The sequence below is a fragment of the Peromyscus californicus genome, unplaced genomic scaffold, assembly GCF_007827085.1.
Source record: "Peromyscus californicus insignis strain IS unplaced genomic scaffold, ASM782708v3 Scaffold_9__1_contigs__length_137607984, whole genome shotgun sequence".
NCBI lineage: Eukaryota > Metazoa > Chordata > Mammalia > Rodentia > Cricetidae > Peromyscus > Peromyscus californicus.
Window position 1 is genome coordinate 123,311,697 of NW_026294617.1, and position 71,569 is coordinate 123,383,265.

General features: G+C 44.0%; 1 protein-coding gene and 1 long non-coding RNA gene across 5 annotated transcripts; both read left to right on the forward strand.

Annotated features, from left to right (window-relative positions):
- Positions 1–4,328: 4,328 nt before the first annotated feature.
- On the forward strand, positions 4,329–14,010 carry LOC128106446 (uncharacterized). The gene is made up of 4 exons (XR_008216710.1): positions 4,329–5,460; positions 5,652–5,862; positions 6,893–7,044; positions 11,580–14,010. It is a non-coding gene; the product is annotated as an uncharacterized LOC128106446 (long non-coding RNA).
- A 10,871-nt stretch (positions 14,011–24,881) lies between these two features.
- On the forward strand, positions 24,882–59,760 carry Syde2 (synapse defective Rho GTPase homolog 2). 4 transcript variants are annotated; one of them, XM_052731291.1, is made up of 8 exons: positions 24,882–26,202; positions 35,643–36,344; positions 38,333–39,423; positions 43,413–43,539; positions 52,264–52,445; positions 53,144–53,375; positions 56,959–57,006; positions 57,536–57,610. In XM_052731291.1, exons 1-7 carry the CDS (start codon positions 25,026–25,028, stop codon positions 56,979–56,981), a joined length of 3,534 nt encoding a protein of 1,177 aa, XP_052587251.1. In that variant the 5' UTR covers positions 24,882–25,025; the 3' UTR covers positions 56,982–57,006; positions 57,536–57,610. The 4 variants fall into 4 exon arrangements, with proteins under 4 accessions (XP_052587251.1, XP_052587249.1, XP_052587247.1 ...); XM_052731289.1 differs by having other exon boundaries at positions 56,959–57,653; XM_052731287.1 differs by lacking the exon at positions 56,959–57,006 and having other exon boundaries at positions 24,884–26,202; positions 57,536–59,760.
- The last annotated feature ends 11,809 nt before the right edge of the window (positions 59,761–71,569 follow it).

The following is a 71,569-nucleotide window of genomic DNA, read 5'->3' on the forward strand; positions in this document are numbered from 1 at the left end:
TTTGAGATTTAGAACATGCGAAATGTTTCCCAAGAGCTTCGTATGTGTACATTAATCTAGTCCTCTCTTGAAAATCTTTCAGTTGGAAGGCCATTGGGCTGCGATGACTCCCAGACCTGGTGTTGCCACATACTAAGGCAAAACCTGACAGAACAGTAAAAATAAACATAACCAATTAGAAAACCACAATGAACAGTTAAGTAGGACTTTCCACTTCAACTGACCAAATATATTTTCTCTCTTACTTCCTTGCACACCGTAAGAAAATTCGAAGTGCTCTCTTACACGCCCCCTGCAGAGTGCTCTAGGCTTGTGGCTGAGGCTGCCTGTCTGGAGTATCACTGAATGTTCAGTCTTTAAGATCGGAATATGCCTAAGTATGTGTTATAATGCCTTTCACAACCTACAGGCAAGGAGACTGACAGCCAGAGAAACTCAGCAACTTACCCAAAGAAAGAAGTGAAATCAGGATTTGTCCTCATCCTGTCAGACTCAAGGGCCAGAGTTACAACGCTCTCAGCTACTACGCAAGGAATATGCATGTAGAATTTGTTTCAACACCCCCTGTAGAAAAGTGTAATGTTTTTTCTTCTACTTTGAAAATAGCCACTGACAAATAGAAAAAAGACAAGCCTTCGTTCTCATTAACAAAGCAATTATAAATTAATTCTTTAAATAAATTTAACATGAAAGGTTTGAGACATATATTAAGAAAAGGAGGGTTGGCGAGATGGCTCAGCATGTAAGGGTACTTGCTGCCAAGCCTGGCGACCTCAGTTCAATCACTGGAACCTACAGGTAGACAGAGAGAACCAACTCTGCCTTCTGGGTACATGCTATAGCATGTGTGCACACATGTAGACATACAGACACACAAACACGCACCAAATAGTTTTTTAAAGTAATGAATACATAAAATATGTTTAGAAGTTACTTTTTTTAATGGTAAGATTGTTTTTAAAGGGATAAATGTCTCACTGTTTTAGGTAGGAGAATTTAATATTACAAAAGTTAATACTCCTGTCTTAGGGCCTCTTAACACAACCAGCGGTTTCCACAGCTGTCAGTCATTGCTGCAGTGAGGAGACACCATGTCTAAGGCAACTTGTAAGGAAGCATTTAACTAGGGCCTGCTTACAGCTTCAGAGCATCTGTCTACGGCCGTCAAGGTGCGGAGCTTGCAAACAGCAGCTGAGGCAGTAGCTGAGAGCTTAAATCCTGATTTGAAGGCAGCAGGCAGAGAGAAAGAGTGAGATTGGACCTAGCACGGGCTTTTGAAACTTCAAAGCCCACCCCCAGTGACACATTTCTTCCAACAAAGGCACACCTCCTAATCCTTCCCAAACAGTTCCACTAACTGTATTCAAATGTATGAGCCAATGGGACCGTTCTCACTCAAACCCTCACCATCTAGAAGCTTCCTTTCCTTTTGTAACCTCTGGCCATTAGAGCTGGTAAGGTGTTCAACCACACCCCAAACTTAAGCTACTCCTCTCTTAATACTCCGCCATGTCAGCATCCGGCCATTTCCTTCAAGGACTGGAAGGTCAAGGTTGGTTACCTGGGGACTGGTAATGCAGAGATTGGCAGCAGTAGGTTTCCTGGGAGTGATCTTAGGATCAATATCCAGAGAAGAGATATTGCTCGAAGTGGATACAGTCACAGGAAAGGCCTCAGCTAGTTCTCCAAGAAGATCTTTAGTGGTGATGAGCCTGTGGAGTTCACCTTGAAGTAATGGACTGGGTCTGGAGAGATGTCTCAGTTGGTAAAGTGCTTGCCATACAAGCATAAGGATGTGAGTTCAATCCCCAGGACTCATGTGAAAATCCAACAACAGCAGCACCACACCTATAATCCCAGTGCTGGAGAGCTAGAGACAGGAGGATCCCTGAGACGTGCTGGCCAGCTGAAGTGAACTGGTGGGCTCTAGGGTCTAGAGATCCTGTCTTTCAAACACATGGTTGGCAGCAATGGAGGAAGACACTTATTATCTATACAAGAGGAGCATAAATAGGACTTGAAGTCCAAGTGTAAGAGTAAATGTATGAGAATAGCCAAGAAAAAATATACTAGTAATCTCAGATACTGAAATACTCCAAAGGCCTGTGAAATTAGAACACTATGAACTTGGCACAGGGATGGACAAATAAGCCAGTGAAACAGAATAGAGAAGCCAGAAACAGCCTCAAGGCAGGACTGCTGTCCTCTCGGTCTGCATAATAGCCCTGTATCAGCGGTACTGCCCTGCACTAGCAGACATCATCCGTTCTGGCAGGTCTCTGTCCATGCTATTTTAATTGCATATTTTTGCAGATGCCCCAGATGCTTGGACACACAGTAAATTAGTATATACAGAATGCTATATATACTTTTTTTTTTTTTTTCTCGAGACAGGGTTTCTCTGTGTAGCTTTTCGCCTTTCCTGGAACTCACTCTGTAGACCAGGCTGGCCTCGAACTCACAGAGATCCGCTTACCTCTGCCTCCCGAGTGCTGGGATTAAAGACGTGCGCCACCACCGGCCAGCTCAGAATGCTGTACTTTTAATTCATGTCTTAAGGATGACCTGTTCCCTCTGTGCCACCAAATAACTCACTCTACATGTAGTAAAAGGTGAGGTTGCTTGCTCCCTTACACGGTGATTGATGATTAATCTTCACTGTCAATTTGACTGGAGTTAAAATCCCCTCAGAGACACACCTCTGTATTGTCTAGATCAGGGTATGTTTATGAGGGGGGCGGGTGTCTTGATGCCTTAACTGATGTGAGAAGACCCAACCTGAAAGTGGGCAGCACCACCCCCTAAGTCTGGACCCTGGACTAAGAGCAGGGAAAGTCTGCTAAGTACATGTATGCATTCTCTTCTCTCTGCTCTTGACTATGGATGTGACAGGACTGGCTGCTTCACGTTCCTGCCAGCTTCATTTCCCAGCACTGGTGGAGTGTAACCTGGGATGGTGAACTACAGTAGACCTCTCCTCCTCCTCCCCTGAGGTGCTTTTGTTAGGGTATTTAATCACAACAGAAATGGAACTGAAACAGGTCGTCACCAAAATGATAACAGGAATTACAGGGTGACACCGTGTCAGTCCCTACATAGTTATACTATTTTTTCAATTTTAAAAGGTGTATATTTACATATTCAGGCAATTTTCATCATGAGTAAAATAAAATAATGAAAATTTTCAATTAGCTTCTACTTAAATTAGACTTTAATTTAAGAAGAAATTTGAAGTGTCATGAAAATACTTAGGTAATATTGACTAAATTTCCTAATCTATTTAAATCTGATTTAAAGCCATGAGAATATCTAAGTGTTTAAAATTTTCCATCCTAAAATAAATAATAAACTAGGAGCTGAAGAGATGGCTCAGAGGTTGAGCACTTACTGTTTTTACAGAGACCTATATTCAGTTTCTGGAACCCACACGGAAGCTCACAACCATCTGGAGACACATACATGGCACACTTATGTATATATATGCAAGCAAAATATTCATACAAATAAAATTTAAAAAAAATCTTTAAACAGTTCAAAGTAAGTAAATCTTCGCCTGGAAAAATGATAAAGTAAGAAGTGTGCAGGCAGAGGTCGGAGGAAGGCAGGTGGTTTGTCTGACTCTGTCAACCTTCACCTCATTGCCTTGTGACAGGGTCTCCCACTGAGCAGAAATCACATTTTCAGGTAGGCAGGCTGGCCAGGAGCTCCCAAGACCTGTGTCTCCAGCCAGTGCTGGGGTTACAGGCATCCACACCGCTAGCCTGTGTTTCTGGTGGTGTTTTCTTTTTGGTATGTGGGTGCTGGGGATTCAAAGTCAGGTCCTCATGCTTACAGAACAAGCATTCTTTTCCACTGAGTCCTCTCCCGATCTGTGAGTTTTGTTACCATATTTTAAATTTTGTTTTGTTTTAGTTTTTGCTTTTTCAAGACAAAGTTTCACTCGGTAGCCTAGATTGGCTTGGAAATTACTAGGTGCTGGCCCCCAGTTTATGGCCATCTTCCTGCCTCAGCCTCCAAAGTGAAGATGGGACTCCAGGCCTGAGTCACCAGACAGTTGTTTGTTGGGACAGTGTCTCAGGCATTCCTCAGACTCACTGTGTAGCCAAGGACGAACTTGAACTTCTGCCCTCTGCTTGACCTCCCAGGCACGCACCACCACATCTGGCTTCCTGTGCTGCTGGGGATGAAACCCAGGCTTTCTACTCACTTTCTCTGGGACTGAGCCACACTTCAGCTGTATCCCCAGCACACCTAACTATTCTCTTGAGTTGATTCATACGTATATATCACTTCTTTGAACCAACCGAAGCACGGTCCATTAACTAGAAGCTAATAACTTGGAGGAACTCCACCTTACACTGAAGCATGCCATCAGCAAAGGACAGTCACTAGTGAAAGCCGGGCTGGAATAAACCCTGACAGACTGAAGACACTAAGAGACAGGCCCCTGTTTTCAACCGAGCAGCTAGCAGCACCTACCCGGATTCCTCCTCCTGGCTCCCCTGGGTTCTCTGAGACACTCCAGCCCGCCCACCACTGTCTGTCCAGTCTTTTTCTTACTTCTCCGACTGCAACCTTGTGCTCTTTTTTAGCACTGAGTTCCAAGTAACCCTTCTTTTCTCTCACTGTGACAGACCTATTGGCATTTAGTGTTCATCAATCTATCTCTCTCCCAGTGACTAGGAGGTTTGAAAAGTCTAGACTCAGCAGCACTTTTGGGGGGAAGGTGCTCTGGTCCCGGGGGAGAGTTAGTAAGGAGCGGTGGGTTGATCAGTCAGTCCCAACATTTGGGCTTCCAGAGCACCAGGCAGTCCTTCCTCTAGCTGGAAGCCCCACTTTCTCATGGACCATGGCTTAGATAGTCATTTGCTCCCTGACCTAATCCAAATCGACCTTTCTAGAGGGAAGAACATTCATTGTACTTAAATGGAATCTGCCCTAACTCTCTAATTGTGAAACCCGAGCCGCCCTTTGCTAGCACCGTCTGAACTGCGTCTGCAAGCTGTGGAGATCTTAAGTCTCTGGTGATGATGCAACCGGGAAGCAAACAATAGCTGCTTCTGTGCCGGAGAAGATGTGGGATTTGCATATGACTGACAGTTAGAAAGCTAAGAACTGTGGTCTATCGTTCCTTAATAGAAGTTTTATTCAACCGCTCTGTCATGATTGGTTATCTGCACATTTTCAAACCAGAGAAACCGCTCTGTCATGATTGGTTATCTGCACATTTTCAAACCAGAGATTGTTTTTTCTTCATGGTTTGGAAAATTCCAGTGGCACTCTGCAGTTTCCTTATTGACAGAAGCCATCAGGCTCCCCGAGAGGGTCTTATCTGCCAGGAACAGCCGTTACTGCCGAGCTGCCAGACAGGTTCAGTGGGACTACACAGCTGTGGAGAGCTGCAGGCCAGGCGGGGTGAATTCCCGGCTTTCTCCTTTCAAGGACTGCAGGCTTTGACCTGTAAGTAGGAGCCTGAACAGCCCAATCTGTCACACAAATATGCCTCAGCAGCCATCGTGATGCCCTCTATTACGTGACTTAGCATTGCTCCCAAGGCACGCATTCAGAGGGCTGCTGTACTTGAAGCTATGCCTGGCATTTCCATAAAACCCTCTCAAGACATGATATAATGATTCGATTTTTATTTATAGCAGCCAATGAGAACGAGGCCTTTCCTACAGCTTCAGCTCCGAAGAGCAGCCCTAAAGTAACCAACCAACTGGAGCCTTTGACGGAGGAGGCTGGTGATCCGAGAAGATGACCTGCAAGGACTCAGTGCTCTGCGCTGGAAGGATTGGGGTTGAGATGACCTCTCCCTTCTCTGCCTGTGGAGAAGGATGCTCTTCCTTCTAGTGTCAAAAGGTGTAGTTTGTTCTTGATTGTTGAGAGAGCTGTTTTCAATTTGTGAAATTGAAAAGAAAAAAAATGCCAGCAAGTTGGCATCATCTTTGACATTCACCATTATAGAATGAATTTCTAGGCAAGTTTTGCCCTGTTTTATCCTTAAAATAGAGAAAAATTGGCTAAAAGGTTGAAAGTGATATTTAAATATAAATTCTTACTATGGAGGTCATTTGGCAGAATGCTAGGGATAAAGAGGATTAGAAGTAAGATTGGGACTTTTAGTCATCAAATCACAAAACCATTTTATTTATTTATTTATTTATTTTTAAAATTTTATTTTATTTTACAATACAATTCAGTTCTACATATCAGCCACGGATTCCCTTGTTCTCCCCCCTCCCGCCCCCTCCCCTTACCCCCATCCTACCCCCCCATTCCCACCTCCTCCAGGGCAAAGCCTCCCCCGAGGACTGAGATCAACCGGGGAGACTCAGTCCAGGCAGGTCCAGTCCCCTCCTCCCAGGCCGAGCCAAGCAACCCTGTATAAGCCCCAGGTTTCAAACAGCCAACTCATGCAATGAGCATAGGACCCGGTCCCACTGCCTGGATGCCTCCCAAACAGATCAAGCCAATCGACTATCTCACCCATTCAGAGGGCCTGATCCAGTTGGGGGCCCCTCAGCCATTGGTTCATAGTTCATGTGTTTCCACTCATTTGGCTATTTGTCCCTGTGCTTTATCCAACCTTGGCCTCAACAATTCTTGCTCATATAAACCCTCCTCTTTCTCGCTAATTGGACTCCCGGAGCTCCACCCAGGGCCTAGCCATGGATCTCTGCATCCAGTTCCCTCAGTCATTGGATGGGGTTTCCAGCACGACAATTAGGGTGTTTGGCCATCCCATCACCAGAGTAGGTCAGTTCGGGCTGTCTCTCGACCATTGCCAGCAGTCTATTGTGGGGGTATCTTTGTGGATTTCTGTGGGCCTCTCTAGCACTTTGCTTCTTCCAGACTCAGAAAGACAAACATGGTATGTACTCACTCATAGGAGGATACTAGATGTAGAACAAGGATGACTGGACTGCTACTCACATCACCAGGGAGGCTACCTGGAAAACAGGACCCCAAGAAAGACACGGGGATCACCCAATGATGGAGAAATGGATGAAATCTACATGAACAGCCTGGACATGAGTAGAGGTAATGAAGGGCGAGGGTCGAGGGAAAGAGAGCTTGGGGGAGCGGGAGATCCCAGCTGGATCAAGAACAGAGAGGGAGAACAAGGAATAGGAGACCATGGTAAATGAAGAACAGAAAACCATTTTAAATGGCACCTCTACTTACAACTTTCTGGTGATGGCGTCCTCATGTGAATAGCATTCCCTTTTGAAGTGAGCAAAAGTGACAGCTGACTGTGTTCACATTAGCGAGGTTCAGTTTGTTACCCTGAATGATAAGGACTCGTAAAATATTCCTTTCCCTGATGGCATTTCATCAATTCATGTATTAATGTTAGCACTAGGCAAAGTCAAATAGAACTTCACAACTACAGCTACTCCAAACATTTAGCATCAGATGTACATGGCAACATATATGTACTTCAATAGAACTGGATCCATTATGGTAGTTGATAATTATATAACTGTTTTTGGGGGGTGATTTTCTTTGCTGTCATTTTGATTATTGATTTTTGAGACAAGATCTCATCTATGACCTAGACTGTAGCTCAGAGTATCCTCCTGTTTCAGCTTCCCGAACGTGAAGCATCTGGTTATAGATGCCAATTTTTAAAAAATTGTTTGTTTTGACTTTTGGGGCATCTCATATAACCTAGGCTCGCTTTGAATTTGATATGTAGCTGAAGTTATCCAATCTCCACCTTCCAAGTGCTTGGGTTGCAGGACGTGATTAGCCTTTTAAGGATAATGTTTTAGTGGCATATATTGAAGTTGAAAGAACTTTATAGTATTTATTCTTTTTTTGTTTTGTTTTGTTTTTTGAAAAGTAACAGTAGCCCTGATTCTCCTGGAACTCGCTCTGTAGACCAGGCTGGCCTGGAACTCAGAGATCCGCCTGCCTCTGCCTCCCACTGAGATTAAAGGCGTGCGCCACCACACCTGGCTTTAATATTTATTTTTATTAACTCTGAGATGGAGAGTATTGACAAGTATTGCCTAGTTGTCGGATTGAGAAAAAAGCTGTTGCAATTTTAATAACGAATAAACAAACTTAAAATCAGTTGTTTGATAACAATCTGAAGCAATTGATGCTTCCATTCTACCACTTAAACCATGAGGTTTAAAAATGGCCTATTATTGCCAGCTTCGGTTCTGTGGTTTCATAATTTCCCCCTCATGTCTTAGTCTTTCTATATTTATTTTCAAACTATTTCCTTTTGTCTCCTTTTATATTTATTCATTCTTTCTTCAGTTATTGACTATTTGTCAGGCCCCGAGAATAGAAACAAACAAAAAAGACAATATTTGAACTGAGACTTGAAAACAGGCTAGGTTCTGCCTACGTTTGGTCCCTGTGTTCTCAAAGTTTGCATATTAGCGAAAAAGAGAGTAAACACAGCGTATCAATTAAAAAAAGATTATTACAGTTTAATCATACCTGCTGTGATCACTCTGTCAGTACAGTGACTTTAGAGACACATTCTGAAGGATGGGCAGGAGCCAGCCCTAAAGTCTGTTCAGAGCAGGAAATGCTCTGGCAGGATTGAGAGATAGAAAGATAACTAGCATGGCTGGAGGGTGTCTTAGTTTCTTTCCCTGTCGCTGTGATAAAGCACTCTGAGAAAAGAAACTCAAGGATAAAGGGCTCCCAGTGGCCCACAGGTCACGGTACAGCCACTGTGGCTGGGAAGCCGCAGACTGAGGTAGCTGGTCCGTCCTGTCTGTAGCCAGGAAGCAGAGGGCAGTGAGTGCAAGCTGCTGCTCAGCTCCCCTTTGCCACGCCTGGTCCAGAATCTCAGCCAGGAAATGGTGCTGCTCACAGTAGGTAGGTCTTCCGCCTCAACGAAGGAACTCCAGACAATCGCCCACAGGTGCCGTCAAGTTGACAGTTAACATTAACCTTTAGGAGAATGAAAAATGGCATCGGGGGAAAGTTACTGTAGTGTCTGAGTGTCTGAATGCTGCCCCCAAGTCCTCTACAGTAATCTACCCCTCAAGCTGTTGGTATCAGGAAGTGGGACTTTGGAATGGGATCTGAGTCCTTAGGAAAAGAGGCCCAAAGGCCGGCTACATGGCTTAGGGCAGCGGTTCTCAATGTGTGGGTCACAACCCCTTTGGGTTGACTCTTTCACAGGGGTCACCTACGACCGCCGGAAATATCAGATACTTTTCTTACAATTCAAAATTATCATTATGAAGTAGCAATGAAAATAATTTTAATGTTGGGGGTCAGCACAACATGAGGAACTGAATTAAAGGGTCGCAGCGTTAGGAAGGCGGAGCACCACACCACTGGCTTAGTGAGTGAAAGGTACTCACTGACAAGCCTGACAACCCGCGGTCAGTCCCTGGGACCACGGGGTAGAAGGAGAGATCTGACTCGCCAGAGCTGTCCTTCCCTCTGTCCTCCACATGCACACAGTGATGTGTGCGCGCGCACACGAAAAGTAAAAATGTAATTGCAAAATAATTTGAAAGAAAAGAAGGCCATGAGTGCCTCTTGACCCACCTACCAAGTGTGGACACAGGAAGAAAGTGCTGAGTGTGAGCCCGAAAGCAGGCCTCTCTCGACCTCGGGCCCACTGCCACCTCCATCTCTGAGTTCCTGGAGAACTGTGCGGGTGACTGTTGCTTGTAAGCCACCAGCTACGAGGTTTTTGGTAGGTTGGTTTTTTCTTTTTTCTTTCTTATTTTTTTTTTAATGGCAGCCCGAACAGATTGACACAGTAAGGACTTTTGAAAAGGTGGTAGAAGCCACATCCTTGTAGGCTGAGCTCAGGAATTCAGAATATATTCAGTCAACACTAAGACTCAAAAAGACATAGGCAGGGGAGGGTCATTCACCATCAGTGTGGCTGCTGCTTAAGACAGCGACATCCCAGTGTGATGATGAATCTGTTGATGCTCAGGAAAGAGCTTCTCGTGTTACAAGCTTGTATTGAAACCCATAACTAACTCAAGCAGCCTTTTGCACCAAAATTATGTCACTAATCAAAAATGAAATGACAGCAAAGTTTTTGAGCTCTGTAGTGTGCCCAGGGGACCAAGCAGAAACAGACGGATCATGCTCCAAGAATCTATGTGAGCCAAGTGAGCATCTTAAAGGGCCACGAATAATGTCATCCCCTTTCTTTTGGATATGGGAAATCAAAAGCCATAGAGCTTATTGATTTTATGAGACTGGTTCAGAAATGTCAGGGTAATAACTCACAGTCGGGGTGACAGTGGCGGTGGTCACTGAGGTGCAGTCATCCTTCATTCAGACTTAGAGGACACAGTTTTATTATTTCTAGGATTTTGAAGAAATTAGAGAGAACTCCAATCATTATGTATTTCTTGAAGCCTTTTCCATTTAAGTGTGATCTGAACTTCCTCTGATCCCGGGTGAATCACCTCACTGGTGGCACAGAACACCATCTGCCTCACATTTTCCCGAAGGGAGGGACAGACTGTGCTTTTTTTCGTAGGCTCTACAGTTATGTCATCTTGCTAACACCTCTTGTCTATCTGTCTTGGCCTGTACTTGACCTCATTCACACATGTTCTTGGGTCCTCTGTTTCTCCAAGAGCAGTTTTGGAATGTCTGCATGGAGAATTAGTTTATATTTTGGCTGATTATTTTGTTAACATAACACGATGGAATGCAATCCTTGCTTCTCCTCAGCCTTGACAGCCCTTGGCAGGAATTGCTACTTACTTCATTGTGATTTCCATCATGGGGAAAGCACTCCCTCTTCTTCTCATGGACAGCCTTGCCTCAGATCTTCCCCCTGGCTTCTCCTATGCCTCTTCTCTCTTGTCCTCTGACCCAGCGTTTGGCTTCATGTTGTACTCGAAGCAGACAGCTTACTGTTCCCAAGCTATTCTTCAGCACCTTCGCACGTGCTGCTCCACTAAGTATGGAATTCCCCATTCTCCCCTCCCCAGGCAACATTCGGCGGCTGCTTCCTATACCAAGTCTGTTTGGAACCCTTCCATCAGAAATCTGTTTGACTTCTCCTTGGTCATTTCCCCTAAGACTGAACTAACAGCTAGGTTTCAAACCTGGGACAAATGGTTGAGGTGCCTACTTAACATAGGAGAGCTATTTAACAGGAACCTGTTCAGACTTCCTAAAGACAACAGGTAGAGGCCAAGATCCAGTAAAGGATACAGCCTGTGACCAGCATGGGCAGAGAAGGAGTCAGCTGTTTGGGGAAGGAACAGGCAAAGAGAAAGGGAAGTCTCAGTTTAGAAGCCAGTTGTAGCTGGGCATGGTGGCACACACCTTTGATCTCTGCACTTCGGGAGGCAGAGGCAGTCGTATCTGAGTTCAAGGCTGACCTGGTCCACAGAGTGAGTTCCAGGACAGCCAGGGCTATACAAAGAAACCCTGTTTCAAAAAAGAAAAACAATAATAATAAACAGACAAACAAACAGAAAACAAGAAGAAAAGAAAAAAGACGAGGAAAGAAAGAGAGGAAGGAAAGAAAACAGTTGTAGTTTTTGCTATGAACTCTGAAAGCCACTTACCAGTTCTGTGATTCTGTGTGAGTTACCTTCCTTTTCTCTCCTCAGGCTTCTCATCTGTGAAGTGGGGAGAGGACACCAGGTTTCTCAGAGCTATGACGACCAGTGAGAAGATAAAGGATGTAGTGTTTGTCGAAGAAAGGATCCCCAAAGATGTTGGTTTTTCCTTCACTGTGTTGGAAGAGAGCCCAGTGACTGATCTAAACTGCCTACTGGTACAAAGAACCTCTGGTGAGGTTCATGTATATACAGTTGGGAAACAAGTAGACCTTTGGGTAGGAGAAGGGTGAGGACACTTCCAAGTTGCAGATCACGGAGGCAAGTGGGCCAGCAGCTGTCTAAGAGACTGGAATACTGGGGATATCAAATGTGAAGAGCAGGGTTTGAGGAAATTGTTTCAGTCACAGCATGGGTCCAAAGGAACTGTGTGTGAATTCAAAGTACAATGACTAGAAAAGGTCGAGTACATTTACTCAGCCAAGCTCTTATGATTTCCTTAGCCCACTGGGATGTGGCCAGAAATATCATGGGCCCTAAGAGGCACGCTGCAGGCAACTATTCCACCTTCTGCCAGGGAGCAGACTCTGCCTGGTAGTGAACTACTTGGATCTGAATATCCACAAATAGAAAGAATTCTTTGTATGCCTCCAAGATTCTGAGGTTGTCATACAGTTCCTGTGGAAGTCAGAAGAGGGCGTTAAATCCGCAGGAACCAGGGATCTGGAGTTAGAGAAGATTATGAGTCATCTGGGGGTGCTGGGAACTGAACCCAGGTCCTTTGCAAGAGCAACAAGTGTATAAACTGCTGAGCCATCTCTCCAGCCTTAGCAACTGACGCAGTTTTGTTACGTCCGAAAGTTTTAACCCAGGAACTGCAGACTGTGGTTCTAACAGCAGCCAGCATTATAAAATTTTGCTGCATTACTCAACCGGCCCTGCGTATGGGTGACCTGGTGGCCAGTGTGAGATCTGGATAGCAGAACGTTTGTGGGTTAGACTCTGGTTGTACACAGACCTAGTTGTACATAGCTCAGTGGTGAACTCAGGTGGAAAATCCACCTCCTTGGCCTCTCCGGTACTTTCCAAGTCCCTTTTATTCCTCACTTTGGTTGTCTTGCAGTCAAGGGAAAGCAATTAGTTATGGAGCTGTGCTGTACACTTATGTAACTGCTTGCATTCAGAACGAAGCAGCAAATGTCTAGAGAGAAATAAACCGCGCGGGCTTGTCCTATCCTCTCACTATTTCTTACCAGAGGCTCCATGGTGGTCTCCATCACCATCAGACTGCTGGGAAGCTGGAGCACAAGGTAACTGAGAGAAGCCCTGAGGATTTCTGCACGTTCTCTGAGCGTCCGTCCGTCCGTCAGGAGCTCCCACCCAGCTCTGTAAGAGAATTCGAGAGGGGCTTCCTTGGGAGCCGGGATGGTTAATGTCGATCATTCAGTTGGCAATGACTGGAAGCGCACAGGAGGAGACAAACCTAGGAACAGATCTGAGAAAGACTTAAAGACTTGAGTAAGAAGGCCCTCCCTATATGTGGGAGGTGCTGGTCCACGGTCTGGAGAGCAGACAGTGAGCCCCACATTAGCATTCATTTCCGTCTGCTTCCTGGCTGTGGCTGCCATATGACCAGCCATCTCCTCTTCCTGCTGCTGCTGTGCCTTCTCTGCCATGATGGACTGCACCCTCCAACTGCGAGGCAAAATAACCCTCCCTTCGTCAAGTACTGCTAGCAGGTATTTTCTCACAGTAACAAGCACAGTGACTAATGTAGAAGCTTCCCCCTCGGGGGCTCCAGGTTTGAGGCTGCATTATAGTCAGGTTGAGAGATACTGAAAGACTCCAGACATCTGCAATCCAGCTGTTGTTCTTTTTAGAGTACTCATGTGGGGGCTGCAAGCACACCAGCTAGGCTTCATAACTGAGCGATATCCAGATACTCTAAACCCCAGTCTGTCTTTCTGCTCCACAGTTATTTCATACTGAACTTGTCATGACTACATTCCGGGGCACGTATCCAAACCTGTGGGTGTACCTTCAGTTTTCATTGCTACATTTTATCAGAAAGATTTCTCCTGTTTTCTCTCTGTCTGTAGCATGTAGACTAAATATAACCATGATTCATGTATTAAACGCGCATCCATTTAATTTACTCCTGGGGTAAACAGAGACATAAAACTTCTCGTACCTCCAGGCAGTCTTGACTTCGGCATTGAACTTTGTTGGGAGCTTTGTTCCCTTTTTATTTGAACAATCTTTGGGCATGTAATTATGAGGTTGCCGACTGGTGTGCATAGTGAAAAAAAAAAGTTTTCAGATTAGTGAATGTCTTCTCCATTTAAAGAAAAACACTTCCCTTCCCCCAGAGTTCTTGATAAAAACAGCATCCCTATTGGATCACTAAATTATTTAAAAAAAAATTTAAAGATACATATTAGATAAAATATGCTAACAATAAAACACTGTGTTTCTAAGGTAATTATTCTTTATTACCAGAATATTATTTTAATACTGCTAATGATATTATTGAAGCATTTAAAACCATGTTTTCCCAGCAGCAACTGCTCATGGGAAGAATCCACTCAGTAACTGAGTTTGTGTGTGTGTTGGAGTGGTTACATGAGGGCTTTTGCCTTTTGCTCAGTTTTGTTTTTCCACCTTTCTAAGTTATCTATGCCCTAACACATACTTGTACCATCAGATAAAATAACGCTTGTAAATGTGATGGAATTTTAGAAGCGGTGTGTGTGTGTGTATGTTTGTGTGTGTGTGTTAGGCTGTTGACCCATTTGTGAGATGAGGCCTCTGTGTAGTCCAGGCCAGAGAGCCTCCTGCCTCAGCCTCTCAAGTGTTGTGATAACTGGTGTGCACCACCATGCCCAGCTTGGGAAACTGAGGCAGGCTCTTCCTCAGGCCCATGCAGCCATCACCAACAGGCTTTGCTCTCAGGCTCTCAGCTTCCTCATGAACATGTGAACATGGTGACGGTCCTGTTCATTCTGTTTATTTACCCTCAATACTTTTGGCGAGACTAGGAGGTAAAGTTAAAACACTGCACTGTTGATGGCGTTCGGCGCCTCCCCGGGCTTCATGCTGGGACTGAGATTGCTGTGGTAAAGTAAGACCAGAAGAGAACACCTGCTCATCACCATGCATGTTAGCCCTTGGGGTCAGAAGGCTGACAGACTATTTAAAATTGTGATACTTAGTTATTTAGTGCTTTTAAAAAAAATTCTGGCTGGGCAGTAGTGTCGCACGCCTTTAATCCCAGCACTCGGGAGGCAGAGGCAGGCGGATCTCGGTGAGTTCGAGGCCAGCCTGGTGTACAGAGTGAGATCCAGGATAGGCGCAAAGCTACACAGAGAAAGCCTGTCTCAAAAAACAGAAAAAAAAAAATTCTGGGAACTTCTATGCATTACTTCCTGAAGATCAGAAGTTAAAAAAAAAAAAAAGTAGTAAGTAGCATGCATACCCCGGTTGACCTGTCCCACACTATCCTGTACAGCAACCTTAACAGTGACAGCCAGGCGGTGGTTGCACACACCTTTATTCCCGGCACTCGGGAGGCACAGGCAGGTTCTGTGAGTTCGAGGCCAGCCTGGTCTACAGAATGAGTTCCAGGACAGGCTCCAAAGATATCGCAAAGAAACCCTGCCTCGAAAAACAAAACAAAACACAGTGACTGGAAAGACGTCCAGAGGTTAAGAGTGTGTATTGCTCTTGACAGGACCTGACCTTGGTTCTCAACACCCACATCAGCAATTCACAACTGCCTAGGACTATAACTCCAGGGGATCCAACACCTTTTTCTGGCTTCCGTGAGCACTGTCCACATGTACACATAACCAGACACAAACAACAAATACACATGTAATTAACAATAAAATCTTTAGCGGCTGGAGGGCTCAGTTGTTGAATGCACCTGGCTGCTCTTCCAGAAGACTTGGGTTCGATTTTCAGCACCCACACAGTAGTTCACAACCACCAGTAACTCCAGTACCAAGAGATCCAAAAACTCTCCTCTGGTCTCTGCAGGTATTGCATGTATTGTGGTATCCATGTGGTACCCATAGTCATAAAGTTTAAAAATAAAGAAATGAAATCTTTTTAAAAAGGGATGTAAAACTCACTTCCTCAGCCAAGGATGATGGAAAAGAACACAAGACGGGATAAGGCATGGGCTCTTGGTAGGTTTCCACTCCTGGGGCTGAGGAAGCCTTTGTTCCCTTTTCCTAGGCATTCTGGTTGCTACACCTGGATCTGTGCCCGTATTGGCAGGGCCTGTCTGGCCCCAGAAGGCACTGAGTTTGGAACTCTATGATAGCAACGCAAGATCAAGTTATCTTTGAACAAATTCAGCCCCACCCTCTTTTTTAGAGTAAGTACTGACTTTTCACAGGGGCTCTGACCTTTGTAGTGGCTGTCAGTGGCCATGGTGGCTCCAGGTCTTTAATTAAGAAGTCATTAGTTGACTACACAGAATGGAAGGTTCGGTTGAAAAGCCAGAATGTGGAGTGTGACAGCCACTCCAATGAGACGAGGCTTTGAAGTGGTTTGCATCTCTAGGTGCATCGTGGAAAACTGTCATCAGTCTGCCTTGGTGAGTCACTAGAGATGTGATTTTTGTCGATGACGACAAAATAGACAGTTCTAATCTTCACCTTGGATTCATTACTGATGTGTGGAGGACTTTCATTCATGGATGAACGGGTTAGTGAAATGGGCAGGAAGGTGCATTTTTGAATGGGAATGTGACTTGACTCTGGTGTCCAGAGCTTGAAGCTGGGTACGAAAATAGAATTGGCAGGCCACATAGATTCGAAAAGTAACACATGATTTCAGGAATATATAAATATAATCCAGGGGAAAATTCCCTTGGTGATGACTGCTCTGTTATGTGCTTGGTAACTAGAGATGGGATTTTTCAGCACAAAGAAATAGTCTGAACTTCCTGGTAGAAGAACACTGACAGTTACCCAGACATAAACAAATCTAAATATCTCGTTCTTTGAATCTATTACCCTTAGAAAACAAGTTACTTTACTACTTTTTAAATTAATTAATTAGAGTGTATATGTGAGTGTGTGTGTGTGTGTGTGTGTGTGTGTGTGTGTGTGTGTGTGAGTGCGGATTTGAGTTGCCACAGAGCTTGTGTGGAGGTTGGTGGACATCCTATTCTCTCTTCTTTCTGCTGCACAGCAGTGAACGCTAGGCTTAGGTAGTCTGCAAGCATCTGGCAGATTCTTCTGTTTCTGGCTCCCATTTCTCTGTTGGAGTTCTGGGGTTACAGGTGCATGCCATCCCTTCTTTATGTGGTTTGTAGGGAACTGTAAACCATCTCCCAAGCTCCCAAACAAGTTACTTGAAAAACTTACTCTGGGCTGGTGAGATGGCTAAGCCAGTTAGAAGTACTTGATACCAAATGTGGTGGTTTGAATAAGAATGGCCCCCATTGACTCATATTTGAATGCTTAGGGAGGGGCATCAGAAAGTGTAGCCTTTTTGGAAATGTGCCACTAGGGGGGGTGGGCTTTGAGGTTTCAAAAGCTTAAGCCAGGCCTAGTGGCTTCCTATCTCTTCCTGCTGCCTGCTGATCCAGATGTAGAACTCTCAGCTCCTTCTCCAGCACATGTCTGCCTGTGTGTTGCTGTTTTCTCTGCCATGATGATAATGGACTAAGTCTCTGAAACTGTAAACCAACCTCAACTAAGTGCTTCCTTTATCAGAGTTCCCGTGGCCGTGGTGTCTCTTCACAGCAATAGAACACTGACTAAGACTCAAGGTAACAAGGAGAAAAGTCACAACTGAGCGAAAGGTTGGTGGAGATAGGGAGGTGTCTATCAGAGAGTTGAGATACACAAGAGAAAGGATGGATCTGGATATTTGCGGATGTTGCATGGCGGTCTTGGTGGACCTCTGCTGCAAATGCAAAGAATGGAGAAAAATTAGTTTGAACCAGGGTGAAGGTTTCACTGAGTGAGCAGTGGAAAAGGGAGAGTCGGGTTGTGTACAAGGAATGAGCCCTTTCCCCTGGGAAAGCAGGAAGAAAGAACAGGGACAGGGTGATCAAGTCACATGTCATCCGAGTGTAGTCAAGAAAGTGTGCTAGAACTGAGGAAGTGGTGTGTGGAGTTGTAGCTAACTGGTTGTGACCAAGGATAAGGTGTGACTCTGGCACTTCGTTCAAGAAAAGTTTAAAAAAAAAAAAAAAAAGAGGAGGGCCGGGAGGGGTGGCGCACGCCTTTCATCTCAGCACTTGGTTGAGAGGCAGAGGCAGGAGGATCTCTGCGAGTTCCAGGTCAGCCATCGCTACAAAGCGAGACCCTGTCTTTAGGAAAGAAAGAAGGAGAGAAAGAAAGGAAGATAGGCCAGGGTGTTGGGTGTATCCTTATGTAAATAATGGAATCACCAAGATGACAAGAAATGATAGAAATAAAATAATGAGGTAGATGCTGGAATAAAGTGGAATAAGCTGTCATGTGACTACAAAAAAGGCAAAGTCTATGGGACAGTCCCCAAAGCATGTGCAGGCATCGGGGCAGCGTGTGGCAGGGCAGATGAATGCAGCACAGCACGAAGCTCTAAACACACTGAGATTTTTAGTCAGGGGTGGTGACTCCAGCCTCTAATTCCAGTAGGTCAGGGGGCAGATCTCTGAGTCCAAAGCCAGCTTGGGCTACATAGTGAGATCCTGTTTTTTTATTATTATTATTATTTTTTTTAAGTTTTCTTCCATAGTTTTCTTTCGTAATGTTTGAAAACATTGAGTTTTTTTCAACTGTTTTTAGTAACTTGATTATGCAGGTTTCTAGCCTGAACTTTGTACTGACCACATTGTATATCAATATGGAAAGACTAGACATGCCTGGATGCCATGCATTTCAGAAGTGCTGTAGATTTTTAGAAGGAAAGAATCATGGTTTGGAATTGGCAGAGATGAGTCATGGTTCGATTTCATGATCGGAGGCTTGGGAGCATGTGACTGGGGAAGGCAGGATTGGAATGAGTTCCATCTGATTGCCAATATTTCCTTATGTCACTTGAGGTCTGCCCTGGGATTCTGGCTTTGGAAACTGACTCAAGGATTCTCTTTGCCTTTGTGCATTTGTCTGACTTCAAACTTTTGTTGCTTTAAAAAGCTGCTAGGACCTGTTGTAAATGATTTATTCCTGTTAAAACTGATATATATATATATATAATGTTAAAATATATATTAGTATATTAACATAACATTAGTATAACATATTAATACAATATATTATAAAATATATATTATTCCTGTTAAAATTGAATATATATAGGAAAATTTCAAACATCCTGAAGTAAAAATTCTAGAACAACAAAGCCCCCATGTACCTGTCACCTAGATTGAACTCAAACCCCATCTTCATCCTACATTCCTTTCCTTTTCAATCATTTGAAGTAAATCTTTGACTTCATATCACCTTACAAATATTTCAATATTTACTTCTAAATGATAAAGAGCTAATTAAAAAAAAAACTCATCTGAGTTGGGCATGGTGGCTCACACCTGTAACCTCAGCACTCTAGAGGGTGGGACAGGATTGTTGCAAGTCTGAAGACAGCCTGGGCTACTTAGTGAATTGTAGTCCAGCCTGAGCTACAGAATGAAATACTCCCCAAACAAGATGGAGACAGGGGACTCACCTGAAATCTTGAGATCATAGGGCCACATATATTTTGTTCTGAAATACTGTGACTGAGGCTGCAGAGATGACTCAGCAGCCAAGAGTGCTTGATGCTCTTCCAAGGACTGGTTGGTTCTCAGCACCCACATCAGGTGGCTCACAACCACCTGTAACTCCAGTTCCAGGGCACCTCACTGCCCCTTCTGTTCTCCATGTACATCCACACACTCAGCAACCACACACACATACACAGAACTAAACATAAATCTTTAGAAGAACCCGTGTGGCCAGGTGTGGTGGCTCACACTTTTAATTCCAGCACTCAGGAGGCAGAGGCAGGTGGGTCTCTGTGTAGTCAAAGCCAGCCTGATCTACATAGTGGTTCTAGGACAGCCAGAACTACATAATGAGACTATGTCTCAAAACAAACAAAAACGAAAAACAAAACCACAACAAAATAAAATAAAAATGAAATCTGTGTGACAACCCAGGAGAAGCAGCATATACCCCATATATCCGTGATCCTAGCACTTGGAAATCTGAGGCAGAAGGATGAAGGTTAAAAACCATCTTCGGCTATATAAGAAGCTTGAAGCCAGACTGATCTATGACTCTGTTTCAAAATTAAGTAAGGTGAATTAAAAGAAAACAAAAAACAACTTATGATGGCCAATCTTCTTTGTCAACTCGATTCAGAATCACCGAGAGATTCCCGAGGCACACATACCTCTGGCTGCATTTGTGAGGACATTTAAAAGAAGATTAACTTAGATGGGAAGACTTAACTTGAATTTGGTGGCCGCGTCCATGTGCTCTGGGATTGGATGGAGTAATGGAGGGGAAAGGAAGAGGTGAGCTGAGTACCAGTCTCATCTCTCTGCCCTGTTTTGAAATGTGAGCAAGCAGCATGATGCTGAGGATGTCCCACCGCAGACTGGTGCCCTCAGGCTGTAAGCGAACAAAATTCTTCCTCCTTCAGCGATAGTCTTACTGGGTATTTGGCCACAAAAACAATCACAACCATGACTATGACAATATAAACTGCATTGTCCTACTTTAGAAATCAGACTCCATTTTTTTTTCTGGAAGAAATTTTATTCTGTTTTTTTTTTTTTTCAAATAAACTCACAGATAAATGGGAATATAGATTGTAGTTCTAACAGCCATGATGACGATTGCTTTAAGAAAAATTAAAACATTCAGTTGTGTTTCCCACAAAATCACAAAACATCAAACTACTTATATTATATTATATTATATTATATTATATTATATTATATTATATTATATTAAATTAAACTATTTATATTTATAGCAAGGAATGTTCAAGTAAGAGCAAGCACTGTCTCAGGAAGAGTGACTAGCATCTATTTATGTTCTAGGAAATGCCACAGGAGTTTAGCAGCTTTGCAATCATATGCCAGGTCTGTTTTCCCATCTCATCGAGGTGAACTTGAGCAAGTAATAAATACAGATCACATAAGATTAGGTAACAAAATGTCCATGAGTATTCTAAAACATTAAATGTTTCTAAATGTTAGAAAACACATGCAAATTTAGCAAAAGTTTTCCTTTCATTACTTTTCAGGAAGGTGGGGAACAACAGGAATTTTGCAAGCTGCCAGATGTTAATCAAAAACCTCTGTATGGAGAACACGCCATCTGGGTCAGGAGTCAATGTGATCAGCTGTAGGCTTGTTACTTTTTACTCAGTACCAAGGGAGCTGCATGGTAGACCAGACAGGTCTGCACCCCAGGCTTCCGGTGAGGTGATTTAGGAAGAGAGACCTGCAAAAATTCCAGGGCTAAAGGTGCCTTTGGTTCCTTTAAGAGTATGATGGAATGCTGTGGGATGTCTTTCTGTATGCTGTGAATATGTGTGGCTCCAATTGGCTAATAATAAAGTTGCCTATGGCAGGGCAGGATGGAGCCAGGCAGAAAATCCAAAAGAGATAGTGAGGGAAGAAAGGCAGGGTGGGAAACGCCAGCCTGCCGTCCAAGGAGCAACATGTAATGGGATGCAGGTAAAGCCACAGAACATGTGGTGATACATAGATTAACAGAAATGGGTTAAGTTATAAGAGCTAGCTAGCAAGAAGTTTGAGCCATAGGCCATACAGTTTGTAATTAATATTAAGCCTCTGGCTGGGCGATGGTGGCACACGCCTTTAATCCCAGCACTCGGGAGGCAGAGCCAGGTGGATCTCTGTGAGTTCGAGGCCAGCCTGGTCTACAAAGTGAGTTCCAGGAAAGGCGTCTTGAGAAACCCTGTCTTGAAAAACAAAACAAAACAAAAAAAAACAAAAACCAAAAAAATTAAGCCTCTGAGTGCTTATTTTATAAGCAGCTGTGCGACTGTGGGGCCAGGTGGGACCAGAGAAACTTGTGGCTACAATGGAAGACTGAGAACGAGTGAGACACAAACACACTAGATTGTCTAGAAAATGACTGTAACAAACTTAGCTACAGTCCCTTCCATGACTGTTTAATGAACCCGTGCCTCAGCCTGGTGTTTGCTCCCTTCTCCTAGATGTACCATCCCAGCCTGCTTGGCTTCCCGCCCTCTCCGAGCCCTGTTATCCCAGTGCTAAATCTTTTGTGACAGTGCCAATGCCGTGGCTGTCAATTCATGAGGCACCGACAGGACTGCCAAGCCTCTGAGAAACAAGCATGAACACTGGAAATGTCTTGGTCACCCCCTAATTTCCACGGGAATCTGCAAGATTAGACAGACAAGGAGATGGAGATAACTGAGCAACCTAAGATCAGAACCTTGCTCTGGTGGAATACACTGTAGATCACGCCAGTTCTGTAGGCATGTTGCCTTAGAATAACATGTTTACAAACTTCTTATTGAGGTATAATACACTTATAGAAAAACAGAATTTATATATTTAAGACCATTAAATAGTGTTAAATGGCCACAGCTGTATTATTAATTTCTGTGACCCAAAATAGAGTTAAAATTGTGAATTCACCTTCTAGAACATTCTCAGGCTGACCTGTGAAATTCTCGTCTTCCTGCCTGTTCTTCTCACATGCTGAGATCACAGGTGTTGGTCACCACACGCCATTTATTTGGCATTTGGGATAGAATCCAGGTTTTTGTGCCTGCTCAGCAAGCACTCTACCAACTGAGCCATAGCCCCAGCCAGTTCACATCCTCAGTTTTAAGTAGTATTGAATTTCACTGTGGTGTGCCATATTCTGAGTAATGCCTAAAGCAACGCGTGGCATGGCATATTACATTGACCAGAGAATTTCATGACTTCTGAACAAGTTAGTAAGTTGAATTCAGGACAGAGTTCAATATACAGATGTGTGTGTGTGTGTGTGTGTGTGTGTGTGTGTGTGTGTGTGTGTGTGCAGCTTATGGCATTTTAAACTCTGCTAACTACAAAGAATAAAAAGATTGTGCAACACAGTTGGAAGGGAAACAATTTCTGAGATAGAGATCAAATTGTGTTTATAGAACCCAGTATTGGCAGCTTTGCTATCAGCCATTTCCTGTGGGAATAGTCACTGGGAATATTCTTAGGCCTTGACTATTCATGAAGTAGCCTTGGGTTCCTGCAATAAAAATATACCACCATTGTCAGTACTAATGTATGAACATCATAGCGTAACATTTCATATTAAGAATTAAGATTATTTTTAAAACTGTCTTTCCTAATTGCTACTGAAAGAATTTTAAAACAACACCAATACACTATGGTCTAGTGGAGAGTTGAGCAACAGACTGGAAACTGAGGCTACTTGTTTTCTATGATACCGCTGTCATTAAAAAAGGTTCATCATGTACAGTGTTTAATTTGCTGTATTCACCACAATACAACAGGGGATAGTAGTTTCTGTCCTTAGGAAGTGGGTGAATTTTGAATTTTCTCATAAGGGAGACAAAACACGCATAGAAATTATGTAAAACTAAGTAGCTACAACAATCTGTTTCAACAAATATGACAAAGACGTGTGTGGGGGGGCATGTTTGTGTGGGGTGTGTGTGTGTGTGTGTATGCTGGATAGTAATAAAGGACTATTGGAGTTTGGTAGAACTTGAGATCATGTCCTGCTTGGCATTGACTTCCTGGCGAAGAAGGCAGGTGAAAATAAGGATGGGCAGGGCCCTCCTTCTCCTCCTCCTCCTCCTCCTCCTCCTCCTCCTCCTCCTCCTCCTCCTCCTCCTCCTCCTCTTATATTATTATGTTTTTGAGTGAGTGTGCCACAGCTACGTGTGGGCTTAGAAAACAATGGGCTCCCACCTTCCCAGGTGTGGGTCCTGTGGATACAACTCAAACTCAAACAATCAGGCTTGAAGGCAGGCACCTTTGCCTGCTGAAACATCTTGTCATTTCCTTTAGTTTTTTTTGAGAGAGTCTCACTAGACAGCTCAGGCTGTCCTCCAAGTGCCCCATCCTGCGCCTCCTCCTCCCCAATGCTGAGATTACAAGCATGCATACCACCACACCACACCTAGGATGGGTAAGATTTCCACAAATACAGATGTAGGAGACATTATTCCAGGAGGCAGAGATAGGTGCTAACAAATGGAGTACAGATCTAAGACAATTTAGAGGATGGTGCAGAAAACACAGCTTTTTGAGGACTTGAGTACCTACTAAGTGCAGGTATGAGCTAGATATTTGTGCATTATGAAAACTAAAACGTATAGCTGAAATCAAGGATGATGGTAATACTGACTCGTATCATTGAAAGGTCAATTCAGTGTGAGGGACTTGTATTTGGTATTCCTATACTGAATACATGGGCCTTCCTGTTTTGTGAGAACAGGTATTTCCAAATTCCACCCTTTCTCTATTTCAATCCAGCTGTCTCTTAACACTGAATTGAAACGAAGAATTAGCGTTTTTACATTTAAAAGTTGTAAACTAGTGTTTTTAATTCGGTAGTTGTACCCAGGGCTCTGATACCTGTGGCTCCATTTAACATGTTTTGCTTGATGTAGGGATTAGCACTGGGTGAGCACGTATCATTTTTGCAGAAGGAAAAACAGATTTAAAGGAGAGGAAACCGAGGTCATTTAAGACATAAAGGATTAAAAAAAAACCTTATCAAAAAGGAATTGCTGCAAACTTCCTTTTTCATTATTTATTTTTATGTACACGGTTGTTTTGCCTGCGTCTATGGCTGTCTACAACACGCATGCCTGGTGCCCGCTGAGGCCAGAAGAGGGCATCCAAACCCCTGGTACTGGAGTTACTGACCGCTGTGAGCCAGCAGGACTGGGAATCGAACCTGTGTCCTCTACAAGAGCAGCCAGCGCTCTTAACAGCGGAGCCACCTCTCCAGGCTCGCAGATTCCTTTGCAACAGCTCAGGGGAGGTGGGGGGAAAGGGGGGAGCGGGGAATGGGAACTGATCGGAACATCTCTGGAACATCGCTCCAGTGAGATACACCTGCACTCACACTCGATCCGTCCAAACAGTCTTTGTTAACTCTCAAGCTAGGACTTGCTGCACAGGAGCCACGCCTCACGCGGGGGGCAGCGGGGAGGGGCATGGGAAGGTGGCGGCGGGGTGGCAGCGGGACCCGCTCCACCTTTCCCTCCCTGCAGCCCCGCTGGCCCCGCCCCCGGAGCGCCCACCTCGGGAACGCAGCGCAGCCGAGCGGCCCGCGCGCCCCGTCGCGGCTCCAGTTCCGGGGCATGCGCGCTGCCGCGCCCGCGCCCTCCTTCCCCTCCCCTACGGCCCGCCGCGGCAGAGTTATGCCAAGTATGTGAGGAGCTGGCGAGGACCGGCCGCGGTCATGGAGAGCCGCCGCCTCCGCCCGCGCGGGACTCGGAGCCAGCCCCGCGCCCGGGGCGAGCCGGGCTGCTGAGGCGGCGCGCATGGCGGAGCCCTTGCGGAGGACGCTCGGCCGGCTCCGGGAGCGGCGCGGTCCCGGGGCGCTCGAGCTGCGCGCCGACACCGTGGCGGCTTCGCTCTCCGAGGGACGCCCGCCGCCCCGCGGGCTCGGGGGCCCGGGCATGGAGCAGCCCGCGTGGGAGGCCGGGGTGCGCACAGGCGCGCGGGTGCCGTGGTCTCGCGGGGCTCAGGAGGCCGCCGCTCTGGGCCGCGCGCTCGCTCCCGCCATCCCGGGCCCCGAGGGCAGCGGCGACGACGACGGGGAGGACGAGGGCGCCGACTACTACGAGAACCTGCCCGCGGGCTGCGCGCCCGAGGGGGCGGAGGCGCTGCGGGCCTCGCCTTCCCCAGCGGCGGGCTCCTCCCCGGGGGTGGAGGGCGGCCGCCTGGAGACGGGCAGGCTGCAGACCCAGTTGCGAGAGGCCTATTATCTGCTGATCCAGGCCATGCACGACCTGCCCCCTGACTCGGGCACGCGGCGGGGCGGACCCGCGGGAGCCCGGGCTCGGGGCCAGCCGCCGCCTCTCCCCCACGGCGCAGCCGTGCGCCTAGCCTGCAGCCCCCGAGGCGGCGACCGCCCTTCGCAGCAGGTGTCCCCGCCCCGGTCGCCTCCGAAGGAGTCGGGGGTTGGACGGCCGCCGAGTCCGCGGATGAGGCTGTCCAGTTGCAGGAGTCTCGAGAGCCTCCGCGTCAGCCCCCAGCCGCCTCTGCTCCAGCGGTGGGCGAGCGACAGCTGGATCCCGTGCGCTGCGCACCGGGACAGGGACGAGCTCCCGCCACGTGGAGGTGGGATGGACGGCTGGAGCCGGGGCAGCCACTCGGCTGCTGCGTCCGCCGCCCTCCTGCCTTCCATCTGCCAGGACCCGAGCCGGCCCTCCGTGCGTCCCTATAGGGATCTTGCGGTGACCTCTGGGGTATCCAGCAGCCAAGAGGACCGTCCCGAGGGGCCTCCCCTCCTCAAGCCACCTGCGGTGACAGTCAAGAAGCTGCAGAAGTGGATGTACAAAGGACGCTTGCTGTCCCTGGGGATGAAGGGTCGTGCTCGCGGGACAGCACCCAAAGTTCCCGGAGCTCAGGCAACCTCTCCAAATTTGGGCAGTTGGAAAGTGCATGAAAACCACGTCCTCTCGGTGACTGCGGACCAAAGACTCACACTGACAGGTAGGACACTTTGCCGGCAACAGGCTAAGCAACGCCGTGAGCCTCCAGAGCCACTTCCTAATGCTGCGACCCTTTACTACTCACGTGCGTGACCTCCAAACACAGAATTATTTCGTTGCCACTCGACAAATAATTTTGCTACCGTTAGGAATCGTAAAGTAAATAGCTGATATGTGACCCGTAGGAGGTCGCGACCCCCAGGTTGAGAACCGCCGCTCTGGTGTTTTATCAAGTGGGCTTCTGCTAGTGTTTTTGCAGACGGTCGCGTGACTGCCAATGTCATGCATTAAATCAGTGTTCTCGCCCTCCCTTTCCCTCTTTCTCCCTTCCTGCTTTTTCCTCCTTTCCCTTCTCGGATTTTTTTCTCCTCTTCTCCAAGAGACAGCGTGTCTCCTCCCTTAGGACAACAGTGAGTAAATGTTAATGTTCTTTTCAGGCTTTTTCTGTAGGTTTTGAGATGGCCGGAACTGCCTTGATTTTTTTTCTCTGTAGCTCTAAGCAAACTCTAAGACTTGGGAAGTTTGTGAACCTGAATTTGATCCAGGGTAGAATTTTACAGGGTTCATAAACTGTCACTTTACTTAGTAGGCTCTTTTTCTCACCCTGGCGCTCACACTTGAGCTCAGATATGCGTGTGAGCATGCTGGCTACACACACCACACAAACCAGACTAAACCCAGAGCTAAGATTTCATTCACTTGTAGAAAACCTGGGATAGTGGTATTGTAATGAAAATAAACGTCACTCAGGTCCTTGTCCAAGCTCCTAAGGTCACCTGAAAACTTAGGAAACACTATTTATAGTAGGAAAAAACTTTTTAAGTCTGTTTGTCCATATATAGTAGTCACGCTCCTTGGTTTGGTATGCGTGTGGTTTTTGGTAATCACCGGAGGTCTAGGTTATCAGTTTTAGAAATCTCTCCATTTTCTTGTAAATATCAAAATTCTCTGGTGAAAGAAACAGATCAAAACCAAGTGGCATCTTGTTACCCCCTTAAACACAAGAACTTTCAGTGAAGAGTTTTAAGGATAGTAGTAATTTGAAAGTATTTGAGGGTTTCACGGAAAGCGCGCACATCCGGCCCAGGTGTGGAGGTGCACACCTTTAGTCCCAGCACTCTGGAGGCAGAGGCAGGTGGGTCTCTGTAACACAGTGAGACCCTGCCTTTAAAGAAAGAAAGAAAGAAGAAAGATTACACATCCCACAGGATTGGGTTACTACACACTGACGTCAACCAATAAACACAAATGTCCACAAAAGTTCTAACTTGACAGTGATTTTGTATGATGTATAGACAATACATATTCAGCAATGGATTCTGTTTCACCCGGGTAAAGGCACAGTCTTGTCTTTGTCAAGAGAAGTGCATTTTACCAAGCTCACACAACAAACAAAAAACGGAAACAACAACAACAAACCCCATTTTTCCAGCTCTAAAGCACTGGCAATTAAGAATCTTCTCACAACCTCCAAGCTCCTTTGACTTGACTAAACCAACTCCGTGGTAACTTTCATTGATAACAAAACTCTTTGTGAAAATGGGCACCTTCAAATGACTTTAGTAAGTTAAATATTCAGGGAGTTAAGTAAATATATTTCCTCAGAGGATGGATTTGTTACTTCTTCCGTTATGATATTAAATCTGGAAGTGCTCCCAACTGCAAAAGAAATTAAAACCAAATATTGCAATTACTATAGCACCATTTTATAATAAATCTAACCAAAGACTGCTAAAATCTCCTACCTAACTAAACTTTCTGTTCCTATCACACATTTATTCTTTTTTTTGGGAGGGGGTGGGAGTTAGGTTTTTTGAGACTGGATTTCTCTGTGTAGTCCTGGAACTCACTCTGTAGACCAGGCTGGACTCGAACACACAGAGATCCTCCTGACTCTGCCTCCCCAGTGCTGGGATTAAAGGTGGGCACTACCGCTGCCTGGCACATTTATTCTTGAGGAAGTAAAAATAAAGTAGTTGTTTTGGTATCTAAGGATGTGGATAGTTAAGTTTTCCTTGATGGTGTGCTGGTCTGGACCGTTATGGATCCTCACAGCAGTTTTACTCTCATCTTCTATCCCCATCCAGGATAAGGCCATTGTCACTCAACAGCAAAGGAGTTTGCTGAAGGTGTCTTGCTGGTGTACAGACTCACATCAGTGCTGTACACAGATTCACGCAGCCCTGGGAATTCAAACTCAGTTCTCAGGACTCAAAAACCTCTCCATATAAGGTCCAAGAGACTCAGAATTCTCTAGAGGTTTGATCCAATTAATTTCATTAAATGGCTTGGCCTGAGGAGATGGATGGAGTGTTCTAAAACACAGTTCAGAGTGCAGAGAAGAGGGGGGCGGGGTTCTAGGGAGTCTTTAAAACTTTTAAAAGAATTTAGTGACGATTTAATTTAGCTCATTTTTTAACTAAAATATTTTTTAAGATTTATGTGTGGGGGGGCTTGCATGTATTTATGGGCCCTACATGCCTGCCTGGTGCCTTGGAGGACATCAGATTCCTGGAATTATAGGTGGCTGTGAGCCTCCTTGTGAGTACTGGGAATTGAACCCAGGTCCTCTTCAAGAACAAATGGTCCTTACCGCTGAGCCATCTCCCCAGCTTTGCTGTATATACCCTTTACTTAAGTACTCTTTTGAGTTGTATTCTTGGGTTGTTTATATAGCTCAGTGGTAGAGTATATGCTTAGTAGGGTCAAGACCTGGGTTTGATTACAGATCTGCTCTTCCCCCAACACACAAAAGAGAATAAAATAAAAATTTCAAAACTGTTTTCTTTTGAAAAATTATACAAAGTCTAGTTTTGAAGCAGCCCATTCTTAGTTGTACAAAAGAAGGTAGGTGTTTGTTTTTTTTTGTTTTTTTTTTTTTTTTTTGGTTTTTCGAGACAGGGTTTCTCTGTGTAGCTTTGCGCCTTTCCTGGAACTCACTTGGTAGCCCAGGCTGGCCTCGAACTCACAGAGATCCGCCTGGCTCTGCCTCCCGAGTGCTGGGATTAAAGGCATGCGCCACCACCGCCCGGCTTGAAGGTAGGTGTTTTAAAGGGTTTATGTCACCTTTTCTAAATATTCATAAGGATATTTTCTTTCAAAATAAGATTACAATTCAGAATATAATAGCTATGTAATGGGATGGAGCTACCTAATCTGAGTATTTTTAAATGTTTGGAGACTATTATGACATTGAAACAAGTGGCTTTCTGTTTTGATATCTGGCTCCACCAGGACCCATTAAACTCTTGATGGTAGTATAATGCCGGCAGTCTGATGCATTTAAGTGTGTTAGCATTCACAGAGTGGCCAATTTGTTCCTAATTGAGATGATTATTTAAGAAATTTAAAGTCATTACACATAGTAAATATTATCAAGTTTCTGCAAGCCTTAAAATTATGAAGGAATAATAGTTTATTTGCCAGCTGTACTTCATTATAAGTCTTAGTTTTAATTAGCATGTAATTTTTAGAAATATATTTTGGGGCATCGGTTGAGCTATTTGGGCTGTTCCTTTATTGAGCCTCTTTGACTCCGGTTTTGCTTCTGTGAGCAAAGACATGGTATGCAGCTGTTAATGATTCAACCTAAAAATCTTAAGGTAGTGTGAATTAGATAGCATAATCTTTTTCTGTGGTTTTGTAGCCAGTGCTGGTTTTGAACTCCAGATCTGTGCATGACCATACCCAATTGGATCATGCCCAGGGCTTTGTACACACTGGGCAAGCACTGTACCCACTGAGCCACATCCCCAGATCTCGGTTTGTACAATCCTTTTTGTTTGTTTTTTGGAGATTAGAGTCTCTCCACATAGCTCTGGAACTCACTATGTAGATCAGGTTGGCCTTGAACTTAACACAGATCTGCTTGCCTCCTGAGTGCTGGGATTAAGGCATGTGCCACTATGACTGACTCTGCCCCACCCCCTTCCCCTCTTTCCTCTTTTTAAGATTTATTTATTTTTATCTTACGTGTATAACTATTTTGTCTGTGCACCGCTAGTGTGCCGGGTGCCCACACAGTTACAGATGGTTGTTGGCTGCCATGTGGAGTGGGGCTGGGAATAGAACCCGGGTCCTCTGGAAGAGCAGCCAGCGCTCTTAATCGCTCAGTCGTCTCTCCAGACCCCCCAGCTGGTATGATCTTTAACCGTCTTAAGTGAAGTTTACAGATTCCCATCCACGACTTTTCTGGTTCTATTATTGTTTTTGCATCAACCCCTCCCCCTCCCCCAGCACCCCCAACATCAGTAGCATCATGTGAGCGGTTTCTGACAGTCTTCTCGCCTGAAATCCCGCGTGGGACAGCTTGGCAGTCTGGCCTTTGGAAGCAAGTGCAGCTTTTTTGTTTGTTGTTTTGGAAGAGTGCCATGGAACACTGGATGCCGGTGACTGGAAAACTTGGGAGAATTACAAAATCAGCAGAAAATGGTGTCCTGTTGGTTTGAAAGCCCTGTGCTTATAAGTCGCTTATAAGTCAGTGATTCCCAATCAAGGAGATTTCTGTGGATCCTTTGAGAACATCTTGGGATGTTTTCTAGGCCACTGCTGCAGAAGGTTTGGTGTTTGCTGTTTCAGAAGGATGCTTTTCAAACAATGTGCCTGTGGATTCCCGGAAAACCTCCTTAGAGTGTGGGCAGGGTCCTGAGCTTCTGCGTTTTAACAGGCTTTCAGTAAACAGATGGTGCCATTCTGGAGGCCGGCCACTCCTTAGTAAGAGTCTGGAGTTCTCTTGTGCCTCAGTTTTGGAAAGACTTCCCTATTTAATACCTGATACTTATACTGACCCCAGTTAGAGAAGAGCACAGAGTTCTCTCGGCTTCAATCTTGTATGAATCAGTAGGTAGTGCTTATAACGTGATGTTTTTGAGCGGTTTTCTGAATTGATCCCACCAATCAGTACTAGAGATTTTGGAATCTGCCAGAGAGGTGGGAATGGAGGAACCATAGTTAATAGGTTGTAGACTTCTCAACAGACTTTCAGTACTTCCTTAGACCAGATACTCAGCTTCTTTCCTTTGGCTGCTGTGAGAATACTAAAATAATCCAGTACAGTGTAGGCAGGCTTCATGAGGATACTACCTTACCCAGTCAGAGTGTGAGTAGATTGAGGAGTTAGGCCTAGGGGAGCTTTGAGGCTGAGCTAGAGAGCCCTGCTCGCCCCCCACCCCCAAGCGATACTTACTTACTCTTCTCCCCTTCTCTTCTATTAACAGGAGGTGCTGACACACGCCTTTAATCCCAGAGACCCCAGTAGTTAGATCTCTGAGTTCGAGGCCAGCCTGGTCTACAAAGTGAGTTGCAGGACAGCCAGAGCTACACAGAGAAACCCTGTCTTGAAAACAAACAAACAACAACAACAAAAAAGAAAAGGGTCTCAAAGATTTCCTTTCTACTTTTTCAGTCTCAAATGTGAGCATATCGTTTGCTCCAGGGTTTTTATTGCCAGTCACAAGGAAAGGAAAAGAAAATGTGTCTTTCCTTACCCTCCACCTCCTTTCAGATTTATCTGAGAATGCACACGCCAGTTCAGTTTTCTTCCTTCCTTCCTTCCTTCCTTTCTTTTTAGATTTATTTATTGATTATGTATACAGTATTCTGTCTGCATGTATGTCTGCAGGCCAGAAGAGGGCACCAGATTCCATTACAGATGGCTGCGAGCCACCATGTGGTTGCTGGGAATTGAACTCAGGACCTCTGGAAGAGCAGTCGGTGCTCTTAACCGCTGAGCCATCTCTCCAGCCCCAGGTTCAGTTTTCGTAAACAACACCTAAGCATAGACTTCAGTGTCTGATGCTCATAACAATGCTTTTATTTGAGGATTTTAAAGAGAAGGAAGGATAGCACTTTCTTTCCAAGATTTTAGAATGGTGATAAGATAGCCTGTGGATGCTGTACGTTCCCAGTTAATGATGAAATATGTAAGCTGCTTATCTGCTGATGCTTTGAGTTAAATCCCGGTGATACTGCATCATCTGTCTTTATTATGAAATAATTATTGAGAAAATAAAATTGGCTCAAGGAAGTTTACTACTATGCAGCCTACTTTTCTCAGTGAAAAACTTTCCAAAAATTGCCACTGTTGCATTCTCTTACATATTTTCAAAATAAAATCACGTTAGTTCAAACCTGGAAATTATAGCAACTAACATGTATAGTTGCAATAGAGTGCTTTTTTGCCCTGCAACTTTGTATACTTATTTTTACTTGCATCTTCTTGTGTCTATGTATGATCTGAATCAAGATTTAACTCTAAAATCTGTGCAATTGAATTAGGCATTACTTTTTAGCATGAAAAGGGAGGGGAGAAGAGATTACACACAGCCTCCCAAGTTCAGTGAGAGAGCCTGTCTCAATAAAGCAAGATGGTTAAGAGCCTTCCTTGTTCTTGCAGAGGACCCAGTTCGTTTCCCAGTACTCACCCGATGGCTCACAACCTTCTGTAACTCCAGTTCCAGAGGATCCTGATGTCAGCCTCTAGCTTTTGCATGGATGCACACACGTGTTCGTACACTCTCATATATGACACACATGATAACAAAAATAGTGTCTCACAATGTAATTGTACTTTTTAGTGGTATTACACTTTGATTAAACACATCAACTTGCTTACATATAAGATGCTAATAGCTTTATTTTTCTTACTGCAGTTCCTTGGAATGTAGTACATGTTGATGCCTATTAGGAATAGTGTGGAATGTATATTATGTGAAAAACAATGATAGAACAAAATAATGTATCCAGCTCCATGCATATTTGGGTGTTGTTAAGGAGCTCTGAGAAGATAAACAAGTTGCGACTTCTAGCTTCCACTTCGTAATTGTGTCAGAGCTATGTGTAAACAGTGTCCCGTACAGGTCTGGTATGCTCTTACATAAGAGACATGGACTGAAATGTGAAGTAGATCTAGATTTCTGAGCACTGGGCAAGAGCACGTGATCCCAGGGAGCCCAAAGCCCTAGTAACTTCTGTCCTTGTTCTTGTTGTCTTTGGACTTCGTGAAGGAGAGGGAACCGAAGAAACAATTTTTTTTTTTTTTTTTTGTTTTTTTGTTTTTTTGTTTTTTCGAGACAGGGTTTCTCTGTGTAGCTTTGCGCCTTTTCTGGGACTCACTTGGTAGCCCAGGCTGGCCTCGAACTCACAGAGATCCGCCTGGCTCTGCCTCCCGAGTGCTGGGATTAAAGGCGTGCGCCACCACCGCCCGGCAACAATTTTTTAAAATATAAATTTTATTTTTGTTTTAGTTTTTCAGGACATGGTTTCTCTGTGTAACCCTAGCTGTCCTGGAACTCCCACTGTAGACTAGGCTGGCCTTGAACTCAGAGATCTGCCTGCCTCTGTCTCCCGAATGCCTGGCTTATTTTTCATTTATGTGTGTATGTATCTATGTCCATGTGAATACTGTTGTCTGTGGAGGCCAAAAGAGGAGCCATCCCCTGGAGCTGGAGTTAGGGCTGTTGGCTTCCTGATGGGGTGCTAGGAACCCAACTTAGGTCTAATGCAAGAGCAGTGAGTACTCTGTTATAACCGAACCATCTCTCCAGCTCCAAAGAGAGACACTTGAGTGGAGTTTTCATTAATTCAAAATGTTAAAAAGGAAATTATTTCAAGGTATTTACTGAGTCTCCAGTCCTGGAGGGTGGAGATGGTCTCTCTTCCCATGCGTCTGCAAGGAAAGAGTCAGGGCTGGAAAACTGCCTCTTCTGTTTACCAGCTAGGTAAGCCCAGACAAGAACTTGGCTATTCTGAGTAGAATTTTTACAGTTTTCAGTGTATTTCAGACATAGCAACAGTCTTTTATCAGCAGCTACCTTATTAGGTAAAATACCAAATGTCTTATGTTCAGAGAGAGGCGCTTCCCTACTGTTAGTGGGTCATGTGGTCTGGGGGAAGGGAATGCTAGTGTTAGGGTTGGACAGACTTAGTTTTGAACACCACTCACACAGAATTGCTGTAGAGCAGTGGTTCTCAACATGTGGGTCACAGGGCTCACCTAAGAGCATTGAAAACACAGATATTACATTACAATTCATAACAGTAGCAAAATTACAGTTATGAAGTAGCAACAAAAGTAATTTTATGGTTGGGGGCAGTCACCACAACCTGAGGAACTGTATTAAAGGATCGCAGCATTAGGAGGGTTGTAGAGGGGCAGGAATTCAGAGTTACTGTGTAGCTTTCTCTCTGCCTGGCACAAAGTAGTCATTCATTGAGTAGATCCGTGACTCACACAGTAGGAGCCCTTAAGAGCTAGACTAGCCAAGTGAGTGCTCGGGAGGCAGAGGCAGGTAGATCTCTTGAGTTCGAGGCCAGCCTGGGCTACACTGAGAAACCCTGTCTTGAAAAACAAAACAAACAGACAAAGAGCTGGTGTAGATTACACATCTAGAAATATTTGAACTCGAACCTCAGTTTGTAATGAAGGTTTTGTTTTAATTGCATTTGGGTACATGTTTAGGTATAAAAAGATAATGGTAAGTTTACATTTTTAAAGGATTTTTTTTTCAATAGATGGAAGGCTTGATTATACATGGATTTTGTTTGTTACGAAGCTTCTCATAGCTTAATGTGTTGTTATCACTGCTCTTAAACCATTGTTCTATTTGCTGTAACAAGATGAACTAGTCATACATACATTCAGACTATCATAACACTATAATTTAATAATAACAGTAATAATTTAAAAACATAACATGATCTCAGATTTCCACAAGTGTGGCTGTACTTTTCGTGCAATGAACTATTGTTTTGATAGATGTGTGCTTAACTTGGTCACTGCCACTTAACACAACTCTTTGGAAGCATAAACTTCTTTAATTGCAAGTAATGTAGCATTCTTAGAACATTGTACCACTATATTGACACATAAACATATGTGAGTATCTGAGGTCTTCACTGGATTGTGGGAAAGGGCTATTTTGTTCAATATTTATCTGCTCCGTATGATTGTGCTTTAGTTAAAGTTTTTAATTTTTGTTAAAATTTAAAGACTGTTATTAAAAATTAATCTTTGTGAAAGCAAAAGAATGTTACTTGTGCTTTCTCATGACTTCTGGTCCTTTTAACAATGAGTTGAATATTCAGATATCAACTAAAGCATACTGTTGTATAAAAAAGCATTCTTTAGAAACTTTCTGTAAATTACATGTTTTGTTTAGGGTGAGACTTGAGCACTATCGTACTTTACAGTAAAGGCAGTGTTAGCTTGGTGGGTTTTTTTTTTCCCTCTTAGAATTTCATAATACTTGTATACCCACTTGGATTTCTAAATTGAAATTTTGTTTCAGTGGTTAAAAAAAATTGAAGTTTTTGTGATTTGATTTTGATCTGTGAATATAGTTAATATCACTTTTATTTTTAAGCATTTTAATAGCTGGTCTGAAGTGACATGTCTTTCCTGCTGTACCTGACATTATTATGTTCTCTGTTTCTCCTTTGAAGCAGACTTATTTGAAAATGTCTACGGGTCTCCCTCGAAGAGAAGAGAACCTGAAGACGTAAAGGATAATGCCGAGCTTAGAGGTCACCAGCCCCTTAACCACATCACTGTTTCAAAGAAACGCAATTGGCTGTATCAGAGCACCCTGAGATCTCAGAGTCCGGAAGAGAGTAAGCGATGTCAAGACAGAAGGAACTTCTGCCTCTCCCCCGTGTCCCCACCCAAACGTGGGTCACCGCAGCCTTTCTGTAAGGCCCCCCCGGGCCGCTGCACACACCGGACCTGTGAAGCTGCCAGCTCTCCATTGTCAGGAACCTGCTCGTTAGACTTCAGCGAGGACAACGATGCCGATGACGAAGGAGAGATATGGTACAATCCCATCCCCGAGGAAGACGAGCTTGGCATAGCAAGTGTCTCGAGTCTTGAGGAGGCGAATGCTGCCACAGTGAAGCTCTCTGCTCTCAGTGTGAATATGTTGTCTGCTAGAGACCTGAGGAAGGCTGAGCCTCCTGGGGAAGAGTTGCCGGGTCCTGCCCGTTACCACACAGATGACGTCCAGACCACACAGTCAAATGGAGTGAACCCTGTCGATTCCGTCCATTTTGCAGGAGTTGTGCAGCAGTGCAAGCCAAGGTCAGGACACAGGACACAAGACAGCGTGACGGCAGAGGACAGCCCCGCCGTGTGGAGGTCTGCTTGTACAGGTAAGAGTGATTGTGCACCTGGCTTCTCCTTTCCCTTTCAAGTCTTTGATAATCCCTGAAACAAAACGTAGATGGTGTCGGCTGTATGTGTGTTACACTTTGTCCTTATGAAGTGAAGACGTTTCGGGCCTGGAGAGCCACGGACAGCTCGGCGTTAAGAGTGGGCTGCTCTTGCAGAGGACCTGAGTCTGGGTCCCAGCACCTACATCAGTCGGTTCACAGTCACAGGCACCTGTAGTTCCAGCTCCCAGAGGATCCCGCACCTCTTGCTTGGTACATAAATTTGTATATTTAAGCATTTTTCATGTTATACTTACTTCTCGTAGCCCTTATGTGATCTGTTTGGTATAATTCTAGTTTCAGTGACAATGGAATTTTGTAGTAGTTCAACTCCAGAGTTTTAAAAATCAAAGCAATTCTGTGTGTGTAAGTCTGGGCACACGCATGCTGTAGCACTCGTTGGGGTCAGAGATAGCCTTCGGTGTCCGTCTTCACTTTCCGCCTGGTCTGAGGTAGGAGGTCTCTTTCCGTTGTTCCTCACGGCATGTGCCAGGCTGGGCTTTACCCATCCCCCCCTCCCCGGGCTCGCTGTAGCGACACTGATGACTGACTCGCATAAGTACATCTGACGTTTCACAGGCTCCAAGGATTTGAACTCAGGTTCTCATGCTTAGGCAGCAGGCACTTAACTCACTGAGCCGACTCTGCGGCCCCACCCTTTGTGTTTTAATAAAGTCCCTCTTCACTGCAGTAGACTCTCTAACATATAAAATATTTCATCTTAACAATTAACAGCTTAACAATTAACTGTTTATTAGCAGTTTGTAAAGAGAATCCGATGATTAAATTCCTCAATAATTTAGGAAAGCCCAGAGCAGTTTACTACGCTGAGTAGCCAGCCCTTCTGGTTAATGTTACATGAAGCAGGGCCCTGGTTACTACAGCGTGTTCTAGACCAGTGAGCCTGCAGAACTGTTTGTGATTGGCAATACAAGGGATGCTTTGTCTGGTATGCAGGCACTCCATTCCTTACTAGCTGTTTACCAGAAAGCCCAGTATGCATACTTAAAATAGTCCTCCTTCTGTGTAAAAACAATGCTTGTTGTTAGGGTACAGGGATGGACGGAAGGCGGCTTTCATGTTAGCCGTTTAAAGAAAGGTCATTCAATCTCCTGATTCTGAGCAAATACACAAGTTCATTTTAATCCTGAAATAGTTTTGCTAAGATTAGATTCTGGTATTAAGATTATTAGATATTTATTTAAAGGAGTAGACAACATCTGAAAATCGAATATGTAATAATTGGGATGATGTTGAATTTGGGAGTGGGGGGTCGTTTTTCAAGACAGTGTTCCTCTATGTAGCCCTGGCTTCCTTGAACTATAGACCAGGCTGGCATCAAACTCAGAAACCCACCTGCCTCTGCCTCCCGAATGCTGAGATCAAAGGCGTGCACCACCACCGCCCAGCTTGAGAACATGTTTTTATTTTGTTTGAATAATTTGAAAACTTAGTAGGAACTGTACAGACTCAAACATGAAATTGATTAATCTGTCCTTTTCAACTGAAAAGGTTTATCATTTAGCATATTCTATCAGTGTTTTGCCAGAACCAGCTTACCAGGAAGTTTAGTTGATAGAGAATATCCTAACAGACTTTTAGAACAAAGAAGGCCTCTTTGCTGCCCAAATTACAGACTTCTTGGGTTTTTAACTTTTTTTTTTTTTAAATCAACACTGGTCTGTGTAACACTTGGCTTTAGAGGGTATAAATACAGAGCAGCCTTGTGACGTTCAGAGTTGTTTCTAGCTGAATGTTCTGAGATAGAGGCTACTCCAGTTCCTCCAAAACTTAGGCCACCATTTAAGGATCTGCACTCACTGGAGTGTACTGCAGAGGGAAATGTGAAAATGAGAACCAGCTCGCTTATAGAGTAGAAATAAGTTGGTACTCTTCTCTTTATAATGTTTTCCTGTCTCCTTTTCAAGGCCCTGGGATTGTAGTTTCTACAAATAGGACTGAACTGAGAACTTTGGAGCCATCTTCTCCAAACCCCAGCCCTGTGAAGAAAGGTGGTTCCATGACTTGGTCTTTGCCAGATAAAATAAAATCTCCACGCACCGTGAGGAAACTTTCCATGAAAATGAAAAGGTTGCCAGAATTCAGCCGGAAGCTGGGTACTAGGGGAGCCTCGCACTATATAAGCGGTCCGGATGGTACCCCTTCGTTGTCCAAATGTAACTGCCGCCAGCTGCCTCATAGCGTTTCTCTGTCCTCTGGAAACCCAACCAGGAACGTTATAAGCCGGTACCATCTTGATACCACTGTATCGTCTCAGCAGAGCTACCAGAAGAAAGCCACTGGGAACTCCAAGTACGCCTGCAAGGGCGGTTACCTCAGTGACGGAGACTCGCCTGAACTCAGAACCAAATCTAACAAGCACGCCTCCGAGCACAGACTTGGAAAAGGAAGAGAAACCACTCCAAGCAGTTGTAGCAAAAATGAAATAGATATAGACGCCTTTAGACATTACAGCTTTGCTGATCAGCCCAAGTGTTCCCAATACATATCGGGGCTCATGAGTGTGCACTTGTACGGCGCAGAGGGTTTAAAGCCACCCCGGCTAGATTCAAAAGATGTCTTTTGTGCAATTCAGGTAGACTCAGTCAACAAAGCCAGGACAGCTTTGCTCACCTGTCGGACGACGTTTCTAGACATGGACCACACTTTCAACATAGAGATTGAAAATGCGCAGCATTTGAAACTGGTGGTGTTCAGCTGGGAGCCCACCCCAAGGAGAAATCGAGTGTGCTGTCATGGTACAGTTGTCCTGCCCTCTTTATTCAGGGTGACAAAGACCCATCACCTGGCTGTCAAACTGGAACCCAGAGGCCTTATTTATGCCAAGGTGACCCTCATGGAACAGTGGGAGAATTCTCTGCACGGCCTGGATAAAAACCGAGAATCAGTCATGTTCGGTGTTGACATTCAGAAAGTTGTAGAGAAAGAAAATGTGGGCTCCATGGTGCCGCTGTTGATACAGAAATGTATCGTGGAAATTGAAAGGCGGGGTTGTCAGGTATTGCTCTGTTTCCCTACTCTCTCCTTTATTGACTGATTGTTAAGTCTCGAGAAAAGGAACTCAAGGGAAGGTTGAGAAGAAAAATTTAGACGTTTCCCCAGCCCTGCTGGACCTGTATTGCATGGTTTTTGGAGTATGTTTCACATCGTAGCTCTTGTTGCCTGTGATTTGAGAGCCTGCTAGATGATTCCACAGTTTATGTTGTGAAACATCCGCATGGGCTTTAGGACTAGAAAGGACTAGGTTTCTCTACAACGACTTGTCTAGAAAAGCTGATAACACAGAAAGGTTCGGTCCTGTAATACACATTTCTTTGTGCTTTGAAATTCTGGGGGCGTTCCAGCAGTGGGTCACAGGATCTGGCTTCAGACCTGAGATGAACCTCATCCTTATTCTCTCAGTTCATTCTTCAGAAGTCCAGACTTACCGGCTCTTTACTCTGGGACCGCACGTGAGATAAGGAGAGCTCTTCCTAATAAGAACACATGTCTACTTTAAAAAAAAAAAATATTATTCATGTGTATGGGTATTTTGCCTGCATGATGTATGCTGGGGCCCGTGGAGGCCTAAGAGGCCCTGGAAGTAGACTTACAGACCGTTGTGAGTAGCCATAGGGGTGCTAGGAATTGACCCAAGCCCCTCTGGGAGAGCAGCCTTTGCTCTGAACCATAGAAACATCTTTCCACGCTTCTAAAATAGGATGGCAAAGGCAACCCAGAGAAGAAACAAAACGTGTTTTTATTTGTAACACAGTTTGAAAATGGTAACCAGAAGTAGGGTGTGTAACCTTCTGGAAGAACTCCACCCAGACACATGATTCTGTCTAGTTTATGGTGTGTCTTTGAAGCAAGCCATTCACATTACAGTCCAACTTCAGTCAACTACATTTTATTCCTAAGGTTTTTCGTTTCCTCTTCTGGCTCCATCCCCACCTTGTGTAGACGCTCAGAGATTAGGTAGACTTTAAAGCTAACCATTAAATAGAAACTTTTCAATTTAAATTAAAGTAAGGAGCCCAAGCAGTACTATATTATTAGTTTATTTTCTGAAAGATGTATAAAACAGATGCATAAAGACTGCTGTTTTTGCTGGGTGATGATGGTGCATGCCTTTAATCCCTGGAGGCAGAGGCAGAGGCAGGTGGATCTCTTGAGTTCAAGGCCAGCATGGTCTATAGAGTGAGTTCCAGGACAGCCAGGACTGTTACACAGAGAAACCCTGTCTCAAAAAACCAAAAAGGAAAAACAAAGACTGCTATTTTTAGCAGTGATTCTTGTATAAAAGTTTAGAAAGGTTTGTTTTAAGAAAGATTTTCTGGACTAGGGAGATGGCTCAGCAGGTAAAGGCTGTTGACCTGATTTGATCCCTGGGACCCACATGGTGGAAGGAGGAAATGATCTTCACATGTGGACCCTGGCACACTGGCACACATGCATAACAGATGGCACATGTGTGCACACTCAGAACAGATAACTAAGTGACTGTAACAAAATAAAGATTTCCTGGGGCCTAGAAGCTTCCAGCAGTGCATTTGGAATTATATGTTGTTTTAAAACCAGGTAGGGAGCTGAGGCTGGCCCAGAACTCCTGAGCCTCCCGCCTCCACCTCCAAAGTACTGATATAGCAGGTGTCCACTACTATACCCTGTGAGAATTGTATTTCGAGGGGCTGGAGATATGGCTCAGTGGTTAAGAGTTTTTGCTGCTCTTCCAGAAGACCCAAGTTCTGTTCCCAGCACCCATGTCTGGTGGCTCATCTCTGCCTGTAACTCCAGCTCCCCTGATACTTCAGGACCTGCACTCATGTACACACACAGACACACACAGACACACACACACACACACACACACACACACACAAAGTCTTTCGGGCCTAGAGAGATGGTTCAACAGTTAAGAGCACTGACTGTTCTTGCAGAGGACCTGGATGCCCAGCAACCACATGGTGGCTCACAACTGTCTGTAACTCCATTTCCTGGAGACCTAACACCCTCTTCCGGCCTCCCTGGGCACCAGGCATTTGCATAGTGCACAGACCTATATGTAGGCAAATGCCTATGCACATAATCAAATAATAACTAAAAACCATTTCAGAAAGTTGCATATTTTTAAGAAGTTTTTGTTTTGGGTTCTTCCCTTCTCCCCACCCGAGAGACTAAGAGGCTTGTTAACCCTGTCCTGTGCAGCCTGCCGCACGTGACCACCGCTTAAGTTCTGTTTGCCCTCTGTTACTAACTGTTCTTGCGATTCCTGTGAAGAGAGGATGTGGCATGGACATGGCTTTTTGTGGCTGCTCTGCACACTGCTGCCTCTGCTGCTTCCGATGGGAAAGGTCACTCCAGAGATCACAGTCATGGCCCGTCGTCCACTGTGGCTGAAGCGTGTTCGTGACTCAGTCAGCCTCTGAACTGAGGGCTCTATCCTAAATGTCCTTCCTTTGATGGACATGTCAGATCTTCACTTCTTTATCCTTTAAAAATCTGTGTTTGTAATTTGAGTTTTTGGGGATAAAACGTTTGATCAACTTATTGTCTACTGTCTTAAATAGTACTTTAGTCTGTCTTAGGTTTATTTTGTCTTCAAGTTCAAAGGTATAAATCCTTCCTATAGGATTTTATGATACTTAAATGGGCCTTTATCAAAAGGTCTATAAGAAAATTGGTTTCTTTTACTATAGAAGCATTTCCCTTGACCCTATTTATCATTTGGACTTTATTGTCTTTGTTCTGTACATTTTAAAAACATAGCTTAGCTTGAAATATCAGGCTTTCTTTATCTGTGGGTTTCTCCCAGAAAAACGGGTGCTATTTGCTAGTTAGGACTATGACAGAGAGGTGGCTTCTCTAGATTTTATGTCTGCCAGACACCTGGATTTTCCTTTTAATTATTTTTATTTTATGTGCATGGTGTTTTGCCTGCATGTGTGTCTGTGTACCATGTATGTATTTTCGCCATGTTTCTTGAGATGGTATGCTAGTCCTAACATGCTGTTCTCAGTATCAGTGGCTCAGGACTTCAGTTACGACTTTGAAAATGAAAAGTGTCTTTCTAGCACATTCCTTGGTTTTCTTTGTGTGTTGTTGATCCTTTTGCAGGCAGGAGCACTTCACATGAATATTTCTTTGAAGTAGATTCAGGTTTTTGACCATGCTTCAGATGTTACAGCTAGTGGTCTGAGTTGGATCCCATCTGCCTGTGTTGTTGGTGATGCTTTCCTGGATCACCACGCCTACCTCTCTGCTGTTGTCTTTTAGCTGTTTAATGATTCAGAAGAGAGTAGTCATAAGGAAGCCTGGTCATTTCATCTGTCTCCCTCATCTTCTAGATCCCTTAATCAAGGATTGTTCGTGTCTTGTTATTGTGAAATTGTTTTCTGTAACTGTTCCTTCCACTCAGGATGACTGCTTCCTAAATAGCTTTTGGATTTGAAAGTATAGGTGACAACTCCTTATTTCCTTAATTCATTCCTTCTTAACTCCCTCCCTCCCTCCCCGCCTCCGAGGTTTTATGAGGTGCTGGGGATTGTACCCAGGGCATTCTATTAGCTGGACTCCTCCCCATCCCTATCTCCTTAAATTTCTTGAGATTTAATCTTTCAAAAGAGTCTAGTAGATTAATCAGGGATTTTTTTTTCTTGAGACCAGGTTGACTTTCTCTCCCTGTGTGTGTATTGAATTCTGAAGACTTAATAATTAAAAGGACTGGCAGTGTTTACCTAACAAGTACATTTTTGTAGGTCCTGGAGTGAGCACTGTGTAACTTTTGTATGAATTTTAAAATAGACTTTATTTTACCTTTTTTTTTAACCTGTTTTACCTAATATAGGCTTTATTTTCTTTCCATCACTGTATGATCAATTAGTGTGAGATCTCAGAAGCTGCATTGGAGGTGTTACAATGACGTTTGGGTGTTTTCGATTGCCAACTTTCTGTGATTTTTGCCATCACCTTCATTATCGTGTCTGTAACATGGCGTTTTGTTTCTAGGTTGTAGGCCTGTACCGATTGTGTGGTTCAGCAGCTGTCAAGAAAGAGCTTCGGGAGGCTTTTGAGAAGGATAGCAAAGCTGTTGGTCTGTGTGAAACCCAGTACCCAGATATCAATGTGATAACAGGTAAACATAGACTCTATTTTGTGTTCGTTCTGGAGAGACTGCACCTGCGGGAAAGAAGTGGGAATGCGCTTTTATCTCCTGCGTCTGACTTGGGTTTGTTCTGTGTGCGGTCTTACTTTCCTTCCTCCATGGACTGCTGAGTGTTGCTTTCTGAGGGGAGGTGTGAAGCTATGGCTCCATTCTTCAACAGCCCACGATGGGGGAAGTGAGACCCGGATTAAATTCACTGCAGCAGACCCGTGTCTTCATGGAGAGAACTAAAATGCCTCAGGAAGTTCAGTTTGACTGGCATTTAGGTGATTGGTGGGAAGGAAATGGCTTATCTGATTAGAGAATTTAGATTATTTAATAGGCAGAAGGGATCCATTAAGGATTTTGGAGTAGGGGAGTGGAGTCATTGAAGGCTGTTTTGAGGGATGTTAATCTGGCAACTGTATATGGGGGATTGAAGAGAGGAAGGAAGTCAGGGAACCATGATGATCTCCCAATATCACAGTAATGAGACGGGGTGGCGGGGGGTGAGTGGGGGTGTTGGTGTGTGTGTGTGTTGCGGGGGTGGCAAACAGGCATCCCAAGCCAAGCAAGAGAAGTGATTCTGAAACCTGGTTGGTCATGTACTGTTGGAACAGCAATAATGTTTTAGCTGCAGAAATGTTACGAAAGATTATGCACTGAGTTTTTGAAGTGGGAGATGTGAATGGAGAGATCAGGTGGAGTTGAAAGTTCTCATCTGCTGCTGAGGAAAACCACAGTGGGAATTGAGGTGTTCCTTTCCCCTCCCTGAGACAAGGTCTCATTAGGTAACTCAAGCTGGCCTCAACTTTGCAATCCTCCTGCCTCAGCCTTCCATGTGTTGGGGTTATGTGTCCCAGGAGTGACTACAGCCCAGTGTATAGCGTTGGAAACAGTACTAGCAGTTGTGAGGATTGGAAAATGGGAGCTCGAGAGAACTGGCACAGAAAATTCAGTCCTTGGATTGTCCATAAAAGTTTGAAAAGATGGGATGTGAGCAGTCTCTAAACTTTGCTGGCAGGCAAAGAAGGAAGAACCTTGGAAAGTTCGGAGGAGACAGAAAGTTTGGGAAGGCAGGGCCAGCAGAGGTTACGGATGGTGAGAGGCAGCACAGTGGTGTGGAGGGCGTCCAGAGGAGAGCGGGAAAGGTTTGGAGTCTGAGATTGCTCCCAACCGGACCGCTGATCTGGGTCTGACTTGTCACCCACAGTTTCCCGTGGCTTTACTTCATTGCTTAAGTTCGGGGCCAGTGCAGAAGCAGAGGATTGGGAGGCCCATCTGTTCCCTTCACCCGCTTTTCCTAGTTCACAGCTCCTGACCTGACTTGTCCTCTGCCCCCTTTACTTGATCCTCTCCAACCCAAGATTATTGAGCAGCAAACCCGACCTCACCCTTTCGTCCGTAGATGCCTCCGTGGTCCCTCTGTCTTCAGTGTGTCTTGGTAGTTGTGTGTGCTCTGTTGTCTTAACATTTTCTCCTTCTTGACATGTGAATGTTTACCTCTCCTAATTTGTTTTCTTATTTTATACACATTTAATTTTAGGTAAGAATTTAAGGAAATTCACTTACTCCGTACTGATATTGTACCTTGAAGTTTACTTTTAGGATATCGCAGCTTTAGGAATAGTTGAGGTTCTGGAGGGTGCTGAGTGGCTTATTTCTGTAGAGTGTGTCCCATCATCTTGAATGATGTAACTTTGATCTCAAGCAGTTCACTACCAAGAGAAGCAAACCAACGTATTGTTCCTTTCATGTGAATATTTCATTTATTTCTTTTGAACTTTAAAAAAGTGATGTATTTGTTACCTATGTGCATTGATGTTTTGCCTGCATGTATACCTGTGTAAGGGTATTGGATCCACTGGAGCTGGAGTTTCAGGAGTTTTGAGCGGCCGTGAGTGCTGGGGATGGAATCCGGGTCCTCTAGAAGAACGGTTAGTGCCCCTAACCTGAGCCATCATCTCTCCAGCCCCTCATTTTATTTTTCGAGACAGGGTCTCACTGTGCAGTTCTGCCTGGCCTGGAGCTTCCTATGTAGATCATGCTGGCCTCAAACTCACAGAGATCGCCCGCCTTTCCCTCCTATGCACCACCATACCTGGCTCGTGTGAATTTTTAACAAACCAGAAACTAAGTTTTTGGTAAAGAGAGGCTTATTACTTTAAAAAAAAAATGAGATAATATATAATTTGTAAAATTAGCAAAGGATTCACTTTAAGAATTCATGAAAGGAAAATTTTATAGATAGCTATTTCCAGGAAAGTATAAACAAAAGTTTATACTTTTGTCTCAGTGAAGGCTTAGCTTAGAAATCAGAGTGATGTTGAGTGTTTAGAGATGAAAGGTGTGATTTGAGTGGGCTGTTTTGTTTAAGAAGGGATCCTTGGGTTTGGATACTTGCAATGTTTGTAGACATGAACATAGGTTAGTGAAGGTCTGGTTTGTAGCATTCTTTTCTAAATAGGAGAGTCTAAAGCCACAAACTACATGGTTATGGCCTCTGTTATTTGCACTGTTCCATTTCAGCTAAGCTGTTTTTCAAAAGAATTTGGAGCTATTTTCTTTCTTGATTAAAAGTACAAAAAACAATGAAATGATTTGTCTGAGAAATAGCACTGGAATTGGGATAAATTACACACAGGGCCGCTGTACCTCCAAAGAGAGAGTGCTGTGGGCTTGGGAATTGGCCAGTGATGAAGCTGCCTCATGTGTTTACTCTACATGAACTCACATTTCTGCTGAAATTTTGGAAAATAATAGCTAAGTGAGTCTAAACACAAGAAATGAATGAGGTGAATGCCGCTGTGTGTTCAGAGTTAATGTTTTTAGTGGTTGTTTTGTCTGGAACAGAATGGAATGCTCCAGACAAAGCGTTTTGTTTTAGGTACAGGTACAGAATTGAATGTGTGAAGTCTATCTGGTTAAATCTTTGATTATGTTTTCCCTCATTTTAAATGACTTTATAATGTGCAAACAAGTTCAGAACACTAGATTCTTCGCTCTTTGTTATCCCAAGTGGCTCGTTTATGGAGACGGCGTCTCACTAAATAGCTCAGACCGGTCTCAAATGCACAGTCCCGCCTCAGCCTCCCGAGTGCTTGGCAGGATTCGGCGTGTGCCCGTCCTTGTGCCGGTGACCTTGACCTCCGTGACTCACTCCTAAGATCTGACCTGGTTCTTGTCATCCAGAATCCATCTGTCCCCAGCGTTTGAACGGATTCCATTCCAGCTCTCTTTGCCGACCTTCAGGCTTGCTCACGCCTTTTCCAGTCGCTTTTCCACTCAGTCAGTCTCCTTTCGTTTACGTGTGCTTGTGCTTTCTCCTAGGTCCCCACTGTTAGAGTGTTCCCTTCTGTGGTCATTATTTCAGATACTGCCACCACATGTCCCGAGTGTCCTCCCACGGCCCCTGTTGGTTTCTCCCATCTGGCAAAGCTCTCGCCCTGCAACGCCAGTGGTTAGTCTTCCATAACAGCTTTATTGAGGCATAATTGCCGTAAAATAAAATAAAACGAGTGTATTTAAAGTATGCAACTGGGTGTCTTCACATGTGTGTGCACCATGAAACCGTAGCCACGGTGAGTATCACGAGTGTCACCTTCTGTCCTGTCCTTCGTGTCTCTCCTGTGGCACCATCGCCCATTGCCCCCATCCTCAGGCAGCTGTAGATCTTTCTGTTGGTGTAAATTGACTTCATTTTCTAGAAGTTATAGAATAGAACCATACAGGAGGGACTTTCCCTTTTTTTTTTTTTTTTTTTTTTTTTTTTTTTTTTTTTTTTTTTTTTTTTTGGTTTTTTGAGACAGGGTTTCTCTGTGTAGCTTTGCGCCTTTCCTGGAACTCGCTTGGTAGCCCAGGCTGGCCTCGAACTCACAGAGATCCGCCTGGCTCTGCCTCCCGAGTGCTGGGATTAAAGGCGTGCGTCACCACCGCCCGGCTGACTTTCCCTTTTTATTATCAAACAGAAGTACATGGCTTTCTTTACTGGCAAAATTATTTTGAAATTCCTGTGTTATTCCAAGTGTCTATGCCAGACAGTGTTCCACTCTCTGGATATAGTGGATGATACCATTGGTACATCCCTTCATCTCTTGACCAACACTTACCTTGTTTCCAGTTTGGCGTTGTTGTTACAGATAAAGCTGCTGTGAACATTCATGTCCGAGTTGTAATCAGCCTGTGTCTGTCTAGTGATGCCTAAGTCACACTGTCTGAATTGTTTAAGTTGTGCAGTGAGACTTGAATTTTTAGGTACTGTTATGGTTTGGATTGGAAGTGTCCCTTGAGACAAAGTGTTCAGAGATGGAGCTTGGGGGCCGTGATTGAGTCATGAGGGTTCAGTCAATGGTGGACTTACAATTTGATGCCATTCCTGGGAGATGGTGGGAAAATGGAAAGCGTGGCCTGGTTGAAGGAACTGTGTCCCCGGTGTGTGACCTGCAAGGTTGCTCCTTGTCCCTAGTCTGTCTCGTGCCCTCAATGTCCCGACAGCTGTAGGGTAGCAGCTCTCCTCCTCCATGTCCCTCTATTCTGTTCCTGCTTTACCACAGGCCTAGCGGGGAGCCAGCCATGAACTGAAACCTCTAAGTTCTTCTTTAAAACAGTGCGTGTCTTGGGTCAGGCGTGCAGGTGGATCTCTGTGAGTTCAAGGCCAGTCTGGTCTACATAGTGAGTTCCAGGCCAGACAGGGCCGTGTAGAGAGACTAATGGAACAACAGAACAGACACAACAGCAGAAAGTTACTTGTCTCAGATACTTTGTCGCAGTGGTGGAAACTGATAGAGGAACTCTAGTTTCCAACTTTACTGTTTTCCTTTTTGCTGGCATAGGTACTTTGTGTTCTATATAATTTACAGGAATCACTTTGTGGGTAAATGATGGCCTCCTGAGGGCTCAGGCTGTGTCTAGCACATGAAAACTTAGGTTCAATTCCTGTCCTTAGCACGGCCTCTGCTGTGGGGGTGTGGTCAGGATGAGGGGGTGTGGTCAGGATGGGGGGTGCGGTCAGGATGGGAGGTGGGGTCAGGATGGGGAGTGTGGTCAGGATGGGGGTGTGTGGTCAGGATGGAGGGGTGGGGTCAGGATGGGGGTGTGGTCAGGATGGGGGGTGGGGTCAGGATGAGGGGGTGGGGTCAGGATGAGGGGGTTAGGGAGTGGGGTGGGGGTAGGATGAGGGGGTTGGGGGTAGGGGGAGTGGGGTAGAAGCAGGATGAGGAGATGGGGGAGAGGACAGGATGAGGGGGGAGGGGGGAGGATGGGAAAGCTTATTGGGCTTTTGATTATGATTACAATATCAATTTGAGAAGAATTGATATCTTAATGTTAAATCACATGATCTATCTTAAACCATCCATTCTCCGTCAGTGTTGTGTTTAACTTCTCTTAGCAGTTTACTGTCTTTATGATGGTTTTTTGGACGTTTTATTCCAGTTATTTCTAAATACTGATGTGTCATTGATTTATTGGCCCTTTTGACTGTTTACCCCAGAGAAATCTTGACTCAGAACTTTTGTTCCTTTTACATGTTTGCTTATATCATAAAACCGAAGTTTTCGTTGTATGTTCTGGTTCAGATCCCTAATCTAATCAATGATATACTAGTATTTTGTACTTCCCTCCGTTGTGTGGATTGTCGTTTCATTCTTTTGATGGTGTCCTTTGAAACCAAAAATGTCTAAGTTAGTTTTGATGATTCCAACTTTTTTTTTTCCACTTAAAATTTTGGCTGTTGTATCTGAAGCTTTGTTACCCCAAGATCATGAAAATTTTCATCATTTTCTTCTGAGTTTCATGATTTTTACTTCTCGTTTAGATCTGTTACTCACTTTTGAGTTTTGTGTGTTTTGTAAGGAGTGTTTTAGTCTTTAGCAAGTGGACATCTGCTTGTTCTGGCTTCTGTCAGTTTTTTTCCCTGTTGCATTTGATCGTTTTCTTCTTTTCCTGTTTATTTTGTCTTGTGTGTCAGTGGTTGGCTTGCGTGTGTGTACGTGCACTGTGTGTGTACGTGCACTGTGTGCATGTGTGTACTGTGTGTGTGTGTACGGCATGTGTGGTTCCTGCTGAGGTCAGAGGAGGGAGTTAGAGTCCCTGGAACTGGAGGTAGAGCTGCTGTGAGTTACCACGTGGGTGCTGGGAGAGCAGCAAGTGCTTTGTAACCACTGGGCCGCCTCTCCAGCCCCCATGGTGCTCTCTCTCCTCACTGCTCTGCTGGGCTGTGCATCCTGATGCCTTCCTGTCACGCTGATGACTGAAACTCAGCAAGATTTGAAATTAGCAGGTTTTAGTACTCACAGTTTCCTTTCCAGGACATTTATTTGAATTTCTTATATATAATTTTTAGGATCAGTTTAAAGTTTCTGTGACAAAGCTAGCTGGATTTTGTTTTATTTATTTGGTGATAATGATGATCAAATCCAAGGCTTGTACATGCTAGGCAAACACTCTGCCTTTGAGTTATGCTCCTTGTTCCCAGCTGGGATTTTGTTAGGATCTGCATTGATTCTGTAATCGATGTAGGGGGATGTTGTCTTCAGGTGTGTGGACACAGACTATAGTTATATATTTTTTTAAAGATCTATAATTTTTTTCAAGAGAAATTGTTAGTTTTCTGAGTAAAATTTTGTACCTGTTTGGTTTCCCACAAGCATTTAATTCTTTCTGGTGCTCATGTGTTGGGTTCCTTTTTTCTCTTTCCTTTCTCTCCCCCCACTACTCTTCTTTCTCCCCGTCTCCTCGGTGCCCCCACCCCTTCTTCTCCAGGGTGCGGGTATCCTCCTCTCCTCACGTCACCATGGTCCTTACCACCACTGCCACAGAGCTGGAGGCCCTCAGAGCTGGAGGCCCTCGGTGGGAGCAGTGTTAGTGCTTCTGTTCATCCTTCCACTTCCCGGGGTGTCAGATACAAACGAATTCCTGACAGCGTGAACTGATTCCGTCCCTTCCTGTTTTCTCAGGAGTCTCTGCTTTCTTCTCTGGGGACTTCCCCAGATGACGACAGTCCCTCTCTCCTGGGCCTGGGAGACCTTTCTGCTGTCTTGCCCATTCATCTAACCAGCTGTCTGGCTCTGTCCTTTACTCCCTGTAAGTGCTTGCCAAGGCAGCTGATTTCCTTTTCTCACGACTCTTCTTTTTTGGGTCCTTATCTCTAATTGCCTCTAGGTCATTGTCTCCTAGACCTCGCTACAAAAACCCTTTGCGGTAGACTCCCTAGAGGAATTTGTTTATAAATACAGGGGCCTGGGCCCAGGCAGGAGATCATGATGCATTGGTGCTGGAACGGACTGCTCCCCATGGCGTTCATGGCCATTCTTACCTAACCTAGTTACTGTTGTGTGTCGTGTGATACCTCAGGGTCTGTCTTGAAGCAGCTTTTCCTTGTCTTCCTTGGCAACATATATGCCTCTCTACATCCCTGAAACCTTTTCTAACCACGTGGGATCTTTGTTACTCTTCCTTAGCTGTGTTTGAGAGAGCTCTTCCCTTTGGAGTTATTTCCTAGTCCGTTCTTGACACTGTTGTTTCGCTTCCCAATACTCTCAGTCACATGAATATGCACACACACTTTTGGGGGTCAGGCCAGGGTAGGAGACGGGGACTTGGTCATCAGGCTGTCCTGGAATTTGCTGTGTGACAAAAGATGAGCTTGCACTTCAGCTCCCTACAGCTCGTGAGTCACAGTCACCTTTAAGTGGCACATCCTCGGGTCCAGCTCTTTGGCCATGTCTTCCTGAGCCTCCTAAGTTTTTTTTTTTTTTTTTTTTTTTTTTTGAGACAGGGTTTCTCTGTGTAGCTTTGCGCCTTTCCTGGGACTCACTTGGTAGCCCAGGCTGGCCTCAAACTCACAGGGATCCACCTGGCTCTGCCTCCCGAGTGCTGGGATTAAAGGCGTGCGCCACCACCTCCCGGCTCCTAAGTTTTGTATGGAGCAAAAGTCCATGTCCCACAGACACTCTCCCTACCTGCTGAACTGTTGTTGTTTCTTCTTGTGCCCCCTACTTCAAGCAACATCTCGAAGACTCACTTGGATGGGAAAGCCCTAGCCTGACAAAGAAGCATGTTCTTCCTTCCCTTGCTGCTGAATTACAAATGCTTCTGAAACTAAATTTCCTATAGGTAACTCTTCAGGTTTCTCTTAACTTTCACAGTGACAAGTTTGATGACTTCTGTCCTTGACTCTTGCTTTAATTTGGTATTAGGAAGGATCTTCTTCCTTTTGTGTGACAGCGTAGCATTGGAGACTAGCGATCTCTCTGTTTAAGATACATGTGCAGCAGCTTTAGAGAGGAGATATGTTGATGTTCCTTGCTGATTTACAAAGGCTTTGGGCATTTGGTACCCTTCCAATATCCATTAAAGGTTTAGAAGTTCAAAATTTGGATAGTTGAGTGGTTAACAACTAACATTAATGTGTTGCTTTCTTCTTGCACATGCAGGATCCTCTCGTAGGAGCAGAGTCAGTAGGGCTTACACATCAAGGACATAACAAAGCTATGGGAATTATGTCTGTATTTTAGCATGTTCCAAAGTTAGTTACTAAGGAAACTTACACGAATAAAAATTGTCAGTGTGTGGTGACAACACTTTTTATGTTGTTGTTTGTCTTGTTTTCAGAAAGTCCGAAGTTGACTGCCATATTGTTTGCATTTTTAAAGCATTTGCTGTGCATACTTCACTTTGGAGACCGTCACTGCTGTCTCTGGTCTACTTTTACAGGTGTTCTCAAAGACTATCTAAGAGAGCTTCCTTCTCCACTGATAACAAAGCAGCTGTATGAGGCTGTGTTAGATGCAATGGTGAAAAGTCCCTTGAAAATGTCATCAAATGGTTGTGAGAATGAGTCCAGTGACTCCAAGTTCGCCGTTGGCCTACTGAATTGCTTGCCGGACGTTGAGAAGGTAAGTGTACTTGGGAGACATTTTCCCTGAAAGCTAGCACACGAGGTCACTGTTCACGCTCCATCACTACACATGGTCTTTCAGGTCTCTGACATTTGTGGCACTTGGGTTTAGGCCCTGCCTAAACTTCTTCAATAGATCTAGAAATCAGTTTTATGTTTTCTGTGCATGACTTTAGCCCAGGCATGAATGTGCCTTCTAAGTCCTGCTTTAAAGATTTATTTTATCCAGAAGCTTCACTTTTAGATATATTTTTGTTCCCATCATTTAAAAAAAAGATTTATTTTATTAGCCAGGCAGTGGTAGCGCATACCTTGAATCCCAGCACTTGAGAGACGAAGGCAGTTGGATCTCTGTGAGGACAGCCTGGAGAACAAGTGAGTTCCAGGAAAGCCAGAGCTACAAAAACAAAAAGAATGAAAGTGAAGGAACTTTCTAGCAAATGAAAACGAAGGAACATTATATATAAAAAAGACTTATGTGTCTGTGCAAGGGCCTCCATGTATGTATGTGCGCTGCATGCATGCTTGTGCCTACAGAGGGCATCATCTGTGTTTAAACGAGCAGCGGCTGTTGTCACTTCAGAGGGTGAAGGGGAGAGTTCCTAAGGGGGCCATGGAATTTAGAATATATTACTAATATTTTATGTGGACATCTAGCCATTCACAGTGGATTAAATTATGTTTGGACATATTTAGGCGACCCTAAAGATGTTGTTGGATCATCTGAAATTGGTAGCTTCGTACCATGAAGTGAATAAGATGACTTGCCAGAATTTGGCTGTGTGCTTTGGACCAGTGTTGCTTAACCAGAGGCAAGAGACTTCGACCCACAACAACAGAGTCTTCACCGATTCTGAAGAACTCGCAAGTGCTTTGGATTTTAAGAAACACATCGAAGTTCTTCATTACCTGCTCCAGCTCTGGCCAGGTAAAGGAGTCTCTGGACATTTCTTTAGCAGCCATGGGATATCGGGTTAGCTGATGATTAAAATGCCTGGATGTAATGGGGTGGGGGGGAGGAAAATCCAGATTTTTGCGTTTTTGATACTGAAGAGTTGACACCTGCTCTGTAGCGTTTGCTGTTTATATTTTGCATGTGCTCATAATGTAGTAGACATTTGAGCCATTGTACATATTTTGGGTGTAGTTAGACCTGGGCTGGAATGCTGGTTGGACCACGTACAGGGCTCTGACTTCAGCAAGCTGAGTTTATAGACTTTGTGTGAAAATTAAGTACAAGGGTATTCTTAAGGTGCAGCATAGCTTTTAGCACGTAATACTCAATTATTAATGTATTTTCTCACCTTTAATTTGTTATGAAGCAAAATGCATTTTTCTTTTTAAGTCTATTCTTTCTTTTAGTAGTCTTAAGATTTATTTTATTTTTATTTATGTGATGTGCTCATGTATGTGGGAGTCTGAGAAGGCCGGAAGAAGGGTCCCTTGCAGCAGGAGTTAAACAGGCAATTGTGAGGCACCAGATGTGGGTCCTCTGGAAGAGCAGCAAGTGCTCTTAACCACAAGTCATCTCTCCAGCCCATGCCCATTCTTTCTGACAGAATTACTATACAGATGGTTATTTTTAAATTACTTCAGCTCCTGCTGGCAGTTGTCTTTGCTATTTTGGTCTTAAAACTTTGGTTTGCATGGTACTGAAGAGATAATCGGTGGGTAGAGCGCTAGTTATTCTTCTGGAGGACCTGAAGGACAGGTTCAGTTCCCAGCACCCACATGCTAGCTCACAGCCTTCTCTGACTCCAGCACCAGGAAATCTGATGCCTCTTCTCACCTCTGTGGGCATCAGTTATTCACATAGTGCATATTACATACATGCAGAAAAAACATACGTAATAAGTTAAAATTTGGTTTTTACATTTTATTGATTTATTTTGTGTGTGTATGTGTGGAGATATGAACGTGCATCTGAGGTCAGAGAACAGCTTCTCCTATACTGCCTATTCTTCCTGCCTGGCTACTGGCCAATCAGTGTTTTACTTATTGACCAATCAGAGCAAAACATTTGACATACAGACCATCCCACAGCAGTTCAGGTCTCCCACCCTTGTACAATAACCTCTTACTCACAGAGCCGTCTTCTCAGCCCTGCCCCCCACTTCTCTGTGCTACACACACACACACACACACACACACACACACATATAAAAATTTAAATAGATTTGTTATTGACTACATTTTATCTAGAATTAATTTATTTTATTTTGTCTGTGCGTTTTGCTTGCGTGTCTGTCTGCATCGTGTGTGCATTTCTATGGAGGCCAGAAGAAGGGTCAGATCCCCTGGAACTGGAGTTACAGTGGTTAGCAGTCCTGTGGGTGCTGGGAGTTGAACCTGTGTACACAGCAGGAGCAGCCAGTGCTCCTGACCCTAACCCGTCTCTCCAGCCCTTGACTGTCTCTCAGTGATAACTGAACCTGTGTGCACAGCAGGGGCAGCCAGTGCTCGTAACCCTAACCCATCTCTCCAGCCCTTGACTGTCTTTCAGTGATAACTTAAACAAGTGTCTCATGTTCAGCATCTTATTCCAAAGACTTTCGTTGCGGGTTGTAATCATAACCTTTTTCTATAACCTGTTATTTCCCCTGAAAGTACCCTCGACAAAAGACAGAACCCGGCAGAGAATGAGGGGAAACAGTAGTTTTCCCCTTTAAATTGCCTGTTACGGATTTTAGGAACGTGGACATCATGTAAATAAGGTGCAGTTACTGGGCCTGTGAAAACGGAGGCATGAGGTAGAGAATGCCAGAGCCGAACGTCCCGTGCATTCAGTGGAAGGGCGCACAACTTGACTGTTCTTCGGGGAATTTCCTCCGCTCAGGCCTTAAAGGGTTGCCTTCAGCCTCTTCTGTTTCTGTTTCCTACGCACCTTGCTTTTTGTGTTACTGTTGATCTTTTCCCCCTTATTTGGGGCAAGAAGATAGTTTGCTTTGAGATCTCTGTTCATAAAGTCCTGTTGTATTAGCCCCTGAAGGGAACACTACCCTGCCCATCTCTCTCTGCCAGCGGCTTTGCAGTTGGGTGAGCAAGGGGTCCTGGAACGGTAGAAACATTTATACTTTCAGAGGGCAGTCTTTTTTATATGTTTTGTGTTTGGGGCATTTAAAAAAACAATGGGTTTTTTGACTGAGAAGAACCCTGGATGCTGTTGTGAGTCCACCTTTACCTTCAGAGTGGGGATGTAGATGTATGTTGCTCTTCCACATTCCCCATGATGAATACATCTGGGGCAGGGTTCCTGCTTCTTCCTAGGTTGTAAAATTTGTAAGATCATAGATAATATTTACCTACCCCATGTTCTTAGTTCCCGTCATTAACAGTTACCTAATATGGTTCTATTAAATAAAGATGCTGTTTTCTAAATGAAAGTAATATAGTGAACTAAAATAATCTACTGGTTTAAGATATAAGGAAGAATTCAGTTTCTTAGTATTTATTACACTTTGAAGTATTTATTACATTTTCAACACCCTTAATTGGCGGCCTCTTCACTTTCTGCTGAAAACAGGCAGTTGGTGTCAGCATGGGGAAAGTCAGACTTCTCTTTCAGGGTTAAGGTTAGCCATTTTCCTTACCAATTTATAGGAAAACATCCCAGTATCAGTAGTTTAAGAAGACAGCCATAGCGGTGTTTCAGAAATGGAATTTGTAGTCTAATGTAAAATAGTGATTTCGTTGGTTTCTTGAGTATTCTCCAAAGAGACTGTAAAAGTGGTTTTAGCAGAGTCCTGACTGAGCAGAAGAGACAGACGTGGATTTTCCTCTAGATTTCCAGTGTGCTGTTGACTGCTTGGCAGAAGAGTGGGAACAGGAATAGCACAGGGGGTACAGGAAGAAAGCGAGGAGGCAGTGAGATCAGATCAGATGCCCTCGTCTGTCCTCCGCTGGTACCAGGCGCCTATCTGCGCATACACATACATGCAGGCACAACATTCATATGCAAAGTAAGTCATTAAAAATGAAATCAATAGAAATGTTAAAAACATACCGTGTACAGTTGCTAAAATAAAAGTTGAAATATGTAAAATATCTCTGCAAAATGTTGGGAATATTCTTTTAAGCGGTAGACTAGGATATGTGTATCATTTTTAAGTTGTTTCCTTTTGCAAACCAAGCTTCATTCTATATTGCAAAATCAATGTTATCACTGGTTTATGCCCCTTACCTTAGTGAGGGAGCTATAAGGGAGAGGCAGAACAGAATAAACACGCAGGAAGAGATAGGTAATGTGGATAATCTTTAATGACTATGTCCTAGCATTTTACACAGTCTGTTTTATATGCAGAAGAACCTTAGACAAATACTTTGTTCTAAGTAAGCAATGTAAATCTTGTTTTGTGTGAAGTCACGTGTGTCTGTCGTCTCCTGCATGTACAATGCAAGATGGCAGAATGCAGCTTATCTCAGATGAAAACGGTCTAAATATAAAGAACGTTATTTGAGGTTGTTAAATCTCTAACCAGAATTGGAAAATAAAATATCTGTGCTATTTCCAGGCAAAAAACCTGAAGACTATTAGTAGCTAATGCTGTATAATCACTCAGGTAACCAATGGCCAAGTCTAGTGTTCATGCATTTTATCAAAGTGAGATTTGGGCTGCTTGGTAAATGATGACACACTGCTAACTGCAAAAAAGCCCGCTGAGGTCAGGGCCAGAAGGATCACTGTAGACGCCTTCGCCTGGGCTAGGTGTTTGCAGAAAAGGAGCGTCTTGTTCCGTGCCGTCTACGCACCCTGCCTTGCCTGCTTTTGCTGTAGTCTTTAATGTCAGAGAAGCTACTGGCTTAGAATTACAGCTAGATAACAATTAACTCGCACAGAAAGTTAATCAGCGTCGGGAGTTTTATTGGGGAGTGTTTTTATTTAGCATGAAGTAGTACCACTGGACGTTCTACTAGCTTGTATGCCTAATCTTAATTATATCTGGTGGTAGAAAAATTACCATGGGATGCTTTCTTTCGATAGAACGCATGTCTCAAGCGCATGTTCGTAGTTCATAATTAAATGGCTTCATTGTGTGCTGTCTTTCTAAGGCCAGTGACTGTTACTAAAGTACGTGTATTTATTTCTAGTACAACGTTTAACTGTCAGAGAACCCACAGACAGTCTGCGCCTGGAGCAGTCATCTCTGAATTATCTGAGGCGAAAGAAAGAGCGACCGTGTGTATTGAATCTGAACAGTACGGATTCCTCGGGGGTGCTGAGGCCAAGGCCGGCCAGGTTAGATAGTCCACTCCGCAATCGCTATGCAGGAGACTGGAGCAGCTGTGGGGAAAACTATTTTTCAAATATGAAAGGCAGTTTCAAAGATTTGGATTATGATGATGTTCCCCTAGAAGATGGAGAAAATAGAGATTATAGCAAAGTGGATGGAGCAGAAGTCATGATTGGGCAGCAAATCCCCATGTCTGCAGCGTGCACATTTCAGACGTACTTAACAGTGGAGACAATTGAGTCCACGGTGAATCAGAAAGCTAACCTCAGAGATCTGCAAGAAAGTATCGACACTTTGATTGGCAATCTGGAACGGGAGCTCAGCAAGAACAAGCTGAATATGAGTGTTTGAGATGGGGGAGGGGGCGTTTAATTTGTGATAATGTCATCAAGTTTCAGGTCAAGCCTCTCCGTTTCCTTTCTTATTCCTCTCATGACCTTTTTTTTAAAATATTTAAACCTTAAGTTAATTCCTAATAAGTTCATGTGATTCAATTATAAACACTCTTCATTAATAGGATTATTTTAGTTAAGAACTGTTTGGGGGCATAAAGGTAACTGGGACTTTGGGGGACATTTTAATAAACCTTGCTGGTTGCATGGAGGAAACTTAGAGGTGTTTCTAAGGATCAGGGATGTTCTTACCCCTCAAGTCTTCGGTGCATTGTGAGAACTGCTCTTCTGTTGTGGGGACAGATGTCCCCTGCAGAGGACACTGCCGCTGGCCAGGCTGATTTGCAGTCAGAGTCCTTGTGCAGTGTCATTTGGTCACATTTCATTTGCAATACGAATGCTGCTATCAGAAAACTTTTTATAAATGTAAAATTATACAGATAGTAATGTATTTTGTATTAACATTCAGTAATTATTTAAGCTTATGAAAATTAAATATTTTTATGATTCTGAGAATATGTTTATATTTATAAGTGCATTGTATATATAGTTTACAATGAGGGAAGGGGTTGACTGTAGAATTCCATGTATTTTAAAAACTGTATGTCATGAGGCCAAATTTATTAGCTTAAAAATGTGTTCTTCAGCCGGGCGGTGGTGGCGCACGCCTTTAATCCCAGCACTCGGGAGGCAGAGTCAGGTGGATCTCTGTGAGTTCGAGGCCAGCCTGGGCTACCAAGTGAGTTCCAGGAAAGGCGCAAAGCTACACAGAGAAACCCTGTCTCGAAAAACCAAAAAAAAAAAAAAAAAAAAAAAATGTGTTCTTCAGGGAAAGATTAAGTTAAAAGATAGGTTACATAAAAACCACTTGAGTAAAAGCACACTAGAAATGTTTGAGCAGAAATGATAGCCTTTCCACTTTGCTCCATAGACACAGTATCCCTGGGAAAAGTCACACTCGAGGCTGAAGCCTTCAGCTACTTAGGGATCAAGTGGCTGCACTCCTGACTGACAGAAACGTCCCCTGTCCTGTGCGTTTTTGTCTTCTGTCATGCTTCAAGTATTTATTGGTAGTGGTACGCTTAAGATGTTGACTTCGTAACTGCCCTTGTTTCTAAAGAAGTCCTCTTGCCAGGATACTACCTGTTACATTTTTTTTTTAAATTAACTTATTTTGGCTAAGTCCATCTATGGGGTAGTTGTTACAGAAATCACACTGGCGATTGAAAAATGTAAATTTAGAAAGCCTTTAAAAATTAAATTGTAATGTGTTTAAAAAGAGCTTTTATACTTTACAGAATGTGTCATTTTAAGAGTGTGAATGAAAGTTGAGTTACCAAGTTTAAAGTGTGACAGCTATGCAGAAACTGGTTTCTTAATGTTTTCCTAAATCTTAAAGTATTTAATGTAACAACCTCTTCTATGTCGTACACATAACATCCAGATATTTAATTTGAAAGCCACTAGTGTAAAGAAAAATAACTATTTTTATATGAGACTTTCATTGTTTTAAAACTTTGTGTAACAAATACCAGAGACTATGCAATGGGTAATATCATGAGTAAACAAAGTAGTTTTAAATGTTTTGTAGGGAAAATATCTCTGTTTTCTTCCTTTTGTGTCTTGTACACTAAATAAATCAAGTAAGTGGCTCCAGAAATGTAACTTTTATTAAAATATTTTAACAGTGTCACGCTGTTATAATTGATTTTAAGGACCACTTTCATATTCTTATTTCTCTGTGTAGCCCTGGCTGCCCTGGAACTCTGTCGACCCAGGCTGGCCTCGAACTCCTGCCTCTGCCTGCCCAGTGCACCACCACCACCCAGCTTCATTTTCATATTCTTACGTGAGTTATTCATAAATATATATAGCGTTGATATGTCCAAAATTCGAATTTTCTGGAGTCTGAAATACTTCAAGGCCTATTCTTATTTTATTTTTAACGAGAATAGTTCTTGATCCATCCCTGTCGCCTTGATTATGTTAAACATTTTTTTCTTTAAATCAGTGTCAGAGCTACAGGCCTTTTTCCTTGCCATTGCTGCTTCCAGAATTGCCAAATTTAGGTGCTTTTACATAAGCATTAAAGAAAATTACACTGTGTGTGTGTGTGTGTGTGTGTGTGTGTGTATGTGTGTGTGTGTGTGTGTGTGTGTGTGTCTGGGTGGGAGAGACTGACGCCTCACATGGCATGTGTGTGGAAGTCTTAGGGATCAAACCAGGCATTGTGCTTGGGAGTAAGCACCTTACCCACTGAGCCATCACTGCCCCGAGCAGGTCCTCACTGAATTGTGTTCAGACCCACATTCATCAGCCTCTGGATCTGTACAATTATGGCAGTCTCTGAGTGCTTGCTTGAGATCCTGGGGGTCCTGCATCTGCTGGAGCATGAGCCGGGTACATCAGAGATAAACTTTGACTCTCTCCGGGTCTCATGGACCTTCATTGGGGACCTTCATTTTGATTGGGCTGCAGTCTCCCGTTGAAACTAGGTTAGAACATTGAAGGCATTTCACATTAGGTGATAGTCTTTCCAGTTGTATGGTAAGCTAAGATGGAAACATGGTCATTCAGACGAGAAGCGGCAATACAGGTAGCGTGCGTGCGTGCGTGAGTGCGTGAGTGCGTGAGTGCGTGCGTGTGAGACTATTACCTTACAAAGAGAATTATGGATAAATTTTGAAGTAGGAGCCAAAAGAACCTGCCTGTAGGCTTTGGGAGTATAGCTTAAGCAATAGAAGGGAGTTGCCATTAAAAAAAAAATCAAATGGCCAGGCATGATGGCACACACTAATCCCAGCACTCAGGAGGCAGAAACAGGTGGATCTCTCTGAGTTTGTGGCCAGTGTGGACTACATAGCAAGTTCCAGGACTGCCAGGTTATATAGACCTTGTCTAAAAACCAAAAACCCAAACTGATTTCCTTTTAAAGTGGTCCTTAGATTAGATGGTATTAGTAGCAGCCATTATCAAAATGCTTCATGACGTTCTGTTAACAAGGGAGATGCTCAGTCACCACCAGACTCTGGAAACAAAAGGCTTCATTGCGCATCCCTAAGGATGCTACATCTCATGTACTAGCCATCCACGGAAAATGGCAGAATGTATAGTTTTATGTTAGGGACCCTAAAGAGAATGGGTTTGGAATTCATTTCCTGATCACAGAGTAATTTTATATTTATTTATTTAGGTTTTTTGAGGCAGAGTTTCTCTGTATAACAGCCCTGGCTATCCTGGAACTCTCTTTGTAGACCAGGCTGTCCTCAAACTCACAGAGATCCACCTGCCTCTACCTCCTGAGTGCTGGGATTGAAGGTGTGCACCACCACTGCCCAGCATATCATTTTATAATTTAAAACTGTAATTTTCAAGTACTTTGAAATGCTAAAATTGAATCGCCCTTCAGACTAACAGTTTCCCTGAAGGCTGGAGATCACTGCAGGTTTAGACCAGCCAGGACTATTTAGTTAAACCCTGTTTCAGAAATGCCCATAAATCCTGATTGGATTCCTATTCACCTGAATACAGGAGAAATGACCTTTGACCCCCATTTCCTGACCAGTTTACAAAAATCCATTTGGTTCCTAGTTGATGAGCGGTGGATCGCTGCAAGTGGGAGTTCTTGGCTACACTCTGACTTAGCCAAAAATTAACCGGCCAGCTCAGGCAGAAAAGGAACTTTTAAAGCCATGAGTCAGAGGCCAGGTTCTCCTGCAGTTGTTGGTTTCAAAGGTGATTGTATCTCGAGTTGCACACTTACCTGTGATTTTTATAAGTTATGCTTCAATTAAAAAAACAACAGCAACCCTATATTAGAAACAACGGCAGGCTAAGAAACCAAGCTTGAGCAGAGGAAGCAGGCCAGTCCCCATGTTGCTGCTGTGGTCAGCACTGCCCTGCAGCTTTTCTGATGTGGATTTCCTGACAAAGGCACCAGTTTGGTTCCCTGTCCCCAGGAGTTAGGAATTAGCTGTATCCTTCCCCTAGAGCAGTGGTTCTCAACCTTCCTAATGCTGCAACCCTTTAATACATTCCTCACGCTGTGGCGACCCCCCTCCCCCAACCATAAAGTTATTTCATTGCTACTTCATAACTGTAATTTTGCAACTGTTGAACTGTAATGTAAATATCTGGTATTCAGGATATCTGATAGGCAAACCCTGTGAAAGGGTCATTCGGCTCCCAAAGGGGCCGCGACTCACAGGTTTAGAACCACTGTGGCCCAAAGCGTGTGGTAGTGAACTTTCTGTCTACAAGGGAAGAATCTGAATGCTAAGCAGGCCAAACTGACGAATGTCCACAACACTTCACTATTCTTTGTCTTACCCAGTTGCTCCCATGTTAGTCTTGTCCACCTACCCCTACATCCACCCATCGAAGATTCAAGTGTGATAGATCCCAAACTGTCACTTGCTCTGTCACTGCTGACCGTCTAATGTCTTTCTGCCATTCCATATCTGCTGCCACTGCTCCCTCTTGGTGTCCACAGCCCCTGTTATCTGTGGGGACTAAAGTGATCTGGAAAGGCAGGGTACATCACTTCCTGGGTATTGTTGTTTCTTGTACTCTGCCACCCTGGGATGTCACTTGCTCCAGGGTTTCTCCACTTGCCCTTCGGCTTGGGAAGCTTTATATTCACTTGTTACTTAGGTAGTTCCTTTTTGGCATTCCTGTCTCTGATGAAATGTCACTTCAAAGAGGCTATGTATTAGTTACTTTTGCTGTGATAAGACACCATGACCAAGACAACTTATAGAAGGAAGGGTGTGTTTGGGCTTACAATTCCAGAGGGGTAAGAGCCAATATGACAAGAAAGTGGCAGACATGGTAGTTAGAATTGAAAGGTGAGAGCTCACCATCTTGAACCATCTCTGCAGGAGGCAGAGAGCAAAGTGGGAATGGTGCGCGGCTTCTAAACCTCAAAGCCCGCCCCCAGTGACACACTTCCTTCATCAAAGCCACACCCCATAAACCTTCCCAAATAGCACCATCAACTGGGGACCAATTATTCAAACTGGGGGCGGGGCATTTTCATTCAAACCGCAGCAGGCTGGAGATGGCTCAGCAGGAAAGGGCACTTGCTGCTAATCCTAAGGACCTGAGTGTGACTACCAGAAATCATGTGGCAGAAGGAGAGAACTGCTTCCGACTTCCATAAATGCATAGTATTACACACATGCACAATAAATAAGTTAAAAAGTAGAAGATTATAAGCTGTATCACACCTACTGGCACTGGCTTATTTCCATCAAAGTGTTTATCTGAAGTTATCTTGTTATCTGTCTCTGCCTTTCGAATGTAAACAGTGTTCCCATGGCAACAAAAATCTTGTATATCTAGTTCACTGCCATATGCCTAGAAGGGCAATAACTTAGAAGATAATCAGCTATTTATTAAAAAGTGAATGACTGCAAAAGATACTTTTAGAGTGGTTGTCTTTTTATTAAGGAACAACAAAAACTAAGGGCTATAAGATGCACTTGTGACTTAAGAAAATTCACTTCTTGGGGCTGAAAGATGGCACAGTGGTCAAGAACACTTGTTGCTTTGCACTTGGCTCTGAGTGGCCTGTAACTCCAGCACCAGGGGATCTGATGCCCTCTTTTGGCCTCCATGGGCATTAGCACACACATGACACATGGACACACAGACACAGGTAGAAGATGCTCCTTGATGATATATTACGCATCTTTCTTTTTGTCTAATGACATATCTTTGTTTGGGAATGAAATGGACGTGGGGAATTAGTCACTTATAGAAGTTAGTTGCTAGGTTTTGGTAGTAGTTGTTGCAGAGTGAAAATGATTAAATGACTTGTGAATGAAAAGGTATATCTTACCACAAGACAGGTCTCTAAGGAAGATTTTATTTAAATGGATCTTTCTTTACACAAACGGTAAGTAAGATATACACCCCTTTTGATGTTGGCTCAACTCATTTGAGTTTGTATAGATTTTATTTTCTAGAAATGCAAAATTCTAATTTCTACTTTATTAAAAGGAGGTAGTTTTGTAAACTTATAAGTAGAATGCTTCCTTACTAGAGTATCAGAGAAACCATACAGGGGCCAGACACTGTGTTTGACAGTTTATTCCTTGTTCAGTGTTTAAGCCCCTGGCTTGGATTGTCCTCATCCTTGCTTGTTAAGGCCTCTCAGTACATTTTCAAGTCTTTGTGTGTGTGTGTGTGGTTTTGCCTAATGGAGATCTGGGTGTAGTGAAATCTTGGTCTGTGGAAATTCCACTCATCAAAATAAAGTTCCATGGAGAAGTTAAAATTCCAACTGTAGAAATGTGTAGTTCATGTTAAGTCAAGCAAGGGAACCCCCTTTCACATCCAGCGTGTTTTTGTGACATTACCAGAGCAACCTGCCACTTGTGTACTTCCCCCAGCTCCAGATAACGAACAGCAACCCTTTGTTCTTGACCTTTGCTCAAGAAGCAAGACATAGGTTGCCAACTTGTTGTCCATTCTTGCCTAACCTCTTCCCCCTGTGGCCATGCCGAACTCACTCCAACCGAGGAGCGAGTTTGCATGGTTAGGTAAGTGAAAACTGCTTGTCTCGACTGGCAGATCAGGAATGGCAGCACAGAGACTGTTGGCCGTCCACGGTTATGAATCTGCATTTGATCTTGTCTGACTTTTCCTGGGGAGACATGAACAAACGTCTGTTCACTCCAGGTAGCACCCACAACAAAACAAAACTGATTTCAACGAGTGTGGTTTGATCAACAAGCAACTTGACGAGTCTTACATGCATACAGGAGCATGCGTGACTCAGAGGCAGCTGCCTCCTCAGAAAGCCCACCCCTGCCTTGGTAACGATCAGGAAGCTGCACCGCTGGATGACTTGCAGGCAGTTCCGTGAAGAGTCTCCTCCCTCCAGCAATTGTTTTCTACTTACAAACCTCAGGATGGAGTTTTATTAGCCTTGTAGTGTCTGAGCTTGAGTCCTGTAAACTTCCGACTTCCTGATGAATCTTCCTCATTCCTCCAATTAGCAATGGTTCAATTTGGAGGAAGAAACTACACAACAGATCTGGGTGCTACGTTCGCTCAAAGCCAAGCAAACGGGCATGGAGAAGCTTGAAATATAGAGCTGAATGCAGTATGGTGAACACTCTTTTCCACCTCTAAGAATACACATTTTAGGCTGGAGAGATTGCTCAGTGGTTAACAGCACTTATTTTTGCAGATGGGGTTTTGGTTCCCGACACTCATATGGAGGCTCATAACTGTAACTCCAGTTCCAGAGGATCTGGCCATTTTCTGGCCTTTGTAGGCATGTACTGCGTACACATACATACATATATACATGTAAAACTCATGCATAAATAGGAACATTTTATATGACTATTTGATCATGTTTCTATCCTTATCTATCTTAATTTTTGTTTTGTTTTTGTTTTTTGGGGGACACGATTTCATTATGTAGTTTTGGGTGTCCTGGAACTCACTATGTAGACCAGGCTGGCCTTGAACTCACAGAGATCCACCTGCCTCTGCCTCCTGAGTACTGGGATTAAAGTCGTGCACCACCACTCTCTTCTATGATATACTTATTTCTTTGAGGAATCTTTTTAAGTCCTAGCAAGATAGTTCAGTAGATGTGGTGGTTTGAATGAAAATGGCCCTCATAGGCCCAAAGAGAGTAAAACTTTTAGGAGATTTGGTCTTGTTGGAGTCAGCGTGTCACTGAGGGTAGGCTTTAAGGTTTCAGAAGCTCAAGCCAGCCCCAAAGGCTCCCTCTCTTCCTGCTGCCTGCTGATCCTGCTGTAGAACTCTCAGCTACTTCTGCAGCGCCATGTCTGCCCGTGTGCCATCATGCTTCCTGCAATGACGATAATGGACTAAACCTCTGAACTATAAGTCAGCCCCAATTAAATTTCAACTTTATGAGAGTTGCTGTGGTCCTGGGTTCTCTTCACTGCATTAGAACACTGACTGAGGCAGCAGGAAAAGTCACTTAGTTCCAAGCCAGGCAACTTGAGTTCAATCCCTGGGACACATATGGTAGAAGGAGAGAACTGACTCCTCCAGCTTATACCACACACATTATGGTACACGATACATACATATAAACATGTAATTTTAAAATTAAAAACATCCCTTAAAAGTAAAATTTGGGGTAAACCTTATCGTTCCATGAGTAGAAAACCAGTATCACTTGTTGTCAACAAGCATAATTTTTCCTACACATAAAAATAAATTCATGACTTGTTAAATGTATGGTGATATACATCTTGAGCTGAATACACACAGCAATTGAGGGAATATTATGGCCTCAATCCTGCCTCCTTTCTATCACAAAAAGAGGGACATAAAAGTCAAAGCTGCTCTGCAGTTGGGCACATGGCTACCAGGCTGTTTAAGCTTCAATGCACCTTGTCCACATAAACATTTACCCAGTCTCATCTTGAGGTGGCAACGCAGAGGTGAAGGTCTCCTAATGGGAGACTCCAGAGAGTCTTTCTGCAGCCTGTCCAATGTTGCATCCCCAGCATGGCTCATTCTTCAGAACCTCTGTAGGGTGCTGGTAGAAACATTTGAAGCCCAGTCCTTGCTGACTGGATGTCTGCACAGGAATTCTTCAAGTGTTGCTGCCCGCACCACATTCTCCCTTTCAGTATTTTTTTTTTTTTTTTTTTGGTTTTTCGAGACAGGGTTTCTCTGTGTAGCTTTGCGCCTTTCCTGGAACTCACTTGGTAGCCCAGGCTGGCCTCGAACTCACAGAGATCCGCCTGGCTCTGCCTCCCGAGTGCTGGGATTAAAGGCGTGCGCCACCACCGCCCGGCTCCCTTTCAGTATTTAACACTTTGTGTCCCAGCAAATTTTTCCCTGAGTTACATCTGCTTTAACAGAAGGTGGTGGGAGACCCATAATTGTCAGAGCCTGTGGGAGTTCTGCTCTGACCTGCTCCTGCCTTTTGAAGGGTTCTTAGGTGGAGGAGAAAGGAATAAGAAAATATCAGATAGGAAGATAGATCTAGATGACAAGGAGAAAGAAACACAGGATAGCTTCAGGAGGGCCTGGATCAATACCCAACATCCCCTTTATTTATTCAAAAGGACTTTTTATAATATGCCAAGGGGAGAGGCAAAAGACCTCCCCTTTGTAAGATCAAAGCACACCGTACAGCCAAGTGTAGACCCTTCCAAACACCTGGTAAACACACCAGTGGCCAAATCATCTCCTTACACAGCCCTGCTGGCCAAAGCAAGCTCAGATTCTCTGACCCTGAGTAATTTAGGCTCCCACACATGACAAACCTATTCTCCCTCCTAAAGTTAGAACTAAGACATAGGTGTGAGGTACGCACAAATGGAAACAGGTGATGGAGAGGAGCTATAGCTTGTGTTGCAAATCCCTGCCCAGATGACCTTCATAATTCTGTGGTTTGGTTGCTCTTGCCTGTTCGCTGGGAGGCTTAGTGCAAAAGCCAGTTGTAGATGTAACCAGCCATCTTATTAAAATAAGAAACACAGAACCAATGCAAAGAAGAAAGCCAAGAGATCAGAGCTAAGAGCCTTACCCGTCTGCTGCAGCTAGCCACTTCAGCCAAGAGAGACCTACTTCCTGTGTGTTTGTCTTTATATAGACTTTCTGTTCTGCCTTCTCATTGGTTGTAAACCCAACCACATGACCACCTTGTCACTGCCTGTTTGTACAGACCTCCAGATTTTCTATGGTTGGTATTGAGATTAAAGGCGTGTGTCTCCAATGCTGGTTGTATCCTTGACCACACAGAGATCTACCTAGCTCTGCCTACCAAGTTCTGGGATTAAAGGCATGCGCCCAGCTCTGCTATGGCTTGCTATTAGCTCTGACTCCCAGGCAACTTTATTAACATACAAATAAAATCACATTTCAGTACAAATAAAATATCACCATAGCCAGTTGACTCTATAAACAAACAAATCCCTCTTCCAGGGTTGGAGAGATGGCTCAGTGGTTGCTGCTCTTTCAGAGGACCGAGTTCAGATTTTAGCAATTACATAGGTTGGATGAGAATCTCCTATAACTCAAGCTCCAGAGGACACAATGATGATTTTATGGCCTCTGAGTGTACTGTATGCACATGCACATATATTAATATATATATGTACATATATATATATAAGCAAATCCTAAAAGAATACACACATTGGCAGTGGTGGTGCACACTGTAGTTGGATTTTTCTTTGGGCTACCAGCTCACAAATAATGACTAAGAGACTTATTATTAAGTATTAAAGCTTGGCCTTAGCTTAGGCTTTTTTCCAACTAGCTCTTATAACTTAATTGACATATATATATATATTCTATATTCTGTCACATGGCTCGGTCACCTCTTCTTGGTATGTATGGCACATCCAACTTGCTGCAAGTCTGCTGTCAAAAGCCAGAGCCTAGATTCCTCCTCCTCTTCCTCTCTCTCCCCAGAAATCCCACCTATCCCCTCCTGCCTAGCTATTGGTCATTCAGCTTTTTATTCCAAAGATCACAGCAACACATGTTCACACAGTGTACAAATGTTTTGCAACAGCACGCCTTTAATCCCAGAACTCAGGAGGCAGAGGCAGGTGGAGCTCTGTGAGTTTGAGGGCACCCTGGTCTCAAAAAACAAAAACAAAAAACCCCCAAACCACACAGTGTGCTGAAGACTGGCTGGGGGACAGTGTGGAGGACACCTGACATTCACACAGGTGAGTCATCCTTTGACTTGGGGTGCTGTAAATGAGGGAGCCAAAGTGGGAGGCCATCCTTTCCTGCCTCTAGATTTAGCATTTCCTCCCTTGTGAGGAAACAGGAAAAGTGCAGGAAGCTGTCGCCTCATACTGCTCCTATTGCTTCCTCCTAGACTGACCAAATGTGGGAAGCCTCTGCAAGATGAGCAGAAACCAGGAATGGTGAACTGTGTTATCAGCCAAAACCAACAACGGTTTCCCAACACTCACCAGCAGTTGCTGCTCTGAGGCACCCAGCTAATTATCTCCTCTCCTGACAGATATTTCTGTTCTGATGCACGGGTAGCCATGAGCCCGGTCTAGCTGCCTTGAGCTCCAATAGTTCACATAGTCAATGCTTTGCTCCTCATGCCAAGAGATTTTACCTCCTCCTCCTCCCGCCTCCTCCTTGTCCTCCTCTTCCACTGACTTCTCACCTAGAAGAACATGGCCTCTTTTCTGATGAAAATCCTAGGGTATTAATGGTGTGTGTGTGTGTGTGTGTGTGTGTGTGTGTGTGTGTGCGTGTGTGCCTTTTCTGAACTAAGAAATAACACATAGATAGTTGAGACAGAGTCTCATTGTGTAAACCAGGCCGAACTCAAACTTAGGTCAATTCTGTCTTTGCCTCCTGGGTGCTGGGATTGCAAACAATCCCTACCATGCCCAGCTACACTTTATTTTTATTAAAATAAAAAAAAGTCCACAAAATGAAACAAGTCTCTTCCAAGACTATTCCCAAGGAAGTGACAGGAAAATGTAGTTTTTCTTGATTCATTTAGCTGTGAGATCCCTTGGCTTCTTTATTAGCTATCTCAATTGCCCATGCCAGTTATTGAATTATATATGATTTTGACTTCATACAATTTATTTTAATATATTAAATCTACACACAAAGGCCCAAACTGATCAAAGCAATTGAAAGAGCACAATTGGAAGGCCAGCACTGGCTGACTTTAAGTTGACATGATGTGGTAATAGTCAAGGTGGTCTATTACTCACATCAGCACCATAAATTCAGGAGCAGACTGATGTGGACAGCGACGGCCATCCAGAGGGGAAGGATGACCTATTCAACAAACAACGCTGTACAGCTGGATACTTATGTACAAAATAAAAGAAGAGAGCTGCCCATCCATATGTAACAGTTAACTCAAAATGGGTCATAAACCTGAATATAAAGCAGAAAAATCTCAGATTGCTAGAAGGAAACCTTAGAATCTATAAAGATTTCTCAAGTCACCAAAGGCATGAGAAAAATATTCAAGTATTAAAAAATAACACTTTTAAGGTATGGCAAGATGGCTCCATGTCCTAGAGGGCCTTACTGTTCTTGCAGGAGACTCAGGTTTGATTTCCAGTTCTCACATGGCAGCTCACAGCCATCCATAACTCCTGTTCCTGGGGGTTCATGTCCCTTCTGGCCTTCTCAGGCACCAGGCATACATATGATACACATGCTTGCATGCAGACCAACACTCACACATGTAAAGTACAATATTCTTTTATTAAATAAGTATTGCTTAGAAACAATGTGAGTGGCAGGTAAAGAGATTATTTAGGTTCTGATCTTTGTTAAAATTGGGCTTCAGGACTAGTGATATGGCCCAGTGTGTAATGGTACTTCCTATTAAGTCTGATGGCATGAGTGCAGTGGCCACAACAGGGGGTGGAGAGAACAGACTCCTCCCTGAGAGTAATCCTTCTCCTTTGCATTCCTCAGAAGCAAACATGACTTTCATTGGATGAAATTCCCCTTTTTAGAGCCAATGGGTCTCTGTGGAGTTGACTTCTTCCTGGTGCTGGGCTACAATGGCCCATTGGAGAAATGTGAACAAAGACAAGACTAAAATACAGTCAAGAGATGGTTACATGGTTGCCTTGTGGACACAGAATTGAGAGGAATATATAAAAGGTCACCCTACCTTTTAAACAGGATGCTCTTCTTTTTATAAAAAAGTTTGATTTGTTCTCATTTTTTTCTAAGTTCAGACTTTTAGTTGCCTATGAATAGATGCTACTTGCTTATTTATCCAGTGGGGGTGTGTGAATGGAACATCCTGATAAGGTGAATGTTAAACACTGACTGTCAGGAGTCACACCACTGCAAAACTATAGTGTAGTAATTGTGTGTAGACCTTTGTGATTCAGGTCATCCCAGCATTCAAAGTAGTTTAGTGTTGTTGACATTGCCCCAGCTACATTTTATAGCTAACACAGTAGTGATGTAGTGGATAGCTGTTCTGTCTATGACCTTGAAGCACCACCCCCAGAGATGTTGCATGTAACTGTCCTACATGCCTATGACTTTGAAGTACCTGCCCCTGAGGCATGGCTCGGGTGACCCTTAAGACTGGAGATGCACATAGGCTGCTCACTTTACTCCCTTGTGGAACTTGGATGTTGGGACAGTCTCAGGTGGAAGAACAGCATGGGACCGTGCCTCACCTTTCCAGGACTCTGCGATATAGTTTCTCATATTTTATTTAATTTTTATAATTCCATGCAGTGGGACTTATTATTTGTACATGTTGAGTGAAGAAAAGATCAAAATGATTACTCAGAGGCCGGAGTGGCTGCTCTGTGGGGAAGAGCATTTGCTCTGTGAATGCAAGGACTGAGGACCTGAACTGGGATCCTTAGCGTTACTGTAAACAGCAGGGCAGGGCAGTGAGGGTCTGTAGTCCAGGCCAGCCAGCCTGGGAGCAGCTCATTCAGTGAGAGATCTTCTCAAGGTAACAAGGAGGGAGGCAATAGGAGACAGCAGAAGTCTTAATCTCATCTCCACAT

Bases quoted from the DNA above. Each gene is read 5' to 3' on its own strand.
- Syde2 (XM_052731287.1), top strand. From the start codon at position 25,026: ATGGCGGAGCCCTTGCGGAGGACGCTCGGCCGGCTCCGGGAGCGGCGC. The intron at 43,540-52,263 runs GTAAACATAGAC...CTACTTTTACAG, and splicing joins AGATATCAATGTGATAACAG to GTGTTCTCAAAGACTATCTA. The intron at 53,376-57,535 runs GTAAAGGAGTCT...ATTTATTTCTAG, and splicing joins CCTGCTCCAGCTCTGGCCAG to TACAACGTTTAACTGTCAGA.